This window comes from Dipteris shenzhenensis, chromosome 7, assembly GCF_047967505.1.
Source record: "Dipteris shenzhenensis isolate YYH24624 ecotype China chromosome 7, Dip_SZ_1.0, whole genome shotgun sequence".
Classification (NCBI taxonomy): Eukaryota; Viridiplantae; Streptophyta; class Polypodiopsida; order Gleicheniales; family Dipteridaceae; genus Dipteris; species Dipteris shenzhenensis.
In genome coordinates, this window is record NC_141602.1 from 36505865 (window position 1) to 36577953 (window position 72089).

At 41.1% G+C, this 72089-nt stretch overlaps 1 protein-coding gene across 1 annotated transcript; it reads left to right on the forward strand.

Annotated features, from left to right (window-relative positions):
- The first annotated feature begins 21131 nt into the window (after nucleotides 1-21131).
- Nucleotides 21132-33732, forward strand: LOC147900288 (kinesin-like protein KIN-13B). The gene is made up of 12 exons (XM_087376612.1): nucleotides 21132-21365; nucleotides 21536-21750; nucleotides 24753-24963; nucleotides 26999-27106; nucleotides 27218-27295; nucleotides 27411-27492; nucleotides 28333-28495; nucleotides 28705-29007; nucleotides 29139-29357; nucleotides 29454-29958; nucleotides 30038-30103; nucleotides 33352-33732. The coding sequence occupies exons 1-12, from the start codon at nucleotides 21132-21134 to the stop codon at nucleotides 33538-33540; spliced, it is 2373 nt and encodes a 790-aa protein (XP_087232738.1). The 3' UTR covers nucleotides 33541-33732.
- Nucleotides 33733-72089: the final 38357 nt, after the last annotated feature.

The window sequence follows — 72089 nt, forward strand, 5'->3', positions numbered from 1 at the left end:
CCTACCATTCTCCACAACCAAATAAATTTCTTCACATAGAATCATACCTTCAAGGATTTCAACCAATTCTGGTACTTTAATTAGCACGCCAGGAAACTATGAGGATGTTAGGGAATGTCATATAAGCTGTAATAGTTTTTACTTTTTGAAACCATTGTTGGTCATAAAACTGACCATTTTTTTAAATAGCCGTAACATCTTTGGCATTATTATTGCACAAGTAGGGACAAGTAGGGAATAGGAAAGATTTGGGAAACGATCATTTTGTAGGCTTGGCCAATAGGTCTATTAGATTGAAAGTGGATAATTATGAATATAGGAAAAGGAAGTGCTTTTGTTTTATCAAACTTATCCACTGTAAAGCTACCATCTCCCATAATTTCAATAGAGAGATTCATAAAATTTGTCAATAGAGTTATTACTTTATCTAACACACAAATGGATTTGTGGATGGTCTCCTTAATCTCAATGATAGGTAGCAAATAAATCCAAAAAGGATTATTTGGATCTTTGATAGCATTTGGATGAAGAAAATACAATTGTTGTTATTACATAGAATATCATCAATGTATCTAAACACATGTTTAAATACTGGTAACAAGTCGATTCTACCGAGTCTCATGAGCCTTAAAATGAAAGAAGACTCATACCAAAAGAAATATAAATTGCACCATAATGGGGAGCACGAAAAACCCATTGGAATCCCTTTAACCTGTTTCCAAACTCTGTCACCATATTGTACAAAACAATGAGTGTGAAAAGCCATGTTTGTAATAAGATCAATCCATCATGGACTAGGCAAATAGAACCTTGTGTATTTGTCATAGATTTAGACCACTTTGGTTTATGCAATGTTCCTTTTGACTCATTAAAATGAGTTAAGATGAAGGGATGGATGGATTTTTGTTAAAGGCTAGAGTAAATACTTTAGCAAGTATGGTAACTAATCCATCCTCCCCGTATAGAGGTAAAGATTCATAAAAGTTTGCTATGTTTACACAAAAGAAAGAGTTGATTTTTGTTGGTAGATTAAGAGAAACCTCAAATATAGAATTGACTATCAATAATAAAGACAAATCTGCCTTTAAAAAGGTTTTAGCAACCAAGTTTTTGCAATCTTCCCGTTCCTTTAAAACATTTAATACAAGTGTATGAACTCTCATAAGAAGTTTTACAAGCGAAGAATAGATGCAGTCAAGAGCATTGGTAATCCATCTATGAGATCCTTTGTGTGGTTTCAATATTGAACACAAGAAAGGTAGATTATCATGAGATGGTGTCACACTAGGTAAAAGGTGAATTAAATCCTTAAAGATATTAAAGGCAACTTGTTTTGGGATGTGGTCCATGTATTTCCATCCATGCATGGGTTGAAGTCTGACCCATTAAGTCTATGGCCTACCATATCACGTATCCGCTGAATGCATTCAAATACCATAGTATTATAGCATTTGTCTGATCTTGAAATGTATAAATATGATTTTATCCATTTAATTTCATCCAAAACATCCTTGTTGTCTAACCAAAATTCATATTTTTTGAATTTTTTAAATTGAAAGTTTTAAGTTGGTCAACACAATCCTTTAAGAAAGATGACATAGTTGATTGTTTATTGACCAAGTTGCATTTTGCTGATAAATCCACCCAAAAATTACTAAGGGACTTAAGGGCTGGAGAAAAAAGACAAGGTTTACAAGGGATGTGATTTAAGCCCTTGTAAAGTGTTCATCGAATAACTCTACTTTGAAAGATTTTAATATCTAACGTTTGAAGATGTGATCCCATTCCCCCGTCCACTTCCATATAGTAAACATTTTAAATCATTTAAAAGTAGAGCATTTACACTTATCTTCCTCCTTTTCCCATGAAAAAGTAGGGAATACCTCTTTTGAGTTAAGAAGTATCCAACTTATTGGTTTATCATACCTCCATCCAAAAATGAGATTGGAAATTATAATAGTTAAACTAGGATATAATTTCTTAAAGCAAGATACTAGATCATCCCTAAGAGATATCCTCTCCAAAACTCAAGAGGAGTAATAAAGATGTAAGATGCCAGCGGTCTCTTTATTAAGATAATTTTTTACCAAAACCAATCTTCCATAAGACTCCATCATAAACCTAGAACCTGTGACCATTTGAGTTTTTTTCCAAGATAGGATCATTACTATTATTGTAGGCATAGGCCTTTTGCCCTTATTGGAGCTAGAGCCTGAAGCCAGAGTACTATCCCCAATTATTAGAACTGTACTGGGAGGGATATTAGAGGGTGGTGTGGATACATCCACAATGTCTTGGCGAGGAAAAGTAGATCCATGGCCACTAAATTTTGCCAAGAATCCACTTTTCTATATTGCCCCTACCCATGAAAACAAGTAGGGGAATGGTTAATAAGGGAATTATGACCATAAATAAGGAAATAGTAGAGTATAATATCCATGTCTGTATATACAAACATTTATATAAGTATATAGGATAATGGCCTTAAAGAAGAATAGACAAAAATAGTAAAATGGTGGAGTAGTGAGATCATAAGGCAAGCCATGTGCATAGTAATGGTCATATAAATAAAAGTGGCCATTATCCGTACTTATGCACTCATACCTATGTGATTAGGTTTATTGAATTCAAGCTCAAGCTTATGTAGTTAAGCTCAAGGGCTTGAACCATAGGTTTGAAAGCACTAAGCCTATCCAAATGCTTATATGACCAATTAGCCATGTATGCCTCCTAAGACACAAGAGACTATGCTTGTTTAATTAACCACGTATGCCAAAGAAGCACTCAGCCTAAGGATCTTGTGGTTAATGTATGGTACGTTAAAGAGTATATAGATGAGCCACCCTAAGAACAAGTTGATTAAAAGGAGCATGAATGGCTTCGTAAGCCTGTGTACACATGGTATGATATTGGTGACCAATAAACAACATGCTTAGTTCAATAGATCCCTAGCTCCCACGACATGCCTTAGAGAGGACTAAGTCATGCATTTGACACCCTTTAAGTAAATGGTGACTCTATGTAACTACTTATATCCATAGGATTTATTCTAGATACTATTGCTTGAATGGCATCCATGATAGAGGCGATGCAACAAATACATGCTTCCTCATCACCTTGAAGGAGCTCGACTAAATGTATGAGGCAATACCAAAAGTTTTCCTCCCATAGAGTATCCTGTAGATGTTGTGCCAGTTAGTTGCGATCCCTTAGCTTTCTTGGTATATATAATGTGCTAGTAAGAATAGCTATGATCAAGCCAGCAAACACACTCGTATAAATATGTTGATCATATCTGTAGGTGGCTGTTTTTCACGTAGAAGCTTCATACCCTTACTGCCTTGGTGAATCTATGCGTCATGCAAGGCCTATGAAAGTCAGCCCATATGCAATATGAGGATGTACGGATGGTCATTTAAGCTACTCCATATAGTAAGCCTTGGTATTACGTAACCATGTCCTGGATATTACAATTAGATAGTAGGTTAAGGCAATGTTCGACTTCCTAAGTCTCCAAAACCATTAGCGACACCTTTTGATTCATAGCCAACGTATTCATGTGTGTGTAAAGAATAAGGGAGAGAGATAGGAGACTCAAGTTCAGCTTTCTTCACAACACACAAAAGAGAGAGGACACAAGGTTGGAGGGTGAAGCCTTTCTTCACTTTTGCACACAACAACAATACAATAGAAGAGGGAAATACCCTATATGTCAAAACCTAGAATACGTGGTTCATATGTGAACCCAAACCAAAAACATACGTGGTGGTCTAACTACACCACGAGTACAACTAACATAGGCGGTGACATAAATGATAGTCATCCAGGAGATATGTCGGGGATAGAGCTTGATATCTCAACACTCCCCCTCAAGCTCAAATCCATCTCACGTACACCAAGCAAGCTCCTAAATCAGCGAAGCTTCTCGGTACCCAATGCCTTCGTAAAGATATCAGCCACCTGCTCCTCAGTGCTGACATAGACAAGATCAATCTCACCAGCTAGAACCTTCTCTCTCACAAAGTGATAATGCACCTCAATGTGCTTCGTTCTAGCATGATAAACTGGGTTATTAGCAAGCATGATACTGCTAATGTTGTCACAATGAATGACAACTGCTGCATGAACTGACTGTCCCATATCTGCAAGTAGCTTCCGTAACCAAGCTACCTCACATGCAGCCATTGCTGCACCCTTGTACTCAGCCTCTGTGCTCGACAAGGCAACTATTGGCTGCTTCTTGCTGCTCCAACTGATGGCACCACTCCCAAGGGAAAACATAAAACCACTAGTAGATCTCCTGTCTGAGACACTACCAGCCCAGTCAGCATCTGTGTATCCATGTACCTGTAATGCACACCCAGCTTCATAAAACAGTCCATAATGCAATGTGGACTTCACATACCGCAGTATGCGCCTAGCCGCATCCAAATGTGCCTTCCTCGGTGCCTGCATAAACTGACTCACCAACCCCACAGCATAGCTCAAATCTGGTCGGGTTATAGTCATGTAAATCAAGCTACCTACTATGCGCCTGTACATAGTAATATCTTCAAGAAGCTCACCTGACTCTGCATTGAGCTTCACATTCTGCTCCAATGGAACAGAGATAGGCTTACAGCCTGTCATCCCATATTTGGACAGCATGTCCAAACCGTATTGCCTTTGCAACAGCCATATCCCACTCGGGGATCTAATAACCTCAATGCCCAAGAAGTAACGCAGCTCTCCCAAATCCTTCATCTCAAATTTCTGCTTCAACAGCAGCTTCACTTCATTAATGTCTGCATCACTATCACCTGTAATAATCAAGTCATCAACATAGATGACTATAAGCACAATCCCTCTGTTTGTCCTTTTCACATAAAGTGAAAAATCTGAATTGGAAATCTGAAATCCAATAGTGACAAGATATTGCCCTATCTTGTCTGACCATGCCCTCGGCGCCTGTTTTAAGCCATACAAGGCTTTGCGCAACCTGCATACAAAATCGGGGTGTGCTTTATCCTCATAACCTTCTGGCTGCATCATATAAACCTCTTCCTGCAAGTCACCATGCAAGAAGGCATTTTTCACATCCATCTGATGCAAAGACCATCCCTTTGCAGCAGCCATAGCAATTACTGCTCTCACGGTTGCCATCCTTGCAACTAGGTTGAAAGTTTCCTCATAGTCAATTCCATATGTCTGTGCAAAACCTTTGGCAACCAATCTTGCCTTGTACCTGCTAACAGACCCATCAGCATTGTGCTTTACTTTGTAAACCCACTTGCAGCCAATAGCCTTCTTATCATGAGGCAAAGGCATCAAATCCCAAGTGTGGTTTGCATCCAAGGCAGCCATCTCTTCATCCATAGCTGCTTCCCAATTTTTATGCCCTGCTGCATCCTCAAAACATGTGGGCTCTGGCTCCTCTAGAACCTTGACCATATAAGCATAGTGATGTGCTGTATACCCATCATATCTTAGCCTGTCAACTGGATACTTAATACGAGTGGACCTCCGTACAACTGGATCAGTTGCAGGAGTCTTTAAATCATGCCTGCTTTTCCTTGCACCAGGTGTAACAACAGAAGGAATCCCAAGTTCCTCATCAAGGCTCATTTCAGAGCCACTTGACTCTCCATCAACATGAGAGCTACCAACAGACACATCAAACACTGGAGCATGGTCCACTTTTTCTTTTCCCTTATGTGATACCTGCACAACACTATCAGGACTGCCATGTGACGATTCACTAGATCTCAATCTCCCTGTCCATGCATTAGATCCACTAGTAGAGGACTCTCTGGGTCCACTCAAGGCTTGAGATTGCTGCTCTGCATTTATTGCAGCATTCCCATTTCCTGCATCTGCATCTCCTACCATAACAGTTGGTGCATACCAGCTGCTCATTTCATCAAAAACAACATCTCTGCTCACTTGCATTTTGCAGGTGGAAGGGTTATAACAGCGATACCCTTTCTGGTGCTGAGCATATCCAATAAAGATGCATTTTTCTGCCTTTGGATCCAGCTTTGTTCTCTTCTCATCAGGAACATGAACATAAGCTATGCAACCAAATACCTTCAAGTGAGAAATATCTGGTTTTTGGCCTGTATACATTTCTTCAGGCGTCATGCCATGGACAGCTGCAGTGGGGGTTCTGTTCATAATATAAACAACAGTTGCTACTGCTTCAGCCCAAAAATAATCAGGCATGTTTTTCTCATTTAGGATCGCCTGTCCTACTTCTGCAATATGCCTGTTCTTCCTTTCTGCAACCCCATTCTGCTGAGGGGTAGACCTGCATGAGTACTTCCTTTGAATTCCCTGTTCTTTCAGATATTCACAAAATTCTTCTGAAAAGTACTCTCCCCCTCCATCAGATCTTAGCACTTTAATATGCACACCTTTCTCTTTTTCAACCATGGCCTTAAAAGCCTTGAAATGGCTGAACACTTCACTTTTGTGCTTCATAAAATAAATCCACACCTTCCTAGTGTAGTCATCAATAAACGTCACATAATAATGGCATCCACCAATAGAAGCAGCTTTGGTTGTCCAAACATCTGAATGGATCACTTCCAAAGGTCTTCTGCTCACCTTAGCATTTTTGGGAAATGCATGTCTGGCCTGCTTACCCATTTGGCATGCTTCACATACCTTTTGTATTCCCTCAACTCTGAATTTAGGCAAACCTGCAACAATGTTTTTCGTTTGCATAGATTTCAGCCTTTGTATATTCACGTGCCCAATGCGCTTGTGCCATATCTCAATATCTGCAATGACACCTCTCCCATGCGCAAACATAGCAGCTTTCACCTCAGGCATATCAACATCCAAGGTGAACATTCTTCCATTTTTGTTGCCTTTCGCAACCAAGCGGCATTTATTTTTCAAGTCCTCAACAAGGCATCCATCAGGATTAAATCTAACCTGCAGACCTTGCTCAACCATCTGGCCAACTGAAACCAGGTTCTTAGTGATTTTTGGCACATGAAGTACATCTGCCAAGTACTTTGTTTTGCCATCCTGCATAGCCAATGGCACTTTACCAACCTGCGTAATTGGGTGCGCAGTATCATCACCTGTTTCAACATAACCTGGCTTATCCAAATTTCTGACATCATGAAACCACTCACCATGACTGGTCATGTGGTTAGAGGCACCTGAATCAACATACCAAACATCATTGCAAGCTGCAGCATCTCCTGACATGGAGTTAACCATATGCTGCATCACAAAAAGGTGCTCATTTCTGTCGTCACCATGCCCACTTGATGATGCATAGTTGCTTTGCTGCAACTTTCCACTTTTGATGTCATTCTGCTTTTTATAGCATGTATTCTCCTTGTGTCCAGGCTTTCCACAATAATAGCATTCTATGCTGCTATTTACTTGCTGGTTCCTTTGCCATGAACCACGGCCTCTTTGGCTCCCCCTGCCTCTAGAACTACCACGTCCTCCTCCATAGGACTGGTTTTCCTATTGTTGCTGTTGGTTCTGATTTCGTGCACGGCCACCAGAACGGCCTCTTCCTCTACCTCTGCCTCTACCTGTATTCGAGTAGAAAGCAGTCTCTTGAGAAGTTGAGGTGGCTGAACCACCATTCCTTTGCTCTTCACTCAGCAAGAGAGCAATAAGTTCCTGAAAATCAGGAAATGTTTCACGGACTCCAATGGATGTCCGAAATTGTGCATAATCTTTCCCAAGACCATTCAAGGTCACGGACACTAAGTCCTCATCATCAACAGGTGCTCCAATGGAGGCAAGAGAATCTGCAAGGCCTTTCACCTTCAAGGAATACTCATTTATATTCAGATTTTTCCTTTGCACATTGTGCAACTCCTGCTTTAGCTGCATCTTTCGTGCTTTGGTATTTGTGCTATACAGCTTCACCAATGTATCCCATGCCTCCTTAGGCGTCTCTAGATCCTGTATATGCACAATCATAGAATCTGAAATGCTAACGGACAGCCAATACAGGCATTTTCTGGCTTTTTCATGCCATTCTTTAAAGGCCTTCAATTCAGCAGGAGTGGGAGCAGCACCCAAAACTGGTTCTGCAGTTTCACCACTGATGTAATCCCAAACTCCCTTTCCCATAAAGAAGTTTGTCATCCTGAACTTCCATGCTTGGAAGTTGTTCTTGTCAAGCTTCTCACTGACAATGGTAGACAGATTCTCAGACATTTTACAAATCACGAATTGCAACAGCAACCTGTAAACACAGTAAATGCCTTAGAAGGGCAAATAGCAAAACTTCTGCAAAGAGCCTCACAGGGGCAGATCTGCAACACTGACGAAAGTGGTATTTCACCACACAGTCACTTCCTCGTGACGATTTTGCATCAACAGGCAACAGGCATGAATCTGCAACTCCCAATATCTCTGCACATAGGCATACGATGCAATTTCTATGGCACCTTTCCACCGACTAGCCGCGCGGTGGTCGCACAGCAAAAACAGGGCCTTTTTCTGAGTGCCTGCGAAGAACTTCCGCCTTCAAAACGGGCCCCGAAACGGCCTCAAATCTGAAAAATAAAGTCGCCAAGGGCTTTGCCATGTCCTGCAGCATATACTGCGCTCTCGCCGCACCGCGAAGGGCCTCTCAATCTGAAGCAGTGCACTCCTGCACTTCTGGCTGTGCTACCTGCAGAGATTTGCTCCCAAACTCGAAATAGGAAAGCTACACTGGTCCTCTTACCAGGACACCACAAACTTGGCTAGCTTTCTTGAGCTCCTTACCACGAACAAGGCTCTGATACCATGTAAAGAATAAGGGAGAGAGATAGGAGACTCAAGTTCAGCTTTCTTCACAACACACAAAAGAGAGAGGACACAAGGTTGGAGGGTGAAGCCTTTCTTCACTTTTGCACACAACAACAATACAATAGAAGAGGGAAATACCCTATATGTCAAAACCTAGAATACGTGGTTCATATGTGAACCCAAACCAAAAACATACGTGGTAGTCTAACTATTTCGAGTACAACTAACATAGGCGGTGACATAAATGATAGTCATCCAGGAGATATGTCGGGGATAGAGCTTGATATCTCAACAGTGTGCAGTAGGTCACCACTGGTGTGTAGAACCTGAGAACTGTCTCGGTATATCTACGAGCAAGTAGGTAGTGTAAAGCTAGATACTTGCTACATAGCTCACGACTATTGTAGGAGGAGATCGGTGGTTATATCCCATTGGGCTCATAGTGAAACAACCATGCTTGTGTGCTAGAGTAACCTTTGTTTCCTTGGCTTGTGAAGTGTGTATTGTAGAAAGGTGACTAGGTTCTTAGCTTGTCCAAAGGTATGGAGGGTGAGGAGAGAAAGCTGTGTAGTAGAAACATACGTTAGAGAGCTCTATTCCAATCGTCCCTTTTATAACATTGTGAGGTGGCTGTTCATATACTCGTCTCATTACCTTATCCCACCTCTACACATTCCATTTAATTGGCCCCTTGGTATTCCAAAGAATAAAAAATTCCACATTGGGATTCCATGGAAATAGCCCATTTTTAAACCGGATGGAATTACTTTTTTTTGTTCCATTATTGAGAGACTGACCTCACCATGCAACCATTATTTGCGGTAGGTAAAAGGATTTACTTTTTGGACCCATTATAATGTAGATCCATTCTTGACATGAATTTTATGGGGTTAATCTTATGCTTTTTCCCATTTTTGCTCAATTTTGAATATAGGCTACAAGCTCTTTGACTCATTCAATGCCATGCAAAAAAAACCTTTTATTGGAAAAAGTACAACCATTCTTGGCTGTAATTGTCAGAAAGGGGGGTGTGTGTGTAAAAGAATCCTTTTTATCAGAATTGGCTATAAAGTATATTCATTCTTGACCCTAATTGTCAAGAAGGTATATAGGTCATGTGTCATTCGACCTATAGCACAGAAAAAATCCATTTTATACATGGGAAAAAAAACCCCAATCCTTCCTTAGTAGAATTGTCAGGAAGGTGTGTGTGTGTGTGTAGATTTAATAATCCCATCAATAAATGAACCATACAATTAGTTCAATCATTTGGATAATTATAAAAAGATGCATATGAGAAATGGATTGAAATTCTTTAAGAAAACTAAATTGAAATAACTTTTGACAAAATTGTAAGCCAAAAAATTGGTATGGAAAACAAGAGGAATGGCAATAGAATTTTTATTTATATTGAGTTTGCAAACTTAAGTAAAGAATCAATACAACAGCATCGAATCCGTTAGGTAGTCCAGGCTCCGTGGTCAGGGTCTACTTACCTACCACCATCCAAACCAACCAGTTGTTAGAACAATGAAGTTGAATTTGGGTGGACAAGTAATGCCTGTCTCCCCTGGCTTGTTATCGCTTTACCAAATACCATGAACAAACCTTTCAAATTTCTAAATTTTTTTAAAAAAATTTAAAGGACCTTATCATAACTCACAACACCTAGAGGGAATACCACTAATGATAATTTAAACTAAGAAAAATGTGGCATATTAACTAGTTTTGCATGTTTGCATGTGTATGTGCCCATTTTAACCAATAAGGGGGGTAGTCCACACCCAGTTGTGACATAAGTTAAAAATACCATGGAGGGTATTCCACACCCATCAAAGATCATCTCATTTTTTGACAAAACTAATCAAGGAGGGTGTTCCACATCCCTGATTGAATTTCAAAAGAAAATCATAAATGGTTATAAAATGATATAAAAAAGTTAGATGACCATAAACCATTTAAAACAAATCTTTAGTGAAAAATATGCTTTCCTAAGTATGTGGTTAGGTAATGCAAAAAATCCTAAGAAATTTCAAAAGAAATGAATGACTAAAAATGAACTCCTATTCTAAGATAGCAATGAGGTTCTAACTTGGCCATTAGAGGGTAAAGAAGTTAGAATACACCTTAACAAAGGGGGCATAAATTACTTGTATAATTAAATGTTTAAAATGAGTGTAAGAACTAATAAATGAAAATATAAAAAGAATTCAGTAAAAAGTTAAGGTTACATAATAAATTTATAAGGAAAAAGAGGTTAAAATAAAGCTTATCTCATCAAAGACAATAAAATCAAACACCTTTCAAAAATTCTAGCTTGTGGAAGAAAGACTAAGACCAAAATAAAGCAAAATGACAATAAATAAAGCATTGTGATGTGTGTGTGTGTGTGTGTACACACACACACACACACATATACATATACTCTACATATACATATATGTATATATATATGTATATATATATCTATATATATATATATATGAACTTACACACAGAAGTAAAGCAAAAATGAACTATACACAAAGGAGTACACATGAAGAACCAAGACTTACAAAGAGAAGGGACTTATATATAAATCTATACAATGAACTAAAGAGAATCATCAAATAGCAGGATTAGGGGGATGTAATAAGTAAATAAAAACTATTGTCCTATGTCTCAACGTTAAGAAGGACAAGGCCGGAAGCTCAAGTCAAATTCTTAAAGAAGCGAAGAAGACTTCGAGGCTCAAGTTGAGAAGCCAAGGCTCAAGTCAAGAACTCAAAGAAGAACAAGCAGAGCCAACCGTTAAGTTAAAGGTTAAAATCACCAAGAAACTTCAAGCGAAACACTAATGAGAACGTCAATAGAATAAGTGCAACATAGGGACCTTCCATCTGAGCAAGAAACTGTAACAAGCCATCATAACTACAGGAACTATAGGGATATGCTCAAAACTCTTCAAGTGAAGGGTGCCTAAACATAAATGGTAACTAACAAAGCAGCACTACCAACTTAGAGCATAGAAGCTTGCACCATCTATGCAAGGTGGTCGCTCAATGAAGATGGCTCGAAGAAGAAATGCTCAGACATAGATTCAGTGTCGCCAAGTAGGAATAGGAGGCATAGTAAACAAGAGGTGAAGAAGAAGACACAAAGTAGAGGAAGCACGAAAGGCACAATGAGCTAGTGGGGGAGTGAAAAATGAAGCAAGGATGACACAATGAGCTAGTGGGCATTGAGTGACAATGGGAAAAATGGCAACCTGTGAAGCGAGATGGTTTGTTAAGGGAGCCAGTTGGTGGAGGCTATTGTAGTAGTGAACATGAACGAGGAGTTTCATGACATAGAGAGTGTGAGCAAGGAGAACTTCAAGCAGAGAAAGGGCAAGAAAGTGAAGGCAAGATGCAGCACAAGAGATCGTAGTTTGCAAAGGCACAAGCAAAATACTAGAGAAGAGGGTCATCATAACGTGTATGGCAGTGACAATTACAAGGGAAGAAAAAAACGTAAGGGTTGGCAGCTTTTTTGGTTATAAGGGTTAAGTTTAAGTGGGAGGTTGGGTTTAGTTAGGAACTTTGAAAAGTTATTTTGGGAGAATTGGTTGGGAGGTTAGGTTATGACTAACAACCAACCCCGGGGGATTCACTCTTCATTAAAGGGGGACATCACCTGCGTGCATGAACTTCAAGAAAACCCCCTATTTAAGATCCACATAGGATGATAAAACACCCCTATTTAAGCTTATAAGATACCACCAAAATCCATTATGTCCCCCCCTTTCCTTAAATCTACATTCTCTCTCAAGCATTTAGATTACACAATAAGCAAATTTAGGTTACTTTCCCTATGACTATTTAAAACCATACACAAAATCAAACTTGTTTGGACTAGTTACCCAAGGTAACCTATATTATGTCCCCCCTTCTTAAATATGACATGGTCCCCCTAGCTTAAATTCAATATTGGGGGAAAAAAAAGGGCCCCCACCCCTAATGTATAAGCTTATGCCTCATTTCAAAAAAACCCCCTATTGTACACTCACGTAATATCATAAGTTTCCCCTTGTGAATCCCCCGGGCAACCAACAACCAGGAATAAAGCTTAATAGATATTTAACTCTTTATGAAGTAGTGCTAGTAATTATATTAATAAGTTTTTAAATAAATGTTTTAAAACTTTTGAATTTAAGATTTTTTTAAAAAAGGAATGAAGAATAAATAAACAAGGGACCATTAAAGAAAATTATATATACTTTTATAAGACCAAATTAACATGAACAAATCCCTTCAGTTGGAATTACAAGCAACAAGTTCAAAGACAAATGAAACTCCTATTTAAATTGTAATTTATGGGTGGTATAATAAATGTTAATTAATTATTAAAGAGCAATATACAAAAGAATTAAAAAGAGGGAGCATTAAATCACTTATTAACATTTAATTGTGGAACTATTCACATAGCATAATATAGAGTGAGTGTACAAATATGTAGGAATAAATAAATAAAATGTAGAAAATGTAGGCTTATGTGTGTGTTGTTATTATTAGGTGGGATTTTTTAAATAGAGTTATGAGTGAGGAATGTGTGTACGTGTGTGTGTGTGTGTGTGTGTGTGTGTGAAATTATTAAGTACAATTAATGTGTTTGTGTGTGTCTGTGTGTGTGTGTGAGAGAGAGAGAGAGGGGGGGGTGGAGGGATAGCAGGAGAGAGAGGAGACGAGAAAGAGATGGGGCGAGAGAAATAGGGAGGGAGAGAGAGAGAGAGAGAGAGAGAGAGAGGGAGGGAGGGAGAGAGAGAGAGGAGGGGAGATTGGGGGAGAGAGAGGGAGAGAAAAGGAAGTAATGAGGGGGGGTGTGATAGAGGGGAGTAGAGCAGGAGGGCAAGGAGAGAGAGTGCATGTAGAATGATAGAGAGAAGGGAAGGACATGGAGAGAGAGAGAGAGAGAGAGAGAGAGAGAGAGAGAGAGAGAGAGAGTGCGATCGCCATTTTGTGCATGCTCAACAAAAAGGTGCTCACCAAAAAACATCCCCTGGATTAATGATTGAGCCTTTTGTGAAATGCCTAGAAATCAAAAGTTCTTATGTAAAGAGCTCGAAGAGGTCAAACACTATATAGCATGTGCGTTCGATGAGAATTTATAAAATTCCCTACTTACATATTTTTTAAGTTTAGATATACCCATTATGTACCCCTCATATTTAAAACACAGTTATGTATGGACGTTTTCACTTTTCAATTAAGAATTTGCCTAGATATGTATATTTTCAAATTAAGAAACCCTCTATGCATGTATCATTTTTGTAACTCCACAAAATTAAATTCCTCTTTTGCTTAACTCATGTGCTATGTCACATAATTTTGAGTGACCCCCTCATGGTAAAGAGCTTTATTTGGGTCCTTGGAGTAACAAGACATGTCTAATCTAGTTTGATTGAGTTGTAGTTCAATAACCATACATGTGCTCTTCAAGTTGGTGAATATTACCAATTGACTTATTTGTGGCTATATTAGATAGCTCATGGAACAACTACATAGCATACATGTGCTATTCAAGTTGGCTAATATAATCCACCAGGCTAGTCAAAAGACTTTGAAGAGGACGTCAATAGAGATGATGAGATGACCTCTTCCAGACTTATTTATGGTTACATTATATAACTCATGAGACAACTACATAATGATGATGTAGTAACGATGAGATGCTTATGAAAGTTTTGAGATACTTTAGTTTACCATGAAAAAACAAGTGGTTGTTATTTTTCAAAGACTTCTCCTTTTAAATCCTCAATGCGTAATATAAAGTAACACATGCCAACTCTCTCTCTCTCTCTGGCCACCTAGTTGGCGCATCGTTGATGATGTATTTTCCTTTCGGATGATTTTGTGTCCCATAGGCCATGTATGGCCTTCCGTGGACCTTTAATAAAATTTCTTTCTTTCTTCTTTCTCTCTCTCTCTCTCTCTCTCTCTCTCTCTCTCTCTCATGTGCAAAAGTAGTTAACCCTACCCAACCTTAACTTGGATTGCATCAAAACTTATTTGGCTTTGTTGAAAAAAAGGGCCTTAAGTAGCTAGACATTATGAACCTATCTAATATGTACCCCTAATCTAATCATAGAAGAAATCCAATTTCTAGGAATTAGTTGTGGTGGATGTGGAGAGTAATGGGTAGGGAGAATTGAGAATCGCTTTGCTTTGGAAAAAACCAGAAGCATCCAAAGCCAACAAGAGACAAGAAGAGTTGAACAAGGATTTTGGTACACCTCTTTAGGCATCATAGTAGCATAATATTAACTAGAGGAAGCCAAATTACAAAGATGCCTATAGGGCCATGGCCAATCAATAATACAAAGGGTAGACTAAAGCTGGAGAATGTCAAATCTTTTAGTGTGATTTCTTGGAATGTGTGGGGATTTCACAACTCAATCAAGCAGCATGCTTGTATTTTTGTGTTGAGGAAGATTAAGGCCAATATATGTATGCTACAAGAACTTGGTTTGCTAGATTAAATGGATTGGTTCCAACTAGCCTTACAGGATTCTCATGGTCCAACCAAAGGAAGGGAGAAGAGTTCAGAGCCGGTAGGTTGGATAGGCTATATGCCTCAAGGGAAGGATGGTGGATGTGGGGCAGCTATATGCCTCAAGGGAAGGATGGTGGATGTGTGCCCCAATGAAGGGGCAACACATCCTCCCACGTCTCTATTCGACCATCTACCACTCCTCTAGTCTTTCATCTTTCCATTGGCTTCTGGTAGATCATTAGATATTAAGTTCAAAAATAAGTTCCTTGCTTCCAAAGCGTCCTATAGACGGATCAAATCTACTAGGTCTCAAACTAGATGCCATTATGATGATCCCTATGAGCGCTAGGATGCTTCAACTAGAGCAGTGGAGGATGAAGCTAAGGCATCGGGAAGGCAAGATTGGGATGCCAAATGGAAATTCAAAGAGTTGATAGTAGCTAAGGACTCTTTGTGGGCTGTTGTATTGAGTTCCCCCCAGGATCCGTTTGTTTCCACTTTGCTTTTGTAATTGGAACAAGAGTTGTAGGCTCGTGAGATTGAATAGGCTAAATGACCCAAAATTTATAGTAGGCAATGTTGGTTAAATTTGGGGGATTGTCCCACCATAATTTTCTTCCAAGATCTGAAAAGAAAGAGGCAACAAGATGACATAGATAGAGTTCAAGGCCGAATGGGAAGATTGTCATGGAATTTTGGCACATTGCCAAAGTCTTCAAAGCTCACCTTACTTGTATCATTGGGGATCCTACCACTTAGGATGCACAAAGAAAGATGATGGATGAGTTGCTTTTTGGGTTGAATTATTGTGTCTTAGATGCACAAAGAAAGTTGCTTGCTTCTGAATTTTCTTTGGTCGAGCTATGGGAGGCATTAAAAAGAAATAAAAGAGACAGGGCCCCTGGTTCTTATGGCCCAATCATGGAGTTTTTTGTATGGTTTTGGGATGTTATGGGCAATGACCTTGTTGCAATGGCTAATGCATCATGCCAGATGTTCGTTCTTGCAAGATGTCAATATCGATTTAATCAAGATGCTCCCAAAGAAACCAAATAGAATCCAAGTTGGGGACTAACAAGTTGTTGACAAGGAACAAACGGGTTTTGTCAAGGGTAGGGATATCTTTGATAACATCCTGAATGTTAGTGCAACTCTGAAATTTGCATGTGCTACTGGCCAATGGTGTAGTAAGTTTGGGATCGATCTTGACAAGGCGTATGATAGAATACGCTGGGATTTTATTGAGGTGGTTTTGTTAAGACTTGGCTTTAGGGATGCTTTTGCTATAGGAAAATAATGACTTTGTTTGGAAATGCCTCTATGCCTCAATGGTGGGATAGTTGGGTGTTTTAGCTTAAAGAGGTCAATTCACCAAGGCTGTCCAATTGCCCCACTTTTGTTTGCTTTAACTTCAATCCTTATCATTCACAAATTGAAATGCAGTGCATACAGGTCAAGTGGAGGGCATGCTTCTCCCCTCGGGAGGTCAATTGAGTATTCAAATGTTTGCTGATGATCTTCTTTCCTTTTGTAAAGAGAAGGCAAATTGTATTGACTATTTGAAGGGGATAACGTCCTATTTCTATCAGGCTTTCGATTCAATATGCACCTGGAAAAGATCCTTTGCCATAAGAACATCACTTGAGGAAATACCTGAGGGGTTTTACTCAATGCCAGTCAAGTGGATTACTTGGGGGGAGGTCATCAGATATCTTTGAGCCTCTACGACTTGGGATCACAATAACTCATAGATTTGAATGGTTTAGAGAACACACTAAATCTAAGCTCAAAGTATGGCATGGTTTATGCCTTGGAATGAATGCAAGAGCCGTGGTCATTAAGCATATGCTATCCGCAGCAACTACGTATGTAGCAACTATCTCGAGAGAAGCCTTCATGCTTTTTGTGGGTGTAAAAATGAGGGACAAGATGTACAAATTATATTTTATGGGTTGTTCTCAAGCTCCCAAAGTTAAAAGGCAAGTCGGGCATCCTTGACTTATTGCCTAAAAACATCTCTCATGTCTGCAAATGGTTACCTAAGCTCTTTAGTGAAGGTTTGTCTTAGGTAGAGGTTGCCCAATGGTTTCAACTTTCTTGAAAATGGTTCAAGCTCCAAAGTTGGGACTTGGAAAGGATTATCTTGGTAAGATAGGTTATTATTTGACTTCCCTATGACAATAAGAGGTGCATATTCGATATGCAACTTTGTTAATGCTTCGAAGATTCACGAGTAAATGTTCCTGGAAAGGCTTGGGGGGATTGAGGGGAGATGCAAGTTTGGGGGAGAGCATATGGTGGAGCAAAGCTGTGAGGTGTAATGGCCATTATTTATCTTGGTTGAACTTATCTTGTGTTGGGAGTATTTTCAGAAAGGGCCTTGGATCTGGCAACAGATTTGGGATCCTCACAAGGGTATTTGGATGCACATGGGTGATATTAGATGCCAATTTCTTCTTACTGTGAGAGAGCCTACTTTCCTGGATAGTTTGTTGAATTTGTGCCAAGATTATTGGCCTTCTAACTGCATCCTGACAATGGGGAGAAGAGCGCTTCACTGGCACTTGGGTAAATCTCAGTCGCAGAAAATTTCTGCCAAAATCATCTATAGAGGACTATTAGATGCCTATTAGATGATCAACTTTGCTGACAATGGATCTAAACAAAAACTGGTGACTGCGTTAGCTCTGGTGGGTCAAGAGACTCAGTGAGATTTGGAGGGGTTGTAGGTTTGAAGATTTTCCTTTATCTCGTGGAAGATTATGCATCAATGGCTCCCCATTAGAGCCAGACTAGCAAAATTGTTTTGGGTAATCTGGTTCGTCCTTTGTGCATGAAGTCTCTTGAATGTTTTTAGCATCGTGAAGATGCTCAACCTCTAGAAGTGTGTGGTTTAAAATCAAGAAGGCTATCTGGAAATCACGCTTGATGTCTAGGTTTCTAATTGGTTCCAACTGGAAGTTGGTTCTGCTAGGGGATGCCTCCTAATGCTCACTGGGTTTTAAAGCACGCTAAACATTGATTCGAGGTGTAGTTTGCAATACCATTTGGCTAGGTCAAAACCAATTTGTGTTTGGGAGAGACCCACTATGGGTTAAAGGGAGACACAAATCATATTATTGGTGAAGTCATACTTGAGTGCTTGTCCAAGATCATGGTTAAGTAAGACATTGTGGTGAGCCAAAATCTAGCAGAGGTTGGTGTAGTGTTGCAGGTTTGACAAGGTGAGCCTTTTTTGGTGTTATCATTCTACTCCTTGAGCATAGGCCTAGGGTTTTGACACTTTGTATGGGCCTTGCTTGGGGTCTGACCCTCCCTATTAATAAAAGCCGGCCTTTCTATTCTTTTTAAAAAAAAACTAGAGAAGAGCTTATTGGAGAAAGTTTGTGCAAACAAAAACCAAACATATTTTTAATGGTGTTTTCTTTGATTAGGTTTTTGTAGCGAATCTGTAGCAGGTAGCTGGAACATATAGTGGCGGTTGAACTTGAGAGGTGGCAAAAATTAGTGGGATGATAGCTTGAGAGAATGGTGAGTGTTGCAGGTTTGACAAGGTTGGTGAGCCAAAATCTGGCAAAGGTTGGTGTAGTCTTGCAGGTTTGACAAGGTGACCCTTTTTGGGTGTTATCCTTCTACTCTCTAAGTGTAGGCCTAGAGTTTTGCCCCTCTATCGGCCAAAACTTGTATAGGCCTGACCTTGCCTATTAATAAAAGCCAGCCTTTCTATTCTTTAAAAAAACTAGAGAGAAGCTTATTGGAGAACGTTTGTGCAAATTTTTAATGGGGTTTTCTTTGATTAGGTTTTTGTAGCAAATCTGCAACAAGTAGCTGGAACATGTAGTGGGTGTTGAACTTGAGAGGTGCCAAAAATTGGTGGGATGATAGCTTGAGATGACTCATAAATGCAATGCTTCTAATGTGAGGGAACAACACTATATAGCTACTCACATGTGATCTTTTTAAAGAAAGGCTCGATGACCACAATAGTTTGGTTAGAAACGATAGTTTGTTGCTTCATTGAAAATAATAAAAATTGTGTAGTAGTGAAGCTAGTTATTGCAAATTGTTCTCCAAAGCCAAGTTTAGGCCATTTGAATTCCTTTGAGTATGTCTTTGTATAATTTTGAATGCCACAAGTGGCTTGTTCTTACATACTATAAAAATTTGTGCCTTCCTAATGCCCAATATTTCTTGAGTTTTTATATGACATTGAACATTCACCTAGTCAATTTGATTGATCTCACTTCATTTGGAAAATTTTGCTCCTCACTTCCACGTGTTCTTCTTATGGAGGATGGCATGTTTTGAAAGGCACAAACACATTTTAGGTTTAAAGAGTGGTTCACAAAGGTGCTTACTCACTCCATACACTTTGGTCACACCTAGATCTTTGCATTTTTACAACTTTGCAACTTAAAGTCACACATAAAGGAGGCTTGAGGGAATAGTAAGGCTAGTTTCACAAATAGACGCGCCCAAGTACCTTGACATTTGGGGCTTTACTAAAAATTCTAGAAGTGAGACATCAGTATCATAATGAATTTACACACGGGCAAGCGATTTCCTATGTGGTAGTTCAGTCATGGATAAAATTTGTGAAATCATGTCCGTTGTTGAAGCTCGCCCAAGCTTTTGGGTGGAGGGAAAAATAGCCTTGGTGGGACTCGAACTTGGGATCCCCTCTCTATCATCAATGGACCTTATCAATAAGCTATCCACTAATTCGTTGGTACATTGTAAGCAATATAAATCATAAGCTTATATGTCTTGTGTGTGTGTCAACCTATTATGCATAACAAGCTATTTTCATCCTAGAAAGTTTGTGAACAGAACCTTGAAGTCACACATAAAGGGAATGCTATGGGGTAGGGAAAAACCAAGTGGAGGCCTTTCTTGGGAGGAATTTGTTTGGATTACGACGATCCACTTGTAGACTCGAAGCTAAATCTGGTCGGATAGACTGACATGTGGCCTTTCTTGGCCCGTCACGGGAAGTGGTGAGCAGACGTGCCGTGTGGCATCTGTCCTACCATTTAGTTCGTTGGTTTTTGTGAGGCACTTTTTGAGTTTTAGGCCCAGTTCACACCACCCGCCTGCCATCCTCCAAAAGGTGGTGTGAAGGGTTGTTTTCCTAGTTGGCCCAATAAGAGGGACTGGCTTGGACACTTACACAAAAGATTTGTGTCCAGCCCATGTAGGCTGCCCACTCCATGGCCAACGCTTTCCATTGCTACATGATTGGCCCTTTCCATGTCCTCCAACTGCTCCACCAATCACAGGTTGGTGACATAAATTAACAGCTTGATGACCATTGAGTGGTGTGAATCACCGCACCCAGCTGCCATCCTCCGGTTCAATTTTCTCCTCCATGGGCAGGCGGGTGGTGTGAAACCAACCTTAGGGTCCGGTCTGTTGATCGGATGCCATGACTGTGATGGGAAAAGGTGGACGACCGTAAAGATGTGGTAGGTGGAGGAAAGGGAATATTGGGAAAGAGGGATATGAAGGTGGAAAGCACGACTTATTTTCGAATGGTGGAAGGCGCGGAACCGTTTTTAAAGAGCTCCAAAAAAAGGAGGACTAGTTTCCTTATAGGTAACGGCCACGGGGAAAAGAAGATTAATGGGTTTTATTTTTTGGTGGTTTTATTTAAAAAAAAAAAAAAGCGGAATACAATCGTTGCGCCTTTTTGAAATACGAGTTAAGAAAATTTTTGATTTAAATAGCCGTCGTCGTCATCTTCCTGTTCGTCAACTTCATCAACCTTCTCATCTTCATCTTCTTCAATCTTCATTTTCTTCATCTTCTTCAACAGAGCCGACACAGAAAGCTCATTCCTCCATAGCCACAGAGCTCCTTCCATCGCCATGTACCCCCCCCTTAGCCCCTCCCCTCCTTCCCACCCTCCTTCCTCTTCATCTCCCCACCATCCCCCCCCCCCCTCCTCCTCCTCCTCCCCCCATCATCCTCCCTCCTCCCATTGCTTCCATGACCCCGCCCTCTCCCGCTGGCTCCATTCCGCTGGCCTCCAGCACATCGCCCCTCCCTTGTCCGCCGCCGCGCTTGACCATTGCCTCCTGCCCAACCTTTCCACCTCCCAGGTTCGTTGTTTGCTTGCGTTGCGCTTCCTGGAACTTAGTTGCGCTTTTTCCGCCCAAGTAGAACCTCGCTCGGATTTTGTTTTCGTATATTAGAAATGCGGCTTGCGATCGTCGTTTCCTCCCACGTGAATACCTCGATAGGAATGTTGATTGGTGCGTTCTCGTAACAGGATCATGCCAGACAAGGAGTTCAATCGCCGGAGAACAGGCATAAATCATCTAAGCTAATCAAATCGAAAGGCACTGTTTCCCAGGACAGGTCCGAATTTACAGCGTCTTGCTACAAGCAATCAAACATCCAGGGGGCTCTATCTACTGAGCTTCGAAGTGACCATAGTCCTGGGATTCTCGACCTTCACGCGATTGACACGGAGCTTTTGTCAGAGGTAAATCATTCTAAAGACCCGTACAACAAAGTTATTTGGACATTTTGTTCAGATATGATAGTGCAGGTAACTAGTTTGGTGCAATGGGGTCTTGTTAGCCTAAATGTCTCACCAAAATCAGCACGTCGGTACATTCTGTACGATTGACCTTGAAAATATGTTGAATGGCCAGATACTTGGCGACATACAAACTGCATGTACACACACATCAAGGTATCATGGGTTGTATATAAATTCCGTACTGTTCTTACCATCATACACCACCAACTGCAGCACATGTTTCAAGCAAAGTCAAGGACTTCCTGGAATGTGTGGGAGTTATCAAATGATGCCGCTGAGCAAGTACATTCAAGTATGCTGAAGAGCTACGCAAACTTCATTGGCTGTTTGCTTTTTGGGTTTGAGAAGATCCACAGCTCCTGCTACAGAAGCACCCTACCTGAATAATCAACAAAACCAAACTTCAAGAGTCATACAAAACAACGAGTAAGCAATCCTTTGGATGGATCTAGAAAGCTTGCTGGCAATGCATCTTGCCGCATGCTACTAGAAGGCTGGAGCATACGTCGTTGCAGCGGTAACACTGTCCAGTTGGTTACTGGTCCCCTCACTGTTTCTTTGAGGCCACTGCCGCCAATAATGATCTTTCTGGCCACATCGGCGGTTACATGTACGTGATGCCTTGAGTGCTTCTTGTTCTTTAGATGTCAATTGCTTTCGTCCTTTCTGCTCAGCTGCCAAAGTCTTAGACTCTGACTCTCATAGGTACGATTTACAAATCTCTCCCCCTAGTCAAGCAGCATCATCGGGACCAGTTCCTCCCAGGTCAACGCACCATACTAAGACGATAACTGGATAGTATACTTTGGCCATGTCCTTGGATGATATCTGCTTCACCTGGAGGATCTCTTGCTGAAGTTCCTGTCACTTGTTGATGTGCTCCTGCATCAATGAAGACTTCTTGGGATCCAACAATCTCATCTAGACTTCCAGGGAAACCGTCTTAATGGGAGAGGTGCGATTATACAGGGACGCCAAGTGCTCCCAGATACTCTTAGCCACGGTCATGTGCTTCATGTAATTAATCACATGAGGAGTACAACTAAGGAATTCAAACGACCTTACCCTTGGCAAGCATTGACACATTCCCATAGCTTAGACATGTTCTCGGCCTCCTCCGGCTCCAGGATGCCAAGGCTGGACGCAAGGGAATCAGGCTTGGAAACTCCCACCAAAATGAAGTCCGCTAGATCATATGATAGAAGAGAGGATGGACGGAAAGAAGGGGGGAAGGGGCTGGATATGGTGATGAAGAGGCTATGTGTCTACAAGACCTTCACACCTCGCTCAGCCTTCAGACAATGTCCCTTCGAATCTGAAAACACCCTTCAAGGTCTGCGTACCTTCCTTGACTCCCAGATAATCGACGCCTCACACAATCCTCCTCACGAACACCTCCAAAAAACAGCCTATACCTCCTTTGTGTGTGCTGGCTCAACACTCCCTCAACACCTCGGGTCTCTAGCCAACCGTGGCTCTGATAACATGTGAGAGTGCAGCAGAATCTGAACAAAGAGAGAGAGAGAAAGAGCACTCACACAGCACACACTGCAGAAAGAAAATAGACAGAGACAAGAGACTGCAAAGGATCTCAGGGGAAACCCCCAGAACCACAGGGAAAACCTCTATATATGTGCTCAACAGAAACACACAAGAAATGCTCCAAGTGCAACCCACATGAGCTGGTAACATTGCACAAGAAGTGGCTGAACAAATGCTGGAAGAGCAGCCACCTGAGGTGATCACTGGTGTGGAAGAACTGCACCACAACCTTGCTCCAGAAGATGCAAAACAAGGAGTGAGGGGGGCCTATATATGGCCCCTCACCCTCCTCCAGTCGGCTGTAGGCCATCCTCTCTTCTATCATATGATGTGGCACACCCACAAGCAAAGGCCCTCGCTCTGCCTAGCCTGGTACATCAGGAGAGGCTTAACTTAACGAGATCACACTTGAGATCTAGATCTTACTCAAATGTGCACACATGTATGAATGTTCCATGAAGCAGATAACAAAGTTATGGAAACCAATAACTGAATAGTGGTGCTCATCATCAAAGCCAGTGCTTGAGGAGTCGTCTGTGGTGGAGGTGGTTGGGGAGGAGTGCCCCATGCTGCAGGCTACTAACAGGGCTGATATACTGTTTGTTTGGGTAGGGGTGCATCCCGTAAAATGGGGGTAGCAAGTCTTGGCCAGGTGGGCAAACTCTCTGCTACAAAGACTTTGACCGAGGAGCCTATGGTTGAGGTAGTTGGGGAGAAGTCTTCCTCCTGCTGGCTATTAACAGGGAGAGTATGTTGCCTCTCTTTAGGTAGAGGTGCATCTTGGCTAGGTGGCCAATCTCTTTGCAACAAAGACACTGACTGGGTAAACTTAACACCTCCACCTTTTGGTGGAGCTCTCCTCCGAGAAGGAAGGGCAAAGGGTGGAGGGGGCTGGTGAGAGGGCTAGTCGGATGGAGGGATTTGGTGAAGATGCAATTCAGTCCTTGGGGGGGTGTGTGTGTGGCACGTGTGTGCACACACCAAGTACACATGTATGTACTATGGAAGTTTTAAAAAAAAAGAATTTAATGCAGAATAATGTTTTCAAACCGTTGAATGCAGGCAGGGGTGGAGGAGGAGAGGCTCACATCCAAATACTGTACATCCATCTTCCTACCCTTTTTTGCACAAAAAAGCTGTCCACCGGAATCCCTTGAGCGACCTCCTTTCCTCTAGTGTTCCCCCCTGTCACCTTATCCACTAGATCCTTTTACACCTTAGTTCTTTTGCCTCCTAGCCACTCTACCTCCTATGAGAACATGACCACCCTAACACATTTATTTACACAGGTTTTAAGGTTTTTATGACTTGGGTACAAAGTTTTCATGCCTTGGTATTTGTGTTATTAGATTTGTAATGAGTGTTTTGTCAGACTTTTTCTTGTGTTGAGTCTCGGCTGGTTCTCTCAGGTACCTGTACAGGACTGGTTTGAAACTTGCTCTCCATTTGTTCCAGTGCTTGAAAGAGGTTTTGAAAATCTACTTGAGATGGAATGTAGTAAACAATACAATCCACACAGATCGCAAAGCACAGAGACTTTGTCCAGGCCATCTACTACAGAGAAGGAAAGAGGTTTCAAAGACAATGGACCTGCCAAAATCAAAGTTGTGGTATCAACCTTTCTTTAATCTTCAAACATAGGAAATATGATATCTTTTGTGCACTTGCATCCATTAAACCAATTAGCATTATTGAACCTTAGTTTGGTATGGCTCTAGTTTTGGCTTTCTAGGAATGCATAGGATATTTTTTCATGAACTGATATGTTTTTCTTTGACATTGTTGAGGTTGATCACAAAGCCCAAGATGGAGTTGTATTCATCTCTCAGCTTAATATTTTTCGAATTTAAACAGTTTTAAGTTGTGCATGCTTAATGTATCCAAGAGAAAATACATGGTTTATTTGGGAACTTGCCCAAAGAAAAGGAAACAAGAACTTCAGCTTGAGCATTTGATACATACCAACAAGGTTACAAATTCACGCTAATACCATCATGCTGACCAGCTAGTGCGACATCTGTGTGAACTCATACATCCTGAATCATGTCACAAATATACGCACACATACAACAGATTAATATATGCATACATAAGCACATAATTATGGACCAGAGAGTTATAATGACATTTAATGGATCTCATTAGTGCCAATATAAGAAGGCAATTTAGAAGAGATGTTCCCTCCCACATCATGACGCACATAGAGGAGTAAACACTGAACATAAACAGGAACACACTAGAATCAGATAGAGTACAATTCTGACATAAACTGAGCCGATGAATTTAGCCACTTTCTTTGAATTGCAGAATATAGCAAATAAAACAGACTTCTCATCAGTTTCAGGATACCCTTTTGAACGCTGAAAAAGCATACTTTTTATATAAATGGACTTGATGGATTTTGCAGCTTTCTTGGAATTGCAGAATAGCCACCCATGTAGGGTATGGAGTCCACAATGGACTGCCATGGAAGCTCGTCATTGAGCCATGTTATAAGGGCAGTATGTTGTCCTCCATTGGGCCATGATTTGGCTGCCGGGTGGACAGTGAAAGGCTGCCATCTGTGCAGCAAATAAAGCTTCCATGTGGGAAGCAGATCTAGCTGTCATGAACCCCAAACAAAACCTAAGCTGTCAAGCCCTGTTGTCCTCATATGGGGCCTCACATGTGTGACATTACTCATATACTCTAACCCCTATATTTCTGTAATCTGAAATTCTAGCTAAAAGAATACATATGCCATTTCGTGGCATTAAGCAATTTGTTATGCTCTTTTGCACTTTCATGTTAGAGATTATTCCAATGGCCTTGCAAGGCATGTCTCTCAGTTGTGGCAGTTAGATGTACGTAGCATCAGATATAAATATGGTCAAAGCTATTCTTATCATCAATCAAGTATAATCTATCTTTTGGTCAATAGCCTTCTTTATTTTAGAGCCCTAGGTTTCCTTTTAGGCCCTTTTCTTGCCCTGGGCTCTAATGCTCCACATAGCCTCCATAGCTTTGGATAGTAAGCTCATGATGCCTCCCACCTTATTTTGGGTTCAGTCTTATGCAAATCTTCCTTATCTCTTGTAAACTTTGAATTTTCCGGGGTATAATTATTTTATTCTTAAACTTATTTGTGGGCTACTCTTGTCCTACGCTTTTGCTGCAAAATGGTATTAGAGGTTGATAATGAGGTCTCATGTGGGTGATACTAGTGCAGTCCAGTTTTTCCTCCACTCTTCCTGTGTGTAAGTCTTTGTCATTACTATTGTGCACAAGTGAGTGAGATCTGAGAGCTAGTGTGATACATAGGAACCCTCTTCTAAGTTCTGCTATGAGTGTAGTGAGATGCATGTCGTATCTTTTAAGTAGACTTTGACTACAAGTCTGTCATAAAGGTCTTAAATGCAGAGAAAATATACAAAATGAATAGAAGATTGTTTCATTACTTGTAAGGTGGTGACACATGTAGGTTGCTTTTGACATGTACTATTCAACACATCATGCTTTGCCCTTGATATGCTGTCAATTAATCCTTTGAATCGCTTGGAACAATTGGAGTATGTGTTGGGATTTTCGATCATGTATCTTCTTTGCACATCCATGAGATACAATGTTGACAAGGACTGACTTTTGCAAGTTCGGTATGATTTTAAGGTACGGAAAAGGCCGATCAACAAGAAAGAACTCACCCGTAATGAAGAAGATATAATCTGTGTTGCAGACAATGGTCTCTCCCTTACCGTCCATGAACCCAAGCTTAAGGTTTGTTTACTAAGCCTAGAGTGCTACTTTAAAACTATAGGAAATTTAGGATTCCAACAGAAAATGACTTGTAAATATAGATTGTTCTAATATCAAAAGCAATCTTTACAGGTGGATTTGACTGCATATGTCGATAAACATGAGTTTGTCTTTGATGCAGTATTGGATGACACTGTGAGCAATGATGAGGTATATCATCTGCATTTATTTTCCCCTTTTGTGGAAAAATGGATAGACTTTGGAATATTTTCTACTCTAACCATAGCGGGAAGATGTCTTGATATAAATGTTTGTCGCATTGAAGGTGTATCGTCTGACAGTGGAGCCAATCATTCCTACAATATTTCAGCGCACAAAAGCAACGTGCTTTGCATATGGACAAACAGGCAATTACTATAGCCTATAACATAGCCACCCGGAACCCCCTTCTCCCCTCCACCCCAACACACACACACCTTTTTTTTGTTAAATCCATTTGTCATTATGTTACAAAGAACAGTCCCAAAGAGAGGGGCACCAGCTACACACATCAGAAGATGTTATTAAATGACAAGAAGATAGGATAGTCTAGATCCTGTGCATGTAAAAAATCATAAAATGATTGTTGTTAGACATGCTCCGAATTTCGGAAGAACTGATTTTTAGCAAGAGGGGGATCTCTCTCTCTCTCACACACACTTTTTTTTTTTTTTTGGTGAAATCAGTAACTATAAAATTCACACACACACACACACACACACACACACACACACACACACACACATGCCCACCACACCCACACCCACACCCACACCCACACCCACTCTTAAGCTTTATGAATATTTTGCCTCATAGACTATTTTGGTCTTCTTTTGTGCTACATTGTTAAAAGGGCTCATTGCAGAGCAGGACCAACCCCCCCCCTCCCCCCCCCCGCTCCCCCTTTGCCCAAAAAAACAAAATTCTCTTCTTTCTAACATACCGACATTCAGGCTCTATGCAAGCTACCTTATTACTTGTGATTTCAGTACTTGTCTGACTGCTTTATCTGTCCTCAGACGCCATATATACTATAAGTTGGCCATTATATAAAATAATGGCCAGGGGCTCAAAAATGGTAGATTTTAAAACACTTGGGCATGCTTTGGAATTCCCTGAGATGTGTGTGAAACTATGTTACAAATTTCTGACAGCCTGATGTAAACAAGAAACTTAAACGCTTTCCTGCATTTGTTCTCTTCTACCAGGAAGCGGAAAGACATATACAATGCAGCCAATGCCTCTCAAAGCATCTGAGGACATTCTTCGTTTGATGCAGCAGCCAGATTACAGGAATCAGGGATACCAGCTTTGGCTTAGCTTTTTTGAGATTTATGGAGGAAAACTTTTCGACCTTCTCAATGAAAGGAGGTCACTCTAAATATCTTCATCTGCCTCCTTAATGGGTTACTTTTGTATTGATATTGAAAAGCAAGGAATCTGCTTACTTATGGGGATGCACACATGTTAAGTATAGTAAACGCACACTTGCATGCTTTCTTCCACCATGAAATTGCTTGCATTCCTTTGTGGCCACTCTCGGAAGAATTCTCACACTTTTTTTTCTTGTGCATGAGCAGCAAGCTTTGCATGAGGGAAGATGGGCGGCAGCAAGTCTGTATTGTTGGTTTGAGAGAGTTTCAAGTCTTTGATGTGGAGCTTTTAAAGGAATACATAGAGAAAGGGAGTGCTTCACGCAGCACTGGTACAACTGGTGCCAATGAGGAATCTTCAAGATCTCATGCTATCCTTCAGCTTGCAATTAAAAAAGCTCCCCATGGAAATACGGCAAAACCTGCCCGAATGGTGGGTAAACTCTCATTTATTGACCTTGCGGGCAGTGAACGTGGTGCAGACACCACTGATAACGATCGCCAAACCAGGTCCGCATGATATTCTTGATGATGAGAGGTTTTGAGAGTTTTGAAAAGAAGCCTCTCTGCTATCCAATGTCCAGTTTTGAACAGGCTCACACAACTGTTGTTGTACTCATTGATGGCTTCTGTGGGTTCAGACTAGAAGGAGCTGAAATTAATAAGAGTTTACTGGCCCTAAAAGAATGCATTCGAGCCTTGGACAATGATCAGGGTCACATACCATTTAGGGGCAGTAAATTGACAGAGGTCTTGCGAGACTCTTTTGTTGGTGATTCACGCACTGTTATGATATCATGCATCTCTCCCAGCGCAGGTTCTTGTGAACATACACTCAATACTCTCAGATATGCTGATAGGTAATTGTCCATATTGTGAATGCTGTGAAAAATTCTCTCTCTATATGGAAATTTTCTGTAACTACAACTCCATCATGAGCTATTCCTTTGAAGCAGGGTGAAGGGTCTCTCCAAAAACAACAATTTGAAGAAAGAACTGGCCTCTTGTCAACAAGATGCCTGTGCCTCACCTCTTGTTCCCCTACATGTTCCTTACCGTTCAGACAATCTTGAAGGAATTTACTATTCTGAGGATGGAATACAGACTGGCAGACAGCATGATACGGGTGCTCAACTGGTTGATCATCTTTCTGAGCTTTGCAAGGATGATGGTAAAACAGGCTCAGCATCAAGTGATATTTTTGGTAATGGTGGTGATGTTACTGGTATCCGATATATTGCTGTGTCTGCTGGCAACCCTTGGGATAACAAGCAACATGAAAACGTTTGTATAGATCAACCATCTCGCTCTAATGATACCAGAGAAAGCAGGCCTGATAGTCGGCTAGTTGTAGAGGAGATACAAGCAGAAAGATCAATGTCTAATCTCTCATCCTTCAATTGTAAGCATCTGAATGAAGCCGAACCTGGAGGAAGTGATCGGATGTCTGCTTTGCTCAAGGTAGAAACAATTTATGTGAACCCTAATATGACTGCTTTTACCCAACTATATTGGCTAACTGTCCTATTGACTAGTGCAGGAGGAGGACGACTTGGTTTCAGCCCATTGCAAGGTGGTGGAAGATACTATTGATATTGTTCGCGAGGTAAATATGCAAGCATGCATTTAGGTGAACACACATAACAGGAAAAGTACATGTTGAATGATGAAATGTTCATGTTGTTTGAAAAATGCTTTGTTGTCAAGGTTTAATTGAAAGTACTCCTGGAAACACACCAATGGGCTACAGATTTACAAAGTCAATTTGTTGTCCATTCTTCATAAACTAGTTGTTCTTTAATTCCATGCACAAAACTCTTCCTGACCAGCATGTAGTAACACGTGTTACAATGTCTGTCAAAAAAGTTTGCAGTGCAAACTTACAGAAAACATCATATGGAAAAATGCATAAACAGGAGAGAGCACAAACTTCAGGTTGCCATAAACATCCTTTAGTGGCTTTTTGAGCAGTACATGCTCTAGCCAAGTCCATGGTCACCGACTGCTCCAGCTGTGAAGTGTTGACATCTTTGTTGCCATGGAAACTTTGCACTACTTACGTTTGTTGTTGAGCGTTGCTGTTGCTAAGGACATGGTCAATTACTGCTCCAGTTATAAAGTCTTGTCATCTTTGTTGCCATGGAGATTCTACACTATTTATGTTTGTTGAGAAGAAGTGCAGTTCTAGTGTCTTTTCCTCTGTGTTTTTTTCCACACTTTTATAAAAAATATTCAGTTGCTTACCATGCTTTCACATTCTTCTGTCATTGCCTTGACTGTGGCATATTCAATCTAAATTTTAATACGGACTCCTCTCTTGTGAACTTGACTAATTTTTCAATTCATTCTACGGCTACAATTAGGAATAATGACAGGAAAAACAATTTTCAGCTCCGTAGATGTGTGCAAATAAGTTCTAGACAAGGGTTCACCACCACATTTGAGGGATGTCAAAGCTAGATGTGTGTACATGCAGGGTCACCAAGCAATCGTAGAAAGCACCTGCCATCCAATTGTTGATGGATTGAGAGGGAAATCTGTTAGAAATGCAATTGCTGGAGAGCACTGACCAATCACTGTTTAAGCAGTTGTACTCTTGGAGGTCATGGAACAGATCGTTGAAGATGCTATTCATGTAGTGCACTGGCAAATCAATTGTCATCCACGCAGATCGTCTACTCTTGAGTCTTGTGTCACTTTTTGATGCCTTTGCTATGCACCCACCACGATACCTATGCTACATGCATCATCATTTTAGAGCAGAGCTTCATTCATGCAAGAGTTGTCCGTCACCATATCTCTGTCAATATCCACAAAGCTTTGTAGCCTTTTGTTTTGGAGCCCATGTGTAGATTAGGCATTTGTTTCCCAAACGTTTCCACAAGGGCCCTTCTTGCCTTTTGTTTGGTGCACCTATACATTAGGCATTTGTTTCCCAAATGTTTCCACGTTTTGGAAATGCCAAACGTTTCCACGTTTTGGAAATGCCGCAGCTGGGAAATAGGGTCTCCTAAACTTTTTGAATGTTTTCCTGCAACTAAAAACGGCATAGCTGCAAACTCCTCAGAGATCGGGACTTTAAAGGAGTGGTTTGAAAATGACAATGCTCATGTGCCTTCCTCTCTTCAAAGTTTCAATCATGACGATATGATGTGAAGGAAAGTTAGGGATTGGCACATTGATCCGGTTACAGTCCTTTCAGGGCCAAACGGAAGAGTTTGGTGTCTTTGGCTCTAGGAGGGGCGGCCCCTCTGTGACCTTCAGTGGGACCTGAGAGAGAGGTTTTGGTCAGCGCATTTAGGGCTTCAGATAGGGTGGAGGATGTACCCTTCTTTTCCTACATGACACGCATAGGATGCCGTATGCGCCGTATGTAGCTGGAGGCAGCAGCCTAGACTCCCTTGGTTAGAGCAGGATGTCCTGCTCCTGCATCTGGTCACGTCTGTGGTCTAGTCTCAGACCACGGAAGATCTCGTACTTCTTTTGGATGGTGACACAGGGGTGCCTGCCCATCGGCCCTTGGCTGGAGCAGATGCGAGAGGATGGCCGCTGTCAATGCTGTACAAAGAGTGCTGGATGTACAGACGACCCACCACCCTGGCTGTTAGCCCTGGTTCTGAAGGGACCCTAGGTAGTGAGCTGGGCCCTATGGAACCCGGCTTGGCTAATAGCGGGTTTCCTGGAGAGGTATTCGCTGGACGTACAGACCACCACCCTGGCTGTCAGCCCCGGTTCTGAAGGGACCCTAGGTAGTGAGCTGGGCTCTATGGAACCCGGCTTGGCTAATAGCAGGTTTCCTCTTTTTGTATTCACCTTCAGCAGCTCTATTGAAGCTGACTTGCAGGGATGTTTTTTCAAAGCATTAATAGAAGCTCCTTTTTCTGCAAAAAGAAAATAAAGATCTGAAGGCAAGTTAGGTCATAAACATTAGCTCAATCCCTCAAAACACCTTGATAGACCTTTAAGTGAACACTGCTCAAGAGTGTAAAAGGCACACATCCAAAATGAAGATGACATCACAAGATTCTTCTCTTCCGAGAGACGTGCGATTTTGGCTGAACCAGATAGTGTCCCTCAGGCTGTGAAAATTCTATCTTCTGTGTCTAGGAACTCTGCCTGACTCACCCATGCGTTGTTTAAATTGCAGAGTGTGCTACACACTTATTATGATTGCACTTTAATCTATGACACCAACTGCATCAAGGGATCATAGTATTCAGCATTGTTTGAATGTTTCACTTGCAAGTGTTTTGCAATTGATCAATAACCCTGACGATTGTGAAAGACCTGTATATCTTTGCACATTATAATGGTGAAGGCACGATTTGATTCCCTTCATGGAAGATATGTGTGTCAAAATATTCACCCTTTTGTGTATATAGTGGCCACCTGTGTAGACGCTTCTGGTCACTAATGTTTTCCTGATTATCCGGATGATTGGATTTCCAATGTTCAGTGTCATATAGCCATGGGCCTCTTTAACCATCTCCGGAGATGCCAGCAATGTGCATATAAATGTTTTTTTGCTGTCTTCGCTTTATTGTTTGCTTTTTGCTTTTTTCTTGGTTTTTTCACTCCCCCACATTCTAACTTCCACACCCAAAGGCCTTCAAATTTACTGCTCCACTCAGGGCACACAAAATTCAAGAAATACTTCTTTAGTGTTTCCGACTTGGCAAATTAAGAATTCAGGTCTTCCCATTTTGTAACCACCTGCTAGTATTAGGTTGTAGATGGGGTCTTGCATCGTGTGTTGTAAACCTGGATCAAACATTGTTCAGGAGGGTCAATCAGCTGTAGGATCAAGAGAGAGTAATATATGTGCTTAACTTGATTTTTCTGTGTATGTAGCAGGAAATGAAGCTTCTTGCAGAAGTTGATCAACCAGGGAGTCAAATAAGTCAATATGTTTTCCAGCTTAACAAGGTCCTTTCCAAAAAGGCTGCAGGTTTATTGAACCTTCAAGCACATCTTACAAGGTTCCAGCAGCATTTGAAGGAGCAGGAAAACCTTAGCCTTTCTATGGGTCTTCTGCCGGTGTAAATTATGGTGTGCCAGATTTGAAATGGTGTGTGTCAGAAGGTTTTGAATCCTGGTTATCCATGAAAGCAGCAGGATATGTGTGGGTATAGCACCTTTTGGATTTTGCCAGTAGACTCTTGTTATAGTTGTTGACCTAAGTCAACAGAGTGTCATGAGCACCATTCTGTGCTGAGTATATCAACCAGCACTCTGCTGCACACAATCATCATAGTTAAATGATCGTCTCTTATGCACAGATTGACTCTGCACTTGGGTTGTACTGATCTGCCCTCCATGTAATGACCTTTGGTTAAAATAAGGGCAGGAATCAGCAAACACCATTCCTATCGTGAAGTGCCTTTCGAAAGCCAGGCATCTCTTCATTGGAATTGCCTTTATGACTTCTGCCCTTTTTGAGGTATTTAAGGTTAAACATTCTTTGAAAAAAGCCCTGCACGTATCTAAGGTTTACCATTCTTTAAAATGTGTTCTGCATGTGTCAAGAAGAACTGCAGCACATTTCGCGAACACACTCATGGAAGATACTCATTAAAAATCTCACACAAATCATATTTGTTTGACTACGTGATTGCAACATTTAATTTTGTAATTTGACCCAGATCCATGATAATAAAACCAACAGCATGAGAACATACTTCAATCAGTTTACTGCAATTTACAAGATTCACATACTCATAATCTAAGGGCAAAGTGCACATTTATATCATTGCTCAACGTAGTAAGGGTCAGCAAAAGTGCTAGAGAGAACTGCCAGTGATGCAAGAAATTTATCCCACTATTTTTTGCAATCTTCCAAGAAAATTAACTAAATTTTCTTTTACCATGTGTCAAATGGCCCCACCACTGTCACCAGGTGCTGCAATACAATTCGCTGACAATTTCACCTTAAAGCCAATGCACGTTCTGCAATACAATCCGCTGACAACTTCATCTTAAAGCCAATGTTCACTTTGTTTGGAAAGCTGCTTCTTTAAAATGTGTTCTGCATGTGGCAATATTAACTGCAGTACATTTCAAAAAGATCTCACACTAATTATATTTGTCTGACTATCTGATTGAGAGTAAGATGCAACATTTACTTTTGGAATTAGGAGTACCAAAGCATCGTAGTAATTTGATCCAGATTCATGATTATATAACTAAACATAATTCAATCAGTATACTGCAATTTAGAAGATTCACATACTGATAAACAAAGGGCAAAGTGCAGCTGAACGAAGGGTCAGCAAAAGTGCTAGAGAGAAAGCGGTGCAAGAAGTTTATCCCACTATTTTTTGCAATCTTCCAAGAAATAAACTAAAATTTCTTTACAATTCGCTGACAAATTCACCTTTCTGCAATACAATTCGCTGACAGCATCACCTTAAAGCCAATGTTCACTTTGTTTTGAAAGCTGCTCGGTTCTTAAGGATGCGTAGCATCTCTCTAACTTGAAACCAACCTCTCTAACAATGACTGGTTCAAAATACATGAACAACATCCTTCTTTGCACGTTTCACACGAGTATCTGCAATCCACATCCTTCCATTTTGCCAACTAACCTTTGATGAGAAGCCACTAATGGTCTATGAAATTACAGGATTCACACTAATAAACAAAGGGCAAAGTGCACAGTAATATCATTGTAAGGTCAACAAAACTGCTAGAGAGAAAGCTGCCATTGATGGTAAGGATTTATGCCAAACGAGCTGAATTTTCTTTCACCACGTGTCGAATTGTCCACAGCCACCAGGTCTTGCAATACAATTCGCTGACAATTTCACCTTGAAGCCAATGTAGGACTTGCAATACAATTCGTTGACAATTTCACCTTAAAGCCAATGTTCACTTTGTTTTGAAAGCTGCTCTATTTCGATTTAAAGTCAGTCTGCCCTAATTGGTGGATAACAAGTGTTACTATTCCCTAGCAAGACAGTTGTGTGATTTTCACCCTTCCATCGAAAAAGCATGCATAGCATCTCTCTAACTTGAAACCAACCTCTCTAACAATGATTGCTTCAAAATAGGTGAGCAACATCCTTCTTTGCAAGTTTCACACAAGCACCTGCAGTCCAAATCCTTCCATTTCGCCAAGCAACCTTTGATTAGAAGCCGCCAATGGTCTAGAATACTTGCAACATAACTATTCCACCGGCCAGCCAAATATGAAAGCATCTTCTTCTCTAATACCTGTTAGGATCTCTCCATCTTTGAGCTTTATCGAGTTCCTTCTCTTCATTCGTTGTACATAGAAGCTAACCTTGAATTATTAAGAGTCGCCCCCGCCCCCTCTTTCCCATGTCAACTTCTCCCCTAGCTTTTATCATACAAGATCGGTCCTTTGATTTGAAGGGAAAATACGAAATGACCTTTGGTTTCCAGTCTAAGAGATTTACGATATCCTAATCCAAGGTGTCTAAAAGCACTACACTTTGCAATCCATTCAAAACATAATTCTTAGTCTATCTTGGACAATCCCTAGGGCCAATGAAATTGCAAATTTCAACAAGATCTAGCTTGTCTTTCTCCCCTGAGAGAACTGTATTTAAAAAGTTGCAGTTAATTCATCCCAAGACGTTATATAGTAAGGGCGAAGAGTGGTAGTTCTTGAGGGTGCTTATTTGTGATAGACATCCTCGACTTGAAGTAACCTTCCACATCTTAATATTTACACATGTTGTAGTAGAAGCATTTGTAAATGAGGTTTTGACCATTGCAACATATCCATCTCCAAGCCCTATGCACTCCACCCCTTTGAAAAAAAAATCCCATTTCATTATATTGTAAGCCATATTATATTTCCCTACCATATTTGGCACCAACTCCTAGTACTTTTATTCAAACCTTATGTAAGATGTGAACAAATATGGAGAGGGAGAGGAGAAGAGTGGAGATGAGGAGAGAGGGCACAAATAAAGACACACCACACATGACTAACCATTGACTAAAATTAGTTAAAAAGAATGAATATATACAAACCCCTTTAGGGTTAGGGTTTCCAACTCTTGTGCGTTTTAGCACTCTTTTGTGTTAGTGCTATGCACATATGATCACATGATGTTGAGATGAATCCTCAACACCTTCCCTCACAATTAATATCATGAAGTAGGCCTTCCTCAAGATGATGATTATGGGGAATGGAAGGACTAAACACTTCGTTCCATCATATCTCTTTAATGGGAATGTCCTTCCTCTGAGAGTCAAACCAAGAGCTTGTCTCGGTGTTTCTCGAAAAGATCTTTCCTAAGTGGCTTGGTAGAGATATCTTCAATATTTTCTTTGCTGTCACACTGCTACAATGTGATGTCACCATGTAACACTCTTTCTCTGATGAAGTACTATTTGATATCAATGTGCTTTGTCATGAAGTGATGTACTGGATTCTTGGCTAATGCTTGAGTTGATTCGTTATCACTATATATTGTCATATAGCCTCCCGTGTACCTGTTGTGTGAGTGCTCTAGATTCTGCTTCAATTGAAGATGACAACTATTATATAGCATCTTGACCAAGGAAAAATGCATATCCTTGTGTGGATCTCCTAGTCTCATGATCTCCTGCATAGTCACGCACAGAATCCATGCAACCTTGGATGACTTCCTTTGTAATCTATTCCAAACTGTCTTGTATCTCTGATGTACCTCAAGATTCTCTTAGTTGCATTTCAATGAGACTATTTTGGATTTTCCATAAACTATGCAAGTGAGCTAATTGCATAACAAATATCTAGCCTTGTGATATGCAGAAATATAAGAGATCGGATGAGTTGTTGATAGTACTTGTCATTGGCTGTAGGCTTGTTTGGATATTTTGTAAGTTTCAAACTTTGCTCCATGCGAGTGGCTACAATCTTGCAATCTGCCATATGAAACTTCTTCAGGAGACTATCCATATATTTTTGCTGGCTCATAAAGGTATTGTCTGAGTCTCTTTAGATTTTAATACCAAGACAATAGTACATAAGTCCAACACCTTTCATGTCGAATTCTGAAGACAAGTTTTATTTTATCTTGTTGCTGATGAAGCTCTCATTAGTTTCCATCACAATCCGATCATCTACATACAAAAGTGCAATAGTAATGTCTTCCCCTTGAACTTTGTGGTAGAGAATATGATATACATTGGACTTGATGTATCCCAAATTAGCAAAATACTTGGCGATTTTGTTGTACCAGTAGAGAGCACAGGACTTGATGTATCCCAGATAAGCAAAAGACTTGTCAATTCTATTGTACCAACTTTTGGGTGCTTACATCAGGCCATAGAGAGTTTTCTTGAGATGATAAACCTGATGCTCTTTTCTTGGTTCAACATACCCTGTTGGTTGCTAACCCTACTGGTTGCTGCATGTAACCATTGAGAAAAGCATTTTTGAGATCTAGCTGGTATAAATTCCATCTGTTGAGTGTGGCTAGTGATATCAAAAACCTTATGGAATCCATCTTTACTATTGGAGCATAAGTCTCATTATATGATAGTATTGATCATATTACTCAGTGCTATGCAAAATCTTTCGCAACTAGTCTCGCCTTGTACCTTTCAATACTTCCATCTGCATTGTACTTTACTTTATAAACCTATTTGTTGGCTCTTTCTCATGGCTTCCACAAGAAGAATAGGGTATTCTCAGTATGCAGGGTTCCGAGGCTTTTTATCACCTACAGATATATCAGTGTGGTCGTTTGTAGTATAAGTGTAGCTTAGGACCTTGGGTCGTATTTCGGTGAGAGATGTAGGCTTAAGTGTGGTAAGCAAACATAGTGCATGCATGTGTGAAAGGGACGTGCATCATCATGAATGGGGTAATGAAGGCTTTTGCCTTCATTGGGGGTTGAAGGTTTAGAAGGAGTTTGAGGGTTAGAGGGAGGTTCAGGGTTCAGAAGGAGGTTCCAAGGTTTAGAAGGAGGTTCGAGGGTTTAGAAGAGGTTCAGGGTTCAGAAGAAGGATCCAAGGTTCAGGGTAGAGTACATGCCGGAGAACTCGTCTCCCTCGTAGATCATGGAGGTCAAGGGTTGAGGGACTAAGGGTTTAGGGAGTGGGAGAGGAAGAAGGTGTAAGAGCAAAAGGGAGGAGGAAAAGGGAGGAGAAGGGAGGAGGAGAGGGAGGAGAAGGGAGGATGAGGAGGGAGGAGAGGAGGAGGAGGAGGGAGGAGAAGGGAGGAGGAGGAGGGAGGAGGACAGGGAGAGGATGGGTTGCAAGGTTGAGGAGAGGGGAGGAGGAGTTGCAAAGGTTAGGACATGCTTTTGGATGTGGAGTGCAAGGAAGCATGGACACTTGGAGACAATTTCTTGGAATACCAAAGAAGAACTCAACACAATGCCTGAAAGAGTGTGGGCTTCATTCCATTATGGGGTATTTATACAAGTTGGAGAGCTTCTCTCTCTACATGTAGGAATTGTAAGAAATTCTCTCTCTACATGTAGAACTTGCATCTAGAAGTTGCATGTAGGAGTTGCATATAGAACTCGCATGTAGAACATGCATGTAGGAGTTGCATGTAGAAAATGCATGTAGGAATCGTATGTAGAACTTGCATGTAGAATATGAAAGTTGGATTCCTAAGAGGGATTATTCCTAGCCTTATGCAAGTACAAGAAGCGGAGCTTTGCCGCTACTCTACACACACATTTTGTGCTATGTAAGTCCATGTTGGCACAGGGACACTATTTTTTTGCAATGGCCTTCTTTCCTGGTGGAAGGTCACATAATTGCCAAGTGTTGTTTTTGGAAAAAGCATTCATTTCTTCATTCATATCAGTTTGCCATTCCAACTAGCCAAGAGAATCCTCAAAGTACACTTCCTCTTTTGTAGCAGAGTTTGAAGCAACAAAGATAAGATCAATGCGTGTGTAGAGTAGCGACAAAGTTTCGCTTGTAATATCCTCAGCTTGATAGATGGTATGATGAATCTAAAAGGATGAGGATAGCCAAAGTCCTCTCTCAAAAAGATCCAGTCATACTTGTAAAATCAGGATCGAGAGAGAGAAAGACTAAAATTCTACAATTTTGAGGTCCCCCCAAAAAGTGGAGGGACTCAAGAGGTTCCCCCACAAAGTGTGGGGACTCAAGAGGTTCCCACACAAAGTTGGGGACTCAAGAGGTTTCCCCACAAAGTGTAGATTGAATGGAACTTCAATTCAAACTATATAGAGTTAGACTAAATTGAACCTCATCATTCTTTACTCTATTCACTGCACATACTACCTCGAACTCCATGATGTGGATATTTGGTTTCTTGACCTTGAGATTGGCCATTGCCACCTTGATGGAATTTAATTGATTAAATCCATTCATTTGAGTAGGATAAATTTTCCAAACAAGTGCTATCAACAAATTGGATTGCCCTTCAACTTGGAGGTCTTCTATCAATTTTGCTATAAACTCATTTGTATCAAATATTGAATACTAGCCTATCAAAGAGCTTTGTGGTGGCTTGCTCACAAGTCCTATTCTTACATGGTCCAATTCAAAGATTCCTCAATAGATCTCCAGACCTAGCAAAGAATCAATGGGACATACACCCCCTTGTGGCCTCAAGTCTCTAATCCACCCTGAAGTATATGTTGCAAAAACAACTCTCCCAAGTAGGATCTCCAAAAAGTGATGCTAGTTAATTCATAGATACATAAACTTTATGTCTAACTTTGAGGAATATATCACATTGATTATATAGAAATGAAATACTACCAAAATGAGAGTAATCAACTATGTTTTAAATAGAAACACAGATAATTAGAACTTAGAATTCATGACTTAGATTTAAAGAAGAATAGTCATCTCATTTGAACATAATTTCTAGTACTAGAGTGATATACAAGGTCCTCTCCATCATCTAGATCAAATCAAACATCACTGCTCAATCTCTTTTTCTCTGTACTTACATAGATTCCATCTTTTCATTGCAATTATTAATGACCATGTGCTCCAACTGACAAGTTGAATTGGTTTGAATATAAGAGGATGCAACTATTTTGATTGTGCCATTACAAATCACTAATAATGTGGGTTCTAGACTTTAGAGTCTAGCCTTAACTCAATATACAAACTTGAAGGCTCGGGATTTAATTTTTGGCCTTATGGAAGCTTCAACAATCTATGGACATGATTATCTGCAAATCATGGATATTTTGATACATGTTATGGTTACACAGTTGACAACTTGATACTGGATAGGCTAAGTAAGGACAAATAGTTTCACGCAACCATTGAGATTCCACAAGGGGGTTTCAAACTTGGAGATACTATGACCATTCTAAAGAGTTCATGAATAATTTCATGTGAAAATGGTTCTTAAAGTCAAGCATGGAAGAGTGCAGCTTGCAAGAACTAGAGCTAAGTTTAAGTATTTATTAGGAATAAGAAAGGAGAGAGGATGAAAGAAAAGGATACTAAACCATAAGGGTTTAATAAAAAATGGGATTTAATAGCCTTTAGAAAATGATATTTATTATCAATAGACCAATATCCCTTATCACATAGGTGTTGTATCATAATACATTTGATTAAAAAATCCCATTTGTACAATCTATTTTGTAGGGATAATTCTACGAAAAAGGGGGTAAATTATATTAAGAAGAAATGAGTAAATCATAGATTTAAAACCCCTACTAATGATTGCACATGTGCTATGTACATCTTCCTTAATAGCCCCCCCCCAATTTCATGTCGGATGCCATAAAGCCTTGTTGGTATTTATTGTCAATAGACCAATATAAATAGCCACCAAAAATGTCTTTAATCTATTCCTAACATAATTGCTCTTCATGGAACCCTCCTATCACATGCATTCAAGCACCAATATGTAAATTACATTCATATATTTTCGAGTTAGTTTTGAAAACTTTAGATGTATAAGACTTCAATTTAGATAAAAGGTTCCTATACTTTTAAAACCCCACCTATGTACATAATTGAAAGAAGGCCTATTAAAATACCACTTGTGTAACTATACATCATTTTTACATAATGTTCCTTGTTAGTTACATTTTTACATAATGTTCCTTATCCACTCAAGAGATATCATACATATTTGAAGGGGGTTGGCCATCTAAGGCTTCTTTCACTTCTTTGAGTCTATGTCTACCCTAATGAATGGAGTTATGATGGCCTCCCATAGCTTGGGGCCAACTTTTAGTATGCATCTTTGCTTAACCTCGTGCTTTTGAGTTTATGCTTTCTTCGGGGCTGATAGCATTGTATGTCCTTCAAGAGGGATTGAATTGAGAGGCTAAGGAATAGAAAGAGAATTTCAAAGGATGTCATGCAAGAGTAACTACTAATAAGGGGCCAACAAGAGAAATCAGAGGTGTCTTTTGTTCACAATTACCAATAGGCTAGATAGAAAGAAGTTGAGTCATCATCATTTTCCTGAAGTTGAGTTACATAAGATGAAATTTGAGGCTCAACACTTTTACATGATTGCTTGCATAAAGAGATCTTGAACTATACTACATCATTTTGATGCCATTCACAAACCTAAAGCTTCTATGATCTATAAACATAGCTCCCCATAGGTAATAAGTGAAAATCCAAACTAGGCAAGAGGGCCTTGAAAGGAAAATTTGACCAACCCATTTTCAAATTCGATGATTCATTTGGATAATTGAAATCTAGAGGTTTCTACGGAGAAATCAATGTAAATGGGATAAGAATTGTAGTTGTTTGAAGACATGAAGCATACATGAACACCCATTCATACAATTTTAAATTTGACCAACCCATTTTAGATTTTGATAATTTTAAATTTAGAGTTTTCAATGGAGAAATGTAAATGGGACAAGACTTATAGTTGTTTGAAGACATGAAGCATATATGAACACCCATCTATTCAATTTTCTAAATATAACATTGTAGCTATTCTATTCCATTCAAAATTGAGAAAATGCAGCTCAAGCAGGAGTTGCACAATGTGCAGAGAGAAAATATGAGCATCAATGACTACCACATGAAGGTGAAGAAAATTGCAGATGCACTTGCTTCCATTGGCTCGCCAGTGGAAGATGATGATTTAGTTTCTGCGACCTTGAATGGTCTAGGAAAGGATTATGCACATTTCCGGACATTCATTGCCGTTCGTGAAAAATTTCCTGATTTTGAGGAGTTGTTTGCTCTTCTAATTTCTGAAGAGTAGAGAAATGGTGGTGCATCTTCTTCAGGAGGAAATTCAAAGGAAATTGTCTTCTACTCAAATGCTGGAAGAGGTAGAGGCAGAGGTAGAGCAGGCCGATCTGGAGGCCATGGTAGAAATCAAAATATGCAGCAAACTCAAGAAAACCAGTCCTATGGAGGAGGACGTGGTAACTCTAGAGGCAGGGGGAGCCAAAGAGGTCGTGGTGGATGGCAGAGAGGCCAAAATGCAAACAACAATGTTGAATGCTACTACTGTGGTAAAATGGGTCATATGGCTAAAGACTGCTATAAAAAGCAGAATGACATCATGAATGGAAAATTGCAGCAAGGGAATTATGCATCTTCTAGTAGACAGGGTGATGACAGAAATGAGCATCTGTTTATGGTGCAGCACATGACCAATTCTGTGACAAGTGCAGAAGAAAGCAATGATGTGTGGTATGTTGACTCAGGTGCGTCAAACCACATGACAGGTCATGTAGAATGGATGCAGGATGCAAGGAAAATGGAAAGACCAGGATTTGTGGAGACTGGTGATGATACTGCACATCCTATTGTGCAGATTGGTAAAATTCCTTTGTCTATGCAGGATGGGAAAAAAAAATACCTGTCTGATGTATTTCATGTCCCGAATATCACCAAGAACCTAGTTTCTATTGGTCAAATGGTTGAGCAGGGCTTGCAGGTCTGATTTAATCCTCAGGGATGCTTTGTTGAGGATATGAAAAATAACAGTTGCTTGATAGCAAAAGGAAAGAAGAAGGGCAGGATGTTTACATTGGATGCGAACATGCTTGAATTGAGTGCAGCAATGTTTGCACATGGGACCGGTGTAGTTGCAGATATTGATATCTAGCATAAACGCATTGGTCATGTTAATGTACAACGACTTAAATCAATGCAGGCCCAAAATATTGTTGCAGGATTGCCTAAATTCAAGGTTGCAAAAATGCATAAGGTATGTGAAGCCTATCAATTTGGAAAACAGGCAAGGAAACCATTTCCTAAACATGTTCAAGAGAGTAAGAAGCCATTGGAATTAATCCACTCTGATGTGTGGACTACTAAAGCTGCATCTATTGGAGGCTGTCATTATTTTGTCACTTTTATTGATGACTACATCAAAAAACTTTGGGTGTACTTTATGAAAAAGAAAAGTGAAGTGTTTGGGCATTTCAAAGCTTTTAAAGCTATGGTTGAAAAAGAAACAGGCCTGCAAATAAAATGCCTAAGGTCAGATGGAGGAAGAGAGTGCCTCTCAAATGAGTTTGCAAGGTTCCTGCAGGAGCATGGCATAAAGCAGCAATATTCATGCAGTCATACCCCACAGCAAAAAGGACTTGCAGAAAGGAAAAACAGGCATATTGGAGAGGTATCTCGGGCCATGCTAAATGAAAAAGACCTACCAGATTATTATTGGGCTGAAGCAGTTGCTACAGCAGTTTACATAATGAATAGGACTCCCACTGCAGCAATACATGGCATGACACCAGAGGAGATGTATACTGGTAGGAAACCAGATATTTCTCATTTGAAAATTTTTGGTTGTATTGCCTATGTTCATGTGCCAGATGAGTTGAGGTCCAAGTTGGATCCAAAAGCTGAGAAGTGCATCTTTATTAGTTATTCTCTGCAGCAAAAAGGGTATAGATGCTATAACCCTTCTACTCGTAAGTTTATAGTGAGCAGAGATGTTGTTTTTGATGAGATGAGCAGCTGGTATAAACCAGTAAATGTGATTGATGATGTAGACGCACAAAATGGTAATGTTGTACAGAATTCACAGCAGCAATCACAAAATATTAGTGGACTTGGAGTGTCCTCTAGTAGTGGTTCACATACTTCACCATGGATAGGCAGATTGAGATCAGGAGAATCTCCTTAAAGCAATGCAGATAGTGGTATGTAGGTATCATGAAAAGGAAAAGAGAAGGTAGATCAGCCCATGTTTGATGTGAATGCAGGTCACTCTTATGTGGATGGTGAATCCAATGGCTCAGAACAGAGCATTGATGATGAGATGGGTATTCCCTCTGTTGTTACACCTGGAGTAAGGAAGACCAGGGATGTTTTGAGAGCACCTAGAAGTGAGCCTATTTTGCACAGGTCTACCAAAGCTAGGTATCATGTGGATAGGCTAAAATATGATGGATTTACAGCCATTCAATATGCCTATATGGTCAAAGTGATACAGGAACCAGAACCCACTTCTTTTGAGCAAGCCATGGGAAAGGAAAAATGGGAGAAAGCCATGGATGAAGAAATGGATGCCTTGGAAGCAAATGCTACATGGGAATTGGTGCCTTTGCCTAATGACAAGAATGCAATTGGCTGTAAGTGGGTTTATAAGGTGAAGCACAATGCAGATGGTTTTGTGAACAGATACAAGGCAAGATTAGTTGTCAAGGGGTATGCACAGACATATGGCATTGATTATGAAGAAACATTCAGTCCGGTTGCAAGGATGGCAACCATAAGAGCAGTCATTGCTATGGCTGCATCAAAGGGATGGTCTTTACATCAGATGGATGTAAAGAATGCCTTCTTGCATGGTGATTTGCAAGAAGAGTTTTTTATGGAGCAGCCACTAGGTTATGTTCATGCTGTTCATCCTGAGTTTGTTTGCAGGTTGAAGAAAGCCTTGTATGGCTTGAAGAAAGCACCTAGAGCATGGTCTGACAAGATAGGACAATATCTTGTCATTATTGGCTTTAAGATTTCCTTATGTCACTGACTTGTTAGCTACAAATGGGGTTGGTACACCGCCCATGAATAATAGCTGGATGACAGCTATCCTTATGTACTCTAGTTCGTGGCTTAGTTAGTATGCCACCTTAGTTAGTTGAGTTTGGTTTGAGACCCACATATAGGGTTCTTCTATTTCTTTGTACTAGAGTTCTTTTGGCTTTCACAACTAAGAAGAGAAAAACTGTTTTCAGCCTCCACCTTTGTGTGTATTCCCCCATTGTGTATGTGAGAAAGATGCAAGTGAGACTCCTTCCTTCCCTCCCACTATCTTCACAGCTCTTTCTTCTATGAGAAGGTTAAGGTACAATTATGAGGCCTCATTGGTTAGAGCCATTGGAAACCAAGCGACTTTGGTTTCATTTGACTAATCGCCTCTAGCACAACATGTTGCATCAAAGAGTTGGAGGAATTTGATGGGATCCCCTGGTCCATTATACTTTGGCATTTTCAATTTGCCAAAGTGTCTTTTGCCATTGTTGTTGTTGTTTTTGTTGCAGTTGTGTCATTGACCAAAGTAATATGTGGGATGGAGATCGTCTCATTATCGATTTCTTCTTCAACCCTTAGGTCCTCCATACTGCTTGTCGATGGTGAGGTTGAATTCTTGGAGAGCGTCGAGGGCAGAAGTAAGTTCATGAAAGTATGGAAGTGCTAGTCTTCATCCAGATCTGAGGTGCATACACAATGGTTAATTGTATCTTTCAAGTGAGTGCATTTGACTTTGAAATCTGCAATTGATTTCGACCTTCGTAGCCCAAAAATGGCAAACTATATGCAATCGATGGGTCAAAAATAAGTGCCTACATAATGACGACTATTGAGACTCAAAACGATAGTAAAAAGACTTGAATTTTATTTTTTGATATGTCTTTGCGTGCGTGAAATTTGAGTTTAGACCGGGTGCAATTTGGCCTTCAAACGACCAAGATACGGGCCCTCAAAGAAGGGGAAAAAAATATTAGGGGGGTTAGAGATGTGTTAGTATAATAGGGACTATAGGTTATTGATTATCCCACGTGAGTGGGGGAACGCACCGGTGCAGACGGATCATCAATCGGAGGTCACGGTGGAAACTTAGGAGCAAATTAGTGCAAAAAGGGGGGGTATTCCTTGTAGTGTGGTGTTTCCACGTGTGAATCCATGGTTCAATCCGGGTCCAATTTGGGTCCCAAATGAGCAAGTTATGGACCATTAAAGGTGGCGGGAATTAGGGGCCCTTTGTTCTTTAGGTCCAATTGTGAATGGACCTTAGACCTAAGAGTACTCACCATGTTTAGTTTGGCTAACCAATAGTTAATCTAACTGTTTAGTTAACCTAACTAAAATGTTTGACCTAACCTAGCTTTGTTATACTAACTAGTCAATTAGCCTAGGCTTAGTCTAAGTCAAGCATCTAACTTACATGGTTAGCTCTAACCTATTGGTGGTTAATATAACTTAACTCTAGTTTGCTGACCCTACTTTACTGACTGTGGTTAGGTTAACCTAGCTTGAACTAACTGTAACCTAACCTAGGTTAATCAAAACTAACATTAGTGTAACCTAACCTAGACTAACTCTAACCTAACCTAGGTTAATTGAAACTAACTTACATTAGTTCACCCTAGCCTAATCCTTTTTTTTCTTTTTTGGAAAATTGGGGGAGGGGGGCTGGGCGGTCGCAGGGAGGAGCTGAGGGCAAAGGGAAGGGCCTTAGGATGGATCTGAGGGGGAAGGTTGGTGGGGGTGTGTGGAGAAGGGGATGAATGAGGGAGGGGAGACCATGGAGCCATAGGAGGGCATGCTAGTGAGGTAGAGGTGCCACGAGCGGAAGTTGGGAAAGTGGGCATAGGATGGAGGTGGAGGGCGTCGGTGTCGGAGGGTGCCAGGTGAGCAGGCGAACGTCAGGCGATGCACGATGGCATGGCGGGGTGGGTGCCCTATGGTTGGCACACTGGCCGCCCATGGGCAGCCTTCAAGGCCCTTAAGGCCTTTGAGAGGGGGATAGGAGGGGGGGGGCAGGGGCAGAGGGTGGGATTGTTTGGGGGGCTGGAGAAGGGGGGGGTGGAGGCAGGGGGGATGGCAAGGGGGTGGGGGGGAGGCTAGGTAGTGGAGGTGGAGGGGGGGGGAGGGGAAGGTGGAGGAGGGAGTAAGAACTGGGGGAAGGGAGGTGGAGGGGGGGGGGGGAAAGGTGGGTGGTGGAGGTGCGGGGGGGGAAGGGAGGTGGAGGGGGGCGAAGGGGAGGTGGAGTGTAAGGAGATGAGGGTGTAGAGAAAGGTAGAGAGATGGTGGAGTGGAGGGTGATGGGGGTGTAGAGAGATGCTAGAGTGGAGGGGGAGCGGGAAAGGATGATTACCTTGAGTGGGGCAGATTCGAGGTGGATGGAAAAAGTGTAGGTAGTGGGGAGGAAGATGATAGGAAGGTGACGGAAAAAGTGGAGGTGGTGGAAGGAAAATAATGGGAGTTGACAGAAAAAGTGGAGGTGGTGGGGGGAAGATGATGGGAGGAAGATTATGGGTGCTAATGGAAAAAGTAATGGTGGAGAGGGGGTTGACTAAAAATATGGTGGTGGTGGTGGTGGAAATGGTGGATTGAAGTTGGAGGACAGAAAATAGAGGTAGACAAAGAATATGCAGGCTCAATAGAATTTGGAAATGGAAGTAGCTTGGAAAGTGTGGGGAAAGAAGTTAGGGGGGGTTGGTGTTGCTTTGATAGGATGTGGGGGGATTAAGTCTTAATTTTGGGTGTTTAGTGTATTAATATGATTATGTAGGCAACATTATCCTTTTGCAACACTTGGAAGCATTTTTTTCACTCCTTTGCCTTGAGGGATGTGTCTTGAATGGTTTTTTGAAGGGGGTTCTTTTTCACACATGCTCTGCTTTCGCTTCAGGTGCTAACCTCCCTAGCAACGGCACCAAAATGTTATCACTGTTTCTCCCAAGTGCAAGTTTCGAGGGTGTTGGTCACCTACAGTCATGTCGTTGCTCATTGTAGCATAGGTGTTCACATGTTTAGCATAGGTCCTCGGGTTCTAGAAGACTTCAAGCTATATGCTTTGTTTTTACTTTGACTTCAAGGTTTGTCTCAAAAGATATGATGGTGGTAAAAAGTGACAAAAGTAAACCTGTGCATAGTAATAAATAACCAATCCAAAAATGTGATCTCCCAAAATGATCAACTTCAAAACGTGATCTCCTAGTCATTTATTTGGTTGCTACACCATATTAAAGGATGCTCCAAGGCTGCAAGAAGATATAGGTAACAAGAGAGAAATACACAAGCAAGAATGAGTTGCTCTAATAACACTGTAAGATTGCAAGAAGTGTAAGGGATTAGGAGGACTTAGAGTTCCAAATTACCACCCAACCACACCACTTATAATATCCTAGGCTATCTTTGGATACCTTTTGCTAGCTTTGGACTTATTGGCATCTTTGGCCTCTTGCCTCTCTACTATGTGTAACCACTACCTTAGTGCTCATCACTTTGTGTTGTCCAACCTAACTATAGTGGCTTCCATTAAACCCTACCCAACGGATGCACCATTAGTTACTTTATGACCGTTCCTCCAAAGCCCAATCCTTTACGTGTCCATTGAAGGTCAAGCTCTCCTAGACTCTAGAATTATGCTTGTCGTAACAAATAGATTGTTTATTTTTCATGAAAATCAAGAGTTTATTTCAATTCATATTAAAAATATAGATTTGTGACTTTACATAATCCATTTTTTAAATATTTACATCCTTATCAAGCATACAAGTATACACCTCTTCAAAATCTAATATTGAATGCTTCAAACAAGTTTTGTCCATTAATTGGCTCAAAAATATGTTTTCTCAAAAATGTACTACGCTAGCTTTCTTTGGAAATCTATTGAGATAAAATGTGTCATGGTGTTTCTACATGTCGAATAATCTCCATGATTAAAATCTATGTAAACAAGATTTGTATCATTCAAGATATGCAATCCTTGAATTTATACATGCTCCTTGTCATCTTCTAAAATCTGAAATACTGATAGATAGTAAGTACATAACTTTTCTGGCTCTCTCATGCCATCCTTTAAATGCCTACATTTCCTATTGATTGGGAACATTAGGAAGAACTGGTTCTTCTTCATTTCCTGTAATGAACTCCCAATAGCCTTTTCCCATAAGGAAATTCGTCATTCTAAAATTCCATGCTTGGAAGTTGTTCTTGTCGAGCTTTTCAGTGACAATCTGTGAAAGAGAATCAGATGCCATTACAGGACACTGCAAAATATTCTGTCATTGCAAAAAACACAGCTTTTGCCTCACAAGGGCAAATCTACAAAATTGACGAAAGTGGTATTCGACCACACAGTCACTTCCTAGTGACGATTTTGCATCAATAGGCAATAAGGATGATTCTATAACTCTCACTATCTCTGCACATAGGCATACGATGCAATTTCTGTGGCAACTTTTCACCGACCTGTAGAGCAGTGGTTGCATAGCAAAAACAGAGCCTTTTTCTCAGTGCTTGCAGAGAACTTCCATCTCCAAAATAGACCCCATAGCATATACTGCCCTCTCGCCACACCACAAAGGGCGTCTCAATCTGAGACAATGCACTCTTGCACTTTCCGACTGTGCTACCTGTAGAGATTTGCTCCCAAACTCGAAAAAGGAAAGGAACACTGGTCCTCTTACCAGGACACTACGAACTTGGTTTGCTTTCTTGAGCTCCTTACCATGAACCAGGCTCTGATACCATGTGAAGATAGTGGGAGGGAAGGAAGGAGTCTTACGTGTGGCTTTCTCACATACACAATGGGGGAATACACACAAAGGTGGAGGCTGAAAATAGTTTTTCTCTTCTTAGTTGTGAAAGCCAAAAGAACTCTAGTACAAAGAAATAGAAGAACCCTATATGTGGGTCTCAAACCAAACTCAGCTAACTAAGGTGGCATACTAACTGAGCCACGAACTAGAGTACATAAGGATAGCTATCATCCAGCTATTATTCATCGACGGTGTACCAACCGTATCTGTAGCTAACAAGTCGGTGACATAAATGCACAATGGTCACCCTGGCATATCGCGAGTGGAGCTCGATATCTCAACAAGAGCCACATGGGCACTGCTTTCTGAGCAGTTTAGAAGCAAGTTCCAAACATAAAGGCTACAAGATGGCCCTGCATTACAACTAGGCAATATAGTAATGCGCAAGAAAGAAAAGGTTAGAACATACTTAGGAAGAATGAAAATATTAATAGCAAAGTGTGTTCCTTGTCCAGACGAGAAACACCTCATGGCATGGTTTATCTCTGGGTTGAAAAAACCCATTCACAAGGACATGAAAAAAGTCAGTAGCTATGCACATTTCAGTGATGCTCATGAAGCTACAATTGACATTGAGGATGGCATGATCGAATTCGAGAGTGATAGTGATAGCTTTAAATCAAGTCATCATCGACAAGAAATATTCAAAGAAGGGAAGCACTTCCAACAAAGATTACACCACTGAGGACAAGTGGAAGCCATGGCCCTAAGAGTAAAATATGAAATGATGCAAGCCATCGAGCAAAAGTTGTGCATCTCTCAGCCACCACAGTACCACAGAGAGAAAATGTTTGGTGTCCACACTGTATGGCTAACCATATAGCCAATGAATGCCCAATCCTATGAGGAACATACTAAACCCACGAGAGGTGGCTCAGCCCCCACGGTTATGGTGTCCCATTTACAATGTTGTAGGGCATGATGTAAATACCTATTTTTATAATATGAGGGTAGCACAACCCCGGCCTTAATAATACCAATAGCGCGCCAATCCCGATTTACAGGCAACTAGTACTAGCACCTAATGCACAAGTGCCACGTCTCAACCCCCTCTCAGTAAGGACGCAAGTGCCTTAACTATTGAGGAATTCCAATCCTCCATATATCCTCAAGCTCCCAATATCGCTCCAGTAGTTCTGGTACAACAACTCCAACCATAAGAGCTGGAACCTCACTACGAGTATGAAACATAAAACCCTATTTACTACATGGACGGTGTCACAAATAGCTCATTCTAGTGTATGCTAATCAAGTAAGTCCAACCACATATCGAACACCCATCAAGTGCTTTGGTTGTGGAGAAAACCACCGCATAGCAAAATGCCCACATAAGGGTAACCCCGTTACATTCCAACCTATGTGTAGGGAATGTGGAGTTGGGCATGCGTGCATGGATTGCCCACTAAGAGCAAAGCCTCAACTGACCAACGAAGTAAAGATGTACCCCTAGGGATGATAAGTGTGGAAAATCACAGTGTGGCAATACAAAGTGTGGTATCACAGCCAGTATTGATCATAACAAGACAACAAAAAGAAGCGGCATGGAAAAAACTCCTTTCCACTCAAAAAGCAAAGAGCCCTCTAGCAAAAAAAGCCAAGCCAATCCCACAACTCAGTGAGACCATGCCTAGCACATCTATGGAAAGTGCCACCCAAGAAGCCAAGGAACATACCCCAATGCTGAAACTAACAAGGCTCATTATCAAGCCTTGAAGCAATGGGTACAATAGGAGCAAGAGAAATTTGAGATAGATAGGATGGCAACAACAGAGTTCAGAGCACCTTCATCACCTAGCATTGACATAGTGATTGATCCCAACAACTTCCAAAGGGTAATGGAGCAACATGCAAAACATCCCCAATTGGATGGTACCGCACTAGCTAGTTTGATAAGCTGCCCCATCATGATGATAATTTGAACCTTACTAAGAAATTGCCCTACAAAGTGGGAGGGTTTCAAGGGATGGATAGAATCTTCACAATACTTCCCCCCACTTGAAGATGAAGAAAAGGTTATCTCAGTAAAATTTGGTGCTAGGGATGACATAAAAAATGAAACCATCCCGCTAAAGCATAAAGCCTTTGGCCAATACCTTGCAATAGTGGACGGCAGAGCCAAAGTAAAAATTTTAGCAAGAGATATATATGAATAATGGGGCCTACCTATGATGCAAAAGGCCACATTCAACATTGGCCTAGCCGACCACACTAAAATGAAGCCATTGGGTATCGTTTTGACAATGTGTCAACAAAAATTATTGGAGTCAGGTTCACTCTCCAATTTACTATCTTGGATCTTCCCAAGGGAGAAAAATCATACCAGCTATTTTTGGGAAGACCATGGCTTTGAGAAGCTTTGGTATTCCATGATTGGGGCACTGATAGAATCAATACAGAAACCGCTGTCAAGATAAATTTGGGAACAAGGGAAATCAAACCCACTATTCCTAGAAATCTTGAAGACACTACCAGTCATGCATCCCCTGTACCTACAAATGTACTAAAACCTATAGAAGGGGATACACAAAGTGACATCGATAATTGGATACAAGCATTGGCTACAATATATTACTGTAAAACAACACATCTAATGTTGCCAAACGGATGCCCAAATGATCCAACTAGAAGCACCAATCTGGGATGACGAATCAAAAGAGGTGGAAATGCCAGTCTTCATGGAAAGCATCGAGTGGGACAGTGACCTTGAAGAGGACATAATAGAAGGTTACGGTGCAGACTTAATTTGGGATCTAGAAAGAGAAGCAGATAATGCCACCTTGGAAGGCCAAGTATTTGACAATGACTTGGCAATCCTTCAGGCGCTCATGGCCATAGAATACTCCAAGATAGACCCTCCAGCAGTAGCCAATAGTAATTGCTCCAGGATAAAGAAGGAGGGTGTGACACGCCAAAGGGCCAAGATAGAGCACTTTAATGAATTCGAAAGAGTACAGACTAGAGTGGTGGAATTGTATTTGACTAAGCCCATAAAAGCACCTAAGTCCCCAAATTTTGAATGGGATCCTAAAGGGCTAGAAGGTACAATGGTGGCCAAAGAACCACTCCTTGGGAGTGAGACTCCTATTGAAAATCCATCACTAGTCTCACAAAACAAAAAACTTAGAAAGTTCAAACCCAATGTGAGAATGAAGAGTGAAATGGTGAATACTAACAAAAAGAAGAGCAAGGGAACACAATTGAATTGGACCAAACATCTTTCACCACATCTAGTGGAGCTAACAGCCAAGCAAGCTCCTTAAAGTGCCATGAAGGCCTAAGGGAAATTCCTGATTACTTCAAAAACTACACTAGGGGAGAAGAAACAATAGCAATGCCTAAGCTAGTGAGGGAATCAGATCTCACAAAAATAGAGAATATTGAGGATACCCCACTTTATGAAGGACTAGCCAAGACAACGAAACTAAATCTTTCCTTGGATGGAGAAGAAGAAAAGTCTGTATACATCGGTGAATTAAAAGCATTGCTGATGGAATATCAAGATTGCATGGCTTGGTCCTACAAAGAGATGAAAGGGATTTCCCCTAAAGTTGTAGTACATACCATATCAATAAGGGAAGGATCCAAACTGAAGGTATGAGGACCCTACAAGGCAAATCCCAAGTATGGCACCCATGTCTATGAGGAACTAGAAAAATTACTAGAGGTTGGTTTCATTTATGAGATTAAGCATACCGATTGTTGGGTGTCACCAATTGTGATTGTTCCTAAGAAAAATAAGAAGCACAGAATATGTGTGAATCTCAAGAACGTCAATGCAACAAAAATCATATATCACTATCCCCTACCATTGACTGAAATAGTTTTAGAAAGAGTAGTGGGGTCTGAAGTGTATAGCTTCTTAGATGGGTTCAACAGGTACAACCAAGTACAAATTGCACCTCAAGATCAATATAGGACAATGTTTGCCATAGAATGGGGCATTTTTGCATATAGAGTCATGCCATTTGGCTTATGCAATGCCCCATCTACTTTCCAAAGGGTCATGTACACCACATTTAAGGAATTACTCAACAAGTTCCTACAAGTCTTCCTCAAGGACTTGTGTGTACACTCATGAAAAAAGGATAACTTAAAATACCTTGAAGAAGTACTAAAAAAATGCAAGGAGTATGGAATCTCTTTGAATCCTCTAAAATGCCAATTCTTGCTCACAGATGCAGTAGTCTTGGGACACATAGTCTCTCAACATGGGATTGCAACTGACATGGACAAAATAAAGATCATCATGGAACTTCCCCCCCCACTAAATGCCAAGGCTGTCCAAGTCTTCATGGGCCATGCTGGATAGTATAGAAGGTTCATAATTAGGTATGCCATGATTGCACGACCCCTATATAAGCTCTAGTCAACTTCATTTAGACAGACGAATGCAAACAAGCTTTCAAAACCCTCAAGTGGAGATTGATCATAGTCCCTATTCTAATGGCACCAAATTGGGACATAGAATTTCATTACATACTGATGGTTCCAATTATGGAGTAGGGGGTGTGTTATGTCAACCTAGCAAATACAACAAAGACTACCTAGTATACTTTGCAAGTAGACAACTAAATGATGTAGAGGTGAATTACACCACAATAGAAAGAGAAGCCTTGACAACAATCTACAGCGTGAAGAAAGTTTTGACACTATCTATTGGCTACTGGCTTTATCTTCTACACAGATGATCAAGCCTTATTATATTTTGTGAATCGACCATGTACTACAGGCGGGATCATCGATGGCTTCTATTACTACAAGAATTCAATTTTAAAATCGTGGTGAGAAAAGGAGCTCCAAATTTCATTGCCGATCACATGTCACAATTAAGGACAGGAGAAGAGCTGGAAGGAATAGAAGATGACCTACCAGATGCCACATTATCTCAAATGGACACCGTGCTTGACAAGTGTGTAGACATCATTGGGTAGTTAATGGTAGGAAGACCACCTCTTGAAATGAAAGCAGTGGAATCTAGAAAACTAATTCTAAAAGTTGCACCCTATCAACTCATTGTAGGGTAACTATACAAGATGGGCAAGGACTAGGTTTTAAGGAGATGTGTAATGCCACATGAGATCATGCCAATCCTCAATGAAGCCCATGAAGGCATTGTGAGTGGACATTTCCAAGGGGAAGCAACAACAAGAAAAGTACTAGTGGCCAACACTTTGGGCATATGCTTATGAATATGTTAAAAGATATAATGTATGCTAATGAACTACTAAACCACAACACAAGGACTTCAATCCCCTAACAATAGTCGTTGCACAAAAACCATTTGAAAAATGGGGGATTGTTTTTGTGGGTCCCATCCATCTAGTAGCAGCAAAGGGAACATAGTCACGCTACATCATTATGGCCACTGATTACTTTACCAAATGGGTTGAAGCTAAAGCAATCATAAAAGCAGATGCCAGAAGCACAACAAGGTTCTTGTATGAGAATGTGATCACCCGATTCGGATGTCCCATTGAAATTGTCAGATAGAGGCACACATTTTGTCAATGAGGTCATCCAAGAACTCTATTTGACAAAATGTGTGCCTCTATCTGACATTTCAATGGGACATCCAAATCGGGTGATCACATTCATAGAAAGAGTACACCTTACTACCCCCAAGGGAATGGACAAGCCAAATCCACCAACAAAATATTATGCATTGTCCTCACCAAGGTAGTAGAACCAAAGCGTTCTGATTGGGCAAAGAAACTAAATGCAGCCTTATGGGCATACCGAACCACACTCAAAGTTTGTACAAGAAATACACTTTTTCAATTGGTATACAGCCTTGAAGTTGTGGTTCCACTAGAATTTGTAATACCCAGCCCACACATAGCAGTACAGGAACGTATGGGAGATCATGCATCCCTGAAAGAAAGACTCTACTAATTAAAGAAGCATATAGAGACCAGATTAGTTGCCTACCATGCCATGATAATAGGAAAACAAAGAAGGAAGGCATGGTTGACAGAAACCTCAAAGACAAAGACATCAAAGAAGGTGACCTGGTTTTGCTATACAATACCAAAGTCCAAAAGGGAAAACTCAAATTTCTAGGTCAAGGACCTTATACATTCAGAAAAATGAACCCCATGAGAGTGTTAGATATCAATGCTCCACTCTCATGTAACTATGCAGGAACTAGCTAACTCTACTTGTAAGCCCCCCACATGAGGAGAAGGCATTTGAGTAGCTCGGTTATCTGGTAGGTCCTGGTTTGGACACTAGATGGGGGCCATGTGTGGTCTGATGGCTGGACGGAGTTGGCACACTACCAACTAGGCTACATGCAAGTGTAGGAAGGCATCCCATGACTGACCGCATTGAGGGTAGATGGAGCATTTACCGAGGTAGCCCACTCTCAGGTTGCGGGGCTCGTTTGGAGTCCCAGATTATCTCGAATGGCTGTGGGCCAAACGGTGACCATAGGTAAGTTGCTCTATTTTGTGTACCGGTTCTATCGTGTGGTCAGTGGCCTATTTTGGGACCGACCCCCAGTCGATCGTTTTGGGCGGACTGGGTCGGTCACCCAATTGAGCCCAACTGAATACGACTGGTGGCTATATAAGAGCAAGCCTGTGAAGCCCATTTCATCACTGGCTGCAACAACCCTGATTCCTTAGCATCCAGCCTCTGTCCTCTAATCTGTGCGATCAGATGACTATGATTGGCATCACCATCACCAGCAAGAATCTAGCACGAAGGTGTATACGGATTCTCCCACCAAAGTACAATGGTCTTGTTACGGTGCTAAATACACAGAACAGAAATCCACCCCTCAACTTTGAGGATTTAGTGCGATGCTTTTGGAGCAGGAGATGCATCAAAAGACAAGGACTGGAGAAGATTCGGCTTTCTACACTGGATCAAAGAAAGATAAGGGTAAGGACTCTAGTAACCCATCTTCTTCTGATGATAAAAAGGGAAAGAAGAAGATCAAGTGCTTCTATTGCAACAAGGCAGGGCACAAGCAGAATAAGTGCCGAAAGAAGATTGCAGATGAGAAGAATGGAGTAAAGAAAGAGTCCAACAACAGCACGCAAGTAGCACCAGTAGAGCTGTTCGTAGCAACTGAGGAGATTTACACAGAGGCAGTTCATGTACTTGCGGATGAACCTTGGATCATTGACAGTGGTGCATCACGCCACATGACCAATCGGAAGGATTGGTATACCTCTCTACAATCGGAGGGAATGACATCCTGGTAGCAATCGGTAATGATGCAAAATGTCCAGCAAAAGAAAAAGGTACGATTGCTCTCAAGTCAGATGGAGTTGTCAAACAGTTGTCCGATGTTCTTTATGTGCCAGATATCAAGAGGAACTTGTTGTCTGTTTCTGCGATCACGGATCGGGACCTCAAAGTTCAATTCAATAAGAATGGTGCACAGATCCTGGATCTTCAAGGAAAGGTCGTTGGTAAAGGTACACGGCACAATAACATCTACAAACTCTCAGTTTTTAGTGCTCGAGCCGATGTGAAGAACACTACACTGTGGCATGAGAGGTTTGGTCATCTAAACCTTAGTTCTTTGAAGGAGATGCATAAAAGTGGAATGATTGCAGACCTACCAAAAATTTCAGATCTGCTCGATGTATGTGAAGCTTGCATGATGGGCAAGCAGCATCGGCAGCCCTTTCCTAAAGAGGCCAACAGTGCAAAGGCTCCTCTAGAGCTCATTCACACGGATCTTAGGGGAAAGATGGAGAAGCTTTGGGTGGTTCCTACTACTTCATGATGCTGATCGACGACTACAATAGAAGGATATGGATATACTTCCTGAAGACTAAAGACGAGGCTTTTAGTAAGTTCAAGGAATGGCATGTAATGGTCGAGAAAGAAACGAGGAAGCAGGTGAAGAAATTGAGATCAGACAGAGGTGGAGAGTTCACATCAACTGAATTCGAGAGTTACTGCAAAAGTCATGGGATCAAGAGGCAGAAACCCCCGCCACATACATCACTGCAAAATGGAGTAGCAGAATGCAAGATGGGCATCATCTATGAAATGGGCAGGAGTATGATGAAAGGGAAAGATTTGCCAAAGTCTTTCTGGGCTGAAGCATGTAACACTGTAGTTTACATTTTGATTCGTAGCTACACGAAAGCTGTGAACGGGATGACTCCAGTTGCAGGCCTTTTCTGGTAAGAAACCTTCAGCTGCACATTTTAGAGTTTTTGGATGTGACTGTTTTGTGCATGTCCTTGATGCTAATAGGACCAAATGGGAACCGAAGAGCTGCAAGTGTATTTTCTTGGGCTACAGTGAAGCGGCGAAGGGTTACCATCTCTATAACCCTGTTACCAAGAAGGTAATAGTTAGTCACGATGTGGTCTTCTCAGAACAGCCGCATCAATTGGAGGAGGATGCTTCCTTCCTAGACAACCAGGACCAGGATATCCATCCAGTACCACCACCAACAGTAGACCAAACTCCTGAGGTTTAGTGAAAGAGAGAGGGAAGGAGGGGGAGGGGGAGAGAGAGAGAGAGAGAGAGAGAGAGAGAGAGAGAGAGAGAGAGTGACTTGCAAAGAAAGAGAAAGAGAGAAATAGAAAAAGAAAGAATAGAAGACATAAATTTGGAGGCTCTTTAAGAGTAGAAAGAGCTAATTTTAATCGTATGGTACAGGGGCAGAAACTATGGAAGTAGAAAATGATAGATACAGAAGTAGTTTACAATCTGTTGTATTGAAGAATGTTCAGGATGAGCATGGGGAATGGATTCCTCAGCTCTATTGGAAATATTCTTATATCATAATACAACCCACTAATCGTGGGTGCTACAAAGTGGGTCGAAAGGATGCAATGGACATCTCCAAACATTGGAAGGGAAGGATCTCAGATTTTGAAATTTTTCCTGGCAGTAACATAGTGACACAAGTATAAATTCAGCATGTCTTTACCCATGCAAACATATATGTGCATCCGAATGAAGGACTTCCATATTGAAGGCCCAATTGTAAGTTTTTCAAAGTGTACTAGTACTTCATTTGCTTTTTAGAGTATTTGCATTTATTTGGGGACGTTGAGTGCTTGGGAGGATTCAAGATAAAGAAGATGAAGAAGAGCTTGCAGAACCACAATGGCAAAAGCCATTCCCGAAGTGGGTAAAGCAGCTTTTGGATGGCAGAGAACCTCTAGCCATTGAGGAGGAACCATCTAAACACCGCCGGTCCAAGAGATTAGAGGAGCAAAGAAGAGTGCAGGAACACTTGGTCAACTATGCTTTGATGACAGAAGTGATCCGTGTTGATGAACCCAAGTGTCTTGAAGAGGCATAGGGTGATGATAGGTGGGTGGAGGCTATGTAGTCGGAGTATGGCTCCATAATGAAGAACAACACTTGGGACCTTGTGGATCGTCCACCAAAACGCAAGATAATCGGCACCAAGTGGGTGTACAAGACCAAGTACAAGTCCGACGGCATGGATAAGTACAAGGCTTGGCTCGTGGCAAAAGGATTTGCACAGGCACATGGTTTGGATTATAAGGATACTTTTGCGCCCATAGCTTGACTGACCACAATTCGTAGTGTTTTGGCTTTAGCTACCCAGGGAAGTTGGCCCGTGTTTCAGATGGATGTAAAATCCACCTTTCTGAATGGGGATCTCAAGGAGGAGGTATACGTGGAACAACCACCAGGTTTTATGATCCCCGGTTCAGAAGGTAAAGTTTGTAAACTAAAGAAGGCACTTTATGGGTTGAAACAGGCCCCACGAGCATGGTACCAGTGAATTGATGCCTACTTTCTGCAAAACAGGTTTAGGAGGAGCCCATCAGATGCAAATTTGTATATCTTTAGAGAAGGAGGCAGGTGTATGATCATGGTCCTTTATGTGGACAACCTTGTCATAACAAGGAACCATGAAGAGAAGATCTCGTAGACAAAGCATTTGCTAGGAAGAGAGTTTGAAATGACAGACCTTGGACTGATGCATTTCTGTTTGGGGATTGAAGTTTGGCAAGAGCCGAAACAGATAGTCATTTCACAGCTGAAAGCTAAAGTATGCTGGAGAGATACTGAAGGCATTTGGCATGGCTGAGTGCAAGATAGTTGGTACCCCTATGGAGGTTGACATGAAGCTCTCAAACGAGGATTCATCACCACTGGTGGATGAAGCGAAGTGCAAAAGGCTTGTGGGTAGTTTGATTTACTTGTGCAACACACGGTCGGACATCAGCTTTGCGACTGGTGTACTAAGCAGGTTTTCCAATAAGCCCCGAGAGAACCATTGGAGGGCAGGGATGTGGGTGCTGAAATACATCAAAGGCACACTTGATTATGGCATCACCTATACCAAGGGCAACATCTTGACCGGATTCTATGACTCGGATTGGGCAGGAGACGTGGACAGCAGGAGATCAGTGATAGGTTACTGTTTCTCACTTGGATCTGGAGCTGTGTCATGGGTCAGCAAGAAGCAACCCAGAGTTGCTCTTTCTTCTACCGAGGCAGAGTACAAATCAGCATGCTTTGCTTCTTGCAAGGCAGTGTGGTTGAGGAGGATTCTAGGGGACATGGGTGCAGTGCAGAACAAGCCTACGCAGTTATCATGTGACAATTAGAGTTGCATGGTGATTGCAAAGAACCCTGTGTTCCATGCTCGCACAAAACACATTGAGATTCAATATCACTTTGTACGCGAGCTCATCATGGATGGAGAGGTCAACTTGGTGTACTATTCAACTACAGAGAATGCTACGGACATCTTCACAAAGGCTCTTGGAAGAGACTTGCTGGAGAGGCATCTTCATCGACTTGGCATTGGACCAAAAAAGTAAGTTCACTTGCGGGTGGACATTGAGGGGGGGTGTTAGATATCAATGCTCCACTCTTATGTAATTACGTAGGAACTAGCTAACTCTACTTGTAAGACTCCCATATGAGGAGAAGGCATTTAGTAGCTTGGTTATCCAGTAGGTCCTGGTTTGGACACCAGATGGGGGCCATGTGTGGCCTGATGGCAGGACGGAGTTGGCACACTGCCAAGTAGGCTACATGCAAGTGTGGGAAGGCATCCCATGACTGACCACATTGAGGGTAGATGGAGCATTTCTTGAGGCAGTCCACTCTCAGGTTGCGAGGCCCATTTGGAGTCCTAGATGATCCCGGATGGCTATGGGCCAAACGGTGACCATAGGTCAATTGCTCTATTTTGCGCACCGGTTCTATCGTGTGGTTAGTGGCCTATTTCGGGACCGATCCCTAGTCGACCATTTTGGGCGGACTGGGTCAGTCACCCAATTGAGCCCAACCGAATACGGGTAGTGGCTATATAAGAGCAAGCCCATGAAGCCCATGTCATCATTGGCTACAGCAACCCTGATTCCTTAGCATCCAGCCTCCATCCTCTACTGTTTCCAGCTTCCCATTGAAGCTTCTTTCACAGGAGCGCACGGTTGGGAGGCAGCGCCATCTATTGTATTAGTTCTACAGTAATCAAATTTTTGATTCTCCATACTATTTGTGTTCTCTCTTGCATACGAGATCCTGTTATCTATTGAGCATAGACGTTGTATTGTTTTCTTATAGAGAGCTGTGTTGCTAGAAACATTGTATGTAGTCCAATTCACACAACAATAATAGCCTTTAGAAGCTGACTGAAGTACTACTACATCAACATGCAAGCCATCCTTTACAATAATGAAGATTTGGCGGCCCCAAGTCTTCCATAGTTAGGACTAGATTGTATCACGAGCACTCACTAGCATATGTACAACTTTGCACAAATAGGTAGTTTCAATCGATTTCAACCTAGGGCTCAAAGGTGATGACTTAGTCCTAGCTGCCCTATGATTCCCTTAGCAAATTAAGCATATAGGAGGAATGCCCACCTCACTAGCCATGTGTAGCACACCCAGACATTTCGAGTCCCACGAATAAATTGCACGAATAAAAGACCCAAGAGATACTTGCTTGATCCACACACATGGCACCCTCATCACAAAAAAGAGTAAAATGCATTATCCACTCACAAAAGAAAGAGGAACTCTTAGCACATGGCACTATATTGGCACTGTCAAATTGGGACCTAATTCATGTGTGAAATGCTAGGTGAAGACAATCCAATAAGATGGAAAAAAGGCCTATGATGGAGGTCAGCACCAGAACAACCATGGCTAGTGGTTCTAGACAATGATATTGATGAACAAATAAATGCAACATGCCAAGAAGATATGCCACTGAACCTAAGGACTGTAGAGTCAGGAGAAATCGAGGTAGAGCAATTGACTATGCAGGATGCAGGTGCAAAAAACCTTGATGGCCAAACCAACAAAGATCTAGCAACATATGAAACAATACAACTTGTATGGCCACGAGTCTCAACATTTGCCATGTCACCCAATGCATACATCTTCTTGCAGTCAAAGGGTCTAGGAAGCTTTTTTCATGAGAAGCTAAAATCCTTCTTACCAACACCTGCTATGACAGAATACATTTGTCAATTCATAACATCATCTAAAAGTAGAGAGTTGGAGAAAGATAAGTACGGCACTGTAGCATATAATGAAAAGCTATTACAGATCTACCTCAGTAGATCCACTATGTAGGAAGCTTTCCTATTCTGAGAGGCATAAGAAGAATATCCAAAGAAACATTTGGATGCAATATTCTCTAAGATTTAGAATTTATTCCCACCTAACACAAAGTGAAAAAGCAGGGGAATATGCCATGATATGATTTTGGATCCTATATGCAAAGAGGCAGCTAAGTTTTTGGTTGACATTTTCAATCATACAGGAGAGAAAAATTACATGTCAGTAAAAACTCTTACACTCCTTTGTAGAGAAAAACTACAAGACTGGCCTCCACACATATCCTTGCTGCTAACCAATTATGTATCCACTACACATAATGGCAAATGCTACATTGCCCATCTATTGGCCATTATAATTGGGTTTTCAATAAAGAAAGAGGAAGAGTCTAGACCTCTCTCAACTGAAGATGTAGAGGACTTTGAAACATTGATATTATTACCAAAATGGGAATTAGAGCTCCACCTACTCTCAATGCAGATTACATGGATGGGCCACAATCCAAATATATTCCAAAGAATGACAATGTGGAACTCTGCCAAAGAATCCTACAACTTAGTTCAGTATTGCTACTGCAACAGAAGGACTCAAGCATGGAAAACCAAGAGGAGACCATGCCACATAATGAATTTGCAAGTAAGCCAAATAGCATGCCTCTTCAAGAATCACAAGCTACCAACGTTGATGATGACTCCATGTCTCTAGAGTCACAACTGCTATTCAAGAAATAGATAAAAAATCCACATGGGCACATGGGATTAAACTATACGTCCAATACAAGCAAGGCCATAGCACATTCCAAATCATATAGTATCACAATTAATACTTACAACAATGGTCACAATTATTTGCTACCATGATGTCAGATGAGGAGGAAAGGGAAATGGAAAGGTAGATATTGCCATCACTCCAAACCAAGTTGCAAAGTGCCAAGACTGAAATTCATAAGCTTAAGGAAAGCATGGCAGAGAAAATGCAGCATCTAATCCTTGCACAAAATGCTCTAGCAAAAAGTAGAAAGGATGCCCTACAAAATGCTGGCATACACCTCAACACTGGGTAAGAATAACGAAAAGTGCATAGAGTGGCAAAATCAAAAGGCAATAATTTCTTTTTTTTTTTGGGGGGCAAGAAAAAAAGTTCCTCAAATACAAAAGGTCCCTCTCAAGAGAGGAATAGATAGACTATAGCCAAGATAGCTCCTGATTAGAGGAAAAAAACAAAAAAAGCTACTTCTAGTGACTTGGCAGCATCCACACAGCATCATGATAGAAGAATAAGGTGTACATTTTGATTGTAGGTTCATCTTTGACAGGGAAAAGGGAGGGTAAGAGCTCCGCTTGAAGGTCCACACTGGAGTTTGTGCATCTCCCGGCATCTTTGATATGGTCCTCCAATTCAACCTACAATTGTGAAATCTATTCATTAAAGTAACTATGGAATTCTTGATCTAGTAGGAATTTGGCCTGGACCATAGAAGGTAGTGATCAGTTATTTAGTAAGAAAATACCTTCCATACCAATTCAAAAATAACTGATCAACATGCATGACCTCATCATTAAATTGATAAGCATTTTTGACAATCCAAATAAACCATAAAGCATGTGCTCTGATGTACACCCATGTGGCATAAGGTAGCTTGAGTGCATCCCCCAAAAGAAGTGACTTCCAGTTGATTGGTTCCCCTAGCATTAACTAAACAACCTTCCAGACTTTTCTTTCCCTAGGGCATGAGATAAAAAGATTGAATATGTCTTCTTTGAGTCCAAAACAGGATTTATAGGTGCCATCTCCCTTACCAATCCTGAGGCTTCTGCAATTAGTCTAGATAGCTTTATGCAAAATTAGCCACAAAAGAGTAGACATTTTCTCTAGTACCCTTCTATCCTTGATCAATGAGAACCTGATATCCCATTTCCTTTCAACATCATCAAGATTCCATCTAGCATTGAGTGAGGAAACAACCTTCAATGCCCTTAGAAGGAGTAGGTATAGGTAAGAAAGATGAATTGCCAACCTAGCTGAACTCTCTAGTGAAGTTTAAGACCTTGCCCCCTTTCCAAGTAATGTCTCTCTCCCACAATTGTAATCTTCTCATAACCAGCTCTTGATCTGCATTATTGAGTCTATTTTTTCTTCTTGCCATGTCTTCCATTTAAAGTTGGTTTTGTCCCACAAATCTCCCCAGTTGATTAGCCCCTTCTTTGAGAGTTGCCATGCTTTTAAAATTTCTCATCACTTAATTGCTATTTGGTAAAGAAAGTAGACACCCAGATTGAGTCCAGAGTCATGAAACTCCCTTTATCAAAGAGAACAATGTGACTCTTGGTCTGTTCAAAGCTCCCCAATAAGGTTTTTCAAAGTTGACTCCCCTTAGTCATGCAGGGATCTGGATTTCCAATAGTAGAGAGGAGAGGAAAATCCTCCACCTAGGGGCCCTATAGGGTTTGACAGCCTTAAAGCTTCTAAGTAGGAGGTTAGCCCATTCACTATCAAGAGAGGGGATGGCTTTTATTATCCACGTGGCTACAAGTTTGTATGCTAATAGCTATATATTAATAACTCCCAACCCTCCTTCCTTTCTGAGTCTAGTACAAAAGGACCATTTGACCTTTGATATTCTCCTTCTTGTGTCACTCCCCCCCCATAGGAAGGATCTGCAGACTCTGATGAAATTTCCTAATTCTGTTTTAGAGGGGCACCAATAGGAGAGATGAAAAATAGCTATTGGGTATATGCAACAACTCTCCTCCCTACTAGATTTGCCTGTAAACGTTTGAGTCTATCTTTGTTTTTTTTAAATCTATCTAGAAACCACTCCCATCTGTCTTTCATTTTAACTTTGAAGCCCATAGGAATACCCAACAGCCTAAAGCCTTGACCTTGTGGAATTTTTTTGCAGCCCATCTGTTCTAGAAGTTTTTGAGAGCCACCTGTTAGCAAGGCATAACCTGTATTTGTGTGTTTATTTTATAACCAGATGCCAAACAAAAAATGTCCATACAATCCATAGCCCTTCAATGTCTGCATCTGTATTTTTGATGGTGAGAGTGGTGACATTTGTAAATTGTTGATTCACTAGATGCTTTCCTGAGAGGAGCTCAATACCTTTGATTTCACCACTTGACACTTGATATTTTATTAACCACTTCAAAGCATTAGCATCTATGGCAAATAAGAGAGGGGCCAAAGGTCACCCTTGTCTTATTAATGTCTTTAGCATGAAGCTTTGAGACATTTCTCCATTCACAAAAACCTTTACTAATGCATTGAAGAGCAGTAGGGCAACAAAGGAAGTGAACTTGGTTCCAAGCCTCAAACTGTTAAGGGATTGCAGAAGAAAACCCCAATTAAGCCTGTCATAGGCTTTGTCAAAGTCAACCTTTATTAGACAAACCTCTTGATTACTCTCCTCAGGATGTGTGCAACCTTCCCATAGATTAATAATTGCCTCCAAAAGATGCCTGTTTTTTATAAAGCCTTTCTGTTCCTGGAGAATCTAATTATCCATTTTACATCTCAATCTCAATGCAAGAGCTTTGGCATAGATCTTGTAAGAACAGTTTAATATGGTTAGGGGTCTCCAATTTTTTAAAACTGTTCTATCACAATCTTTTGGGATGAGTTTTATAACACCTCCATTTAAGTGGTTGGGTAAAGAGCCATATTTAGCACTCTCTCTCCAAACTGCCATTAGAGAAGGGCCCACTGTGTCTTAGAAAAACTTGTAAAACTCTACTGGAAGCCCATCCTCCCCTGGAGTTTTGCCATTAGCCATAGAGTAGGCTGTCTCTTTAAGTCCTTGTAGAGAAGGGTCATTTTCTAGTTCCATCCTATCCAAGCTAGAAACTTTACATTGCTTGACTATTTGGCATCTATCTCTAGTCTCTAGTACTTTATCATCAATTGTGTCAACTGTACTTAGTAAGTTCTTGAAATGATCGCTGACAATAATCTCAACATTTTCGTCTTCTGTACTAGCTATCTTACCATCTTCCTTCTACAAAAAAGGGATTTCCTCTTTTCTCTTTTTTTTGATCCTCGTGAAATTTTCCTTAGTTGGTCTATCAACTTTTCCTACCCATAATTCCCTAAAATATATCTTGGCATTATGAATCTTGATCTGCTCTTGGATTTTGATTTCCTTTCTTTTTTCCAGAAGTTGTTGCTGAGCATTGATGTCATTCATTCTTGCTCTTTGTTCAAGTAGTTCTAGCTCTTGTTCAACTTATCCATTCTCCTTGCCCTGATAGCAACCCTACACTTTTGGGCCTCTTTTACAATTGTTTACACACTTGCTACAACATCTTGCCATCCCTGAGAACAAGATTCTGCTGCAAAGAAAGCAAGATTCCATCTCTCAATAATCTATTTCTGCATAGTCTGGAGCTTGAAAAGAGAGGGGTTTGCTTTAAACCAGGAGTTGCCTTTTTTTCCATTTCCCAAGTAATCCAACATAGCACTGGCTTGTGATTTGAAAGAGTGAGAGAGGAGCGAGTTCTTTGTTTGACTTCCAAAGCATGATCTACCAAAGATTGAGCAATGTAAACTCTATCCAAAACCTAGCTCCTCTTGTTACATTACCTATCTGTCTATTGCACCAGGTGTAAATGCTAGGTAAACCTATGCTAGATTGAAGGTTTTCCTTGAGGTCATCCCAAACTTGAAGTTCAGGGCCTCTAAGTATAGAACCTTTTTGTACCCATTTGTCCTTTGAGCTCTCAACCATATTAAAATCCCCTAGAATAACACAATCACTACCCAAGTTCATCATTGAATCCCATGTGTCTCTTTTATCCATTGATTCAGTTGGGGCATACATGGGGCATACACTGAAATTATGGTAAAAGAATTCTTTTCACCTTGCATTCCAAAGCTAGCCAACTGTGGTTTAAATCCTGATGGCAGTTAAGGACACAATATTTGTAGTGGGATAGTATTCCAATTATAGTGCCTCCTCTGCCTTCATCATGATCTGTATAAAACCATACCCTTCTGCTTATTATCAATATTTTTGAGTTTGTTTTCTAAAATGTCATTGGTGAGTTTAATTTCTTGCAAGACAAGAAAAGTTGGAGAAAGAGAGTTTTCTCTCAGCCAATTGGCCAACTCCTGACTCACTCCTGACCTCTCCATGGGTTAGTCAATCCACAAACATTGAGTGTGAGGAATGAGTATGGGCTACTTACCATTCTTACTTTTCCCCTTTTTTTCCTTGGGAGCAGGGATTTCGGGGGAGGGGGGCACTTTGACCTAAGATATTCTTATCTTGTTCCAAACAATGGCTTGAGGTTTGATAGGGGCTTCAGTAACCTTTTCCTATTTTTGAGCCAAAGGAAGTTTTTCCTCTGATTCCCCTACCTCAAATTCACTCATGCTAGCATCTTCTTGGTTGACATCCTCTTCAAACTCCTTAGACCAACCAGGTTTAACCTCAACCTCTTCCATCTTAGCATCTTGAATCCATTGCTCAGTTTCTTGAACTAATAGTGCCCCACATGCATTGTTTTTGGCCAAGGGAAATGTGACTCTTTCCTTCACTGGGTGAACATCTACTCCTTTGCGTCCTTGTCCAACCCATTGCCAGTCGTTGTATCTGCACTCTTCTCTTGAGTTTGATTTTTCTATTTGCCTTTAACAGTCCATTTGGGCTTGGGGGGTTGGTTGGCCTATTGTTGAGTTGGTTCTTGAGGTTGCTTAGGCCTGTTCCTTTTCAAAGAAAAACTTTCCACTGTACGGGTTGAAAACCCACATTAAAAAAAAGAATTGAGAAGGTTCTTATAGACGAGAGGCTATTCCATGAACACACTCCCATTCCTGTTAACAATTACCAGGGTATCTGGGAGTTCTTCAGCAACATCTAGCCTGACACAAACTTGAGGATGTCCTCTAGGATTAATAAACTGTTCTTTCTCTACATCAATGACCTGACCTAAGATTCTATAGATGTTAGGAGCTTGATTTACTAGAGAAAAAGGAAGGTTAGATTTTTGGAGGCAATACTTTCCAGACATAAAGTCAAGAGGAGGATGGGACCTCTCCGAAATTTCAATGAGTATCTGCTAAGCACAAATCACTTCAGACATCAGCAACAAATTGGAGACACAGCCTGCTTGGTGTCAACCAAAGCTGCTTAATGAAAAGTACCTCCTTGAGTACTTAGAAGCTCCATCTTCCTTTCACACGCATCCCACATTGGATGTGGTACCTCATCGCTACCGGAGGGATACCGATCATCATGATCCAGATAGTGTAGATGCTCCTCGCATGGCCGTTAATCAATAGAAACTCCAAGATCAAATGGACAAGCCAGGAAACACTCATTAGAGGCTTGGACAAACATGCATCAATCATGCAAGGAAGTTATGACAAAACACTCAAGGAAAGTGCAAAATACAATGAAGCCTTAGCAGAATCCTGGAAGTGTCCCTCGCCATCGATGACCATTTACCCAACCTTAGCTTCCATCCAAATTAGCAGGATAGAGGCTTAAACAACAAGTCACCTCTTTCAAAGAGCCATATCTCTTCAAGGGCGTTATGTGTGTTTGTTTGAAGAAATGGTTGACACTGGCTTCTTAAAAATTGATCAAGCATCTAGATGTTCGTGATTACAAGAAAAAGATCAAGCTTGCTCCATCTATCACCGATGCCATATTTATGATACTCATTGGGTAAAGACAACTGAAGCACAACATCATCTGTAGACTCAACCATAACCCAAGGATGGGTAATCAAATCTGTTCAGGGGATTCGTTAACCCTGTGGCAACAAGGGCCAAAAGTGCAGTCTAGGACAACAACGATGAGAGCATTGTGTGTGTAGAGTAGCGGCAAAGCTCCGCTTGTAATATCTTGAGCCTAAAAGATGGTATGATGAATATTAAAGGATGAGGATAGCCAAAATACTCTCTAGAAAAGATCCAATACTACTTGCAAAATCAGGATCTAGAGAGAGAAATATTAAATCTAGAGAGAGAATGACAATTCAGAGAGAGAAAGACTAAAAGCCCACACTTTTGGAGGTCCCCCCTCTTTGTGTAGATACCCAAAAGGTCCCCGCACTTTTTATAGATACCCAAAAAGTCCCCCCACTTTGTATAGAGACTCAACGGTCCCCCCACTTTGTGTAGAGACCTAAAGCTCACTACTATGTTCATATGATTGATCTCCATTGCGTCCATGCTCTCTTACACTATTGTGTTCTAGCATGCCCTTACCCTTGCACTCCCTACCCTTGTACTCCCTCCTCCTCCTCCTCCTCCATATCCTCCTCCCTCCTCCTCCCTCGTCCCTCTTCCTCCACCCTCCTCCTCCTCCTCCCTCTTCCTCCCTCCTCCTCCTCCCCCCTCCTCCTCCCTTCTCCCTCTTCCTCATCCCCGAGTCCCCCCCCTCCTTCTCCTCCTCCTCCTCCTCCTCCATATCCTCCTCCCTCCTCCCTCTTCCTCCACCCTCCTCCTCCTCCCTCCTCCTCCCTCTTCCTCCCTCTTCCTCCCTCCTCCTCCTCCCCCCTCCTCCTCCCTTCTCCCTCTTCCTCCTCCCCCTCCTCCCCCCTCCTTCTCCTCCTCCTCCTCCATATCCTCCTCCCTCCTCCCTCTTCCTCCACCCTCATCCTCCTCCCTCCTCCTCCCTCTTCCTCCCTCCTCCCTCTTCCTCCCTCCTCCTCCCTTCTCCCTCTTCCTCCACCCTCCACCCTCTCCCTCCTCCTCCTCCACCCTCCTCCTCCTCCCTCCTCCTTCCTCCTCCCTATTCCTTCTCCTTCCTTGTCCCTCCTCAACCCTTACCCCTCGAATCCATGAAAGAGACTAGCTCTCCACTTTTCAACCTTAGACTCCTCCTAAACCCTCCAACCCCCTCTAAACCCTAGAACTTCTAGATAGCTTTCTCAAACTTGTCCCCTTTTTGAACCTTGAAATACCCTTCTAAACCCTTGCACTCCCATGGAGGCGAGAGCCTCCATCAATTGTTATGATCAAGCCCTCTTCCTCGCCCACAGAGATCTGCTTTCCATGCTTTAGCCTACACCTCTCACTGGAACATGACCGGAGGACCTATGCTACACTTGTGAACACCTATGCTACAACAAGCAATGACATGACTATAGGTGACCCTAGCACCCTCAGAAACTCCACTTGGGAGAAATAGTGACAACATAGATGATAAGCTACTAGGTAAGAACCATTTTAAGGATCTTGAGATACATATGATAGGCCCAGAGTCTAGTGTCAATAAGATGTTATAATAAAATTCAAAAGAGAAAGTTAACCCAACTCCAAAGGATAGGCTATGAGCATAAGTAAAGTGACAATAAACCCAACAAGTACTTGCTCAAGAGATGATTCAAAAAGTCAAATATCTCTAGGAGATGAGGAAAATCATCTAGCAAGCATAAGCCTATGCAAAAGGTTATGTAAACCAAATCATTGAAGGAAGTGATTAAGTCTACTCAAAGGTTTCACAGATTCTAAATCGTTAAAAGAAGCCTCATGATTACCATTTTTTAGGATGGAGACTCTTCTTAAGGAAGGAGTAATGTGATGACACTGGTAATTCTAGAGAGGAGTCAAGGAGAGCTTGACTACAAATGGACATGTAAAGAATATGGAGCTACTATAGCTAGGATGGAGGACACAAAGTGGGGAGCACAATAAAAGGGTGATGGACTTAAGATGTCCATAAGTAAAAACTTAGTATAAGCTATCCAAAGATAGCATGGGATACTATAAGTGATAATGGGAAGCTCTGAGTCGTCCTGTCCCTGCTAATCTTACACTATTTTATCAAATGTTTTGGAAAAGGCTTGTGATGTGTGGATCACATGTGAAATCCCTCAATCTATGAATTGATCCAAAGCCAATATGTTGAAACAAAATTTGATAACTTATTTCATCCATGTTTGGAATTGTAAATGAAATACTTGATCCCCAAACTAGAATTCAATAGTCCATGTTTGAAATTATAAATGAAATACTTGACCCAATACGTTTAAACAAAATTTGATATGTTTTTTTCATCCATGTTTGGAATTGTAAATGAAATACTTGATCCAAACTAGAATTTAATAGTCCACACAGCACAATCCAAATTTGTAAGGTACACTTATTTACTCTTGCTAAGTTGCATGTATTTGAATTGACTATTAGGAAAAATAAAATGTTATGTGTTAATTAAAGTCCAATTTCACTATCATACTATGCCTTGCAGATGCTTGTGACCCTAGCAATTGGGACCACTCTTTAAGGGGCATCTCTACAGTAGGTAGAGCAATTGGGTGGCAAGTCACCCAAAATGTCAATCTATGATAAGGCCTGCCATGAATTCGATCTAGTAGTATAACGGACAAAACACAAGGCTAGTGAGCAAATTTCA

Excerpts from the sequence above, each read along its gene's own strand:
- LOC147900288 (XM_087376612.1), top strand. The coding sequence starts at position 21,132 with ATGTACCCCCCCCTTAGCCCCTCCCCTCCTTCCCACCCTCCTTCCTCT. Across the intron at positions 27,296-27,410 it reads ACACTGTGAGCAATGATGAG|GTGTATCGTCTGACAGTGGA; the intron begins GTATATCATCTG and ends GTCGCATTGAAG. Across the intron at positions 27,493-28,332 it reads CTTTGCATATGGACAAACAG|GAAGCGGAAAGACATATACA; the intron begins GCAATTACTATA and ends CTCTTCTACCAG.